Source organism: Centroberyx affinis, unplaced genomic scaffold, assembly GCF_046629955.1.
Source record: "Centroberyx affinis isolate AG114_WGS23_722 - 3 ecotype Tasmania unplaced genomic scaffold, CSIRO-AGI_Caff_v1 ptg000112l_1, whole genome shotgun sequence".
In the NCBI taxonomy this organism is placed as follows: Eukaryota; Metazoa; Chordata; class Actinopteri; order Beryciformes; family Berycidae; genus Centroberyx; species Centroberyx affinis.
Genome location: NW_027278814.1, coordinates 522,723 through 583,670, shown reverse-complemented (window position 1 = coordinate 583,670; position 60,948 = coordinate 522,723). Strand labels below are relative to the sequence as shown.

At 43.1% G+C, this 60,948-nt stretch overlaps 3 protein-coding genes across 4 annotated transcripts; 2 read left to right on the top strand and 1 right to left on the bottom strand.

The window, feature by feature from the left end:
- Window positions 1–264: 264 nt before the first annotated feature.
- On the bottom strand, window positions 265–8,547 carry sugp1 (SURP and G patch domain containing 1). Its single transcript, XM_071527018.1, has 14 exons — window positions 8,403–8,547; window positions 7,648–7,816; window positions 7,324–7,421; window positions 6,775–7,020; window positions 6,493–6,616; window positions 6,296–6,396; window positions 4,698–4,821; window positions 4,197–4,567; window positions 3,564–3,670; window positions 3,156–3,333; window positions 2,938–3,044; window positions 1,632–1,777; window positions 1,116–1,245; window positions 265–841 (listed from the first exon to the last, which is right to left on the bottom strand). Exons 1-14 carry the CDS (start codon window positions 8,419–8,421, stop codon window positions 815–817), a joined length of 1,947 nt encoding a protein of 648 aa, XP_071383119.1. The 5' UTR covers window positions 8,422–8,547; the 3' UTR covers window positions 265–814.
- A 91-nt stretch (window positions 8,548–8,638) lies between these two features.
- rnf126 (ring finger protein 126) lies at window positions 8,639–14,295 on the top strand. Of its 2 annotated transcripts, none has more exons than XM_071527288.1 (9): window positions 8,639–8,738; window positions 9,645–9,703; window positions 9,812–9,872; window positions 9,981–10,138; window positions 11,128–11,196; window positions 11,390–11,459; window positions 11,669–11,762; window positions 12,686–12,801; window positions 12,959–14,295. In XM_071527288.1, the coding sequence occupies exons 1-9, from the start codon at window positions 8,664–8,666 to the stop codon at window positions 13,109–13,111; spliced, it is 855 nt and encodes a 284-aa protein (XP_071383389.1). In that variant the 5' UTR covers window positions 8,639–8,663; the 3' UTR covers window positions 13,112–14,295. The 2 variants fall into 2 exon arrangements, with proteins under 2 accessions (XP_071383389.1, XP_071383381.1); XM_071527280.1 differs by having other exon boundaries at window positions 9,981–10,219.
- A 3,785-nt stretch (window positions 14,296–18,080) lies between these two features.
- LOC139650408 (potassium/sodium hyperpolarization-activated cyclic nucleotide-gated channel 2-like) lies at window positions 18,081–40,040 on the top strand. The gene is made up of 8 exons (XM_071527077.1): window positions 18,081–19,276; window positions 21,335–21,758; window positions 24,526–24,687; window positions 30,269–30,487; window positions 37,187–37,333; window positions 37,841–38,081; window positions 38,439–38,603; window positions 39,091–40,040. The coding sequence occupies exons 1-8, from the start codon at window positions 18,081–18,083 to the stop codon at window positions 40,038–40,040; spliced, it is 3,504 nt and encodes a 1,167-aa protein (XP_071383178.1).
- Window positions 40,041–60,948: the final 20,908 nt, after the last annotated feature.

Genomic DNA, 60,948 nt, shown 5'->3' with positions numbered 1-60,948 from the left:
AAACAGAAAGGATTACCAACATCTTGAACTCACTGCTGTCCAGAGCCATACAGAAATGGATACTGATGGTAATTATCAATATGAATTGACAGATATCTGCACTTGAGTCTATCAGAGTGAGCAGTGGGTTAATCTTAGCTTCTACTTATTAGCTTCTCCTAATAAACAAAAAGGGCAGTGAATAAACAAGCAGATAAATACAGTAGTCATACTTAACTACAATTAAGATACATCTCTGACAACTCCACTTTCAAGTAAGTGGCCATTTTTATTGTTTACATTGAAGCATGAAGAGGTGCAAAAATTCTGTCATAGCATGGTGATCAGCAAAGTAATAAAATCACTAAAGGCAAGAATCATAATCAAAGACAATAACAAATAAATCAATGCGTTATTTGGTTGGGAATGCAAGCATTTTCAAAGGGAAAAAGACGGAAACTCGAACTGAACGGTGAAATCATGAGGGAAGTCAAAATGTAATCAACAAGTAATGTAGGTCTTTGAAGTTGTTACAGTATTGGTTTGAAACGTAACAAAAATGAGCCATCAACTGTAGGATCCAGGATAAACAGCTTTGATAATGCAAAACTATTCTATTTAGCTGGGTTAAATCAATAATGAAAAAGAGAATCATTTGACATGGATCTAATGTTTTTCCTATTCTCCAACTTCATCAATAATGCCTCCTCCTCCAATTAAAAAAACAAAAACAAATTCTGTATCCAACAATGTCCGTTTTCACAACTGAGCAGAACTGTGCCAGCAGCAGCCAGCATCTGTGTTATAAGAAAATGAGCAATAACAACCCTCCACCTCAGTAATACGGTCTCCGTGGATTATTCTGTGGGGGGAAAAAAGAGAAAGGTGAGATTAAAAACTACAATACACCAAATTCAAATATTCGTTAATAGAAATTGCCCATGTTCTGTGCACCAGCAGTGCAGTAAATAAAAAAACTAAAATAAAACGAGCAACATTTCCAAAGGTAACTACTAGGTCAGGATTTTTACAAGCAACTAGAAATAATAAGGTAATAATATCATAATCTATAATATTGTAATCATATGGTGCAATATTTTGTTGCAGCAAACAGAAAAATCTTAAACTGAGGTTACCAGTGGATTGGGCCTGAAGCGGTAAGCAAGCATCATCCTCTTCCTAAAAGCATCGTACTCATCGTCGTTTCCTGTGAGTTCAGCTGGGCGGTCCACTCCAAACCCTGCCCCATTCACAGCTGTAATTCCCCTAGAGCGGGACACAAAGGAGGCCCAGAGTCACTTTCTGTGTTTGTGTGTTTGGTAATTTGACAGAGCACAAAAATATACAGCGTTATAGTCATCAACAGTGAGTATTACTGTAACCTGCACATCTGGGATTAACAAGCATTTTAGACATTCAAATTTTATCTGGATAAATATATATATATATCCAGCTGTAAATGTGCACAAGACGCACTGATGACACACAGTGATCCAATTGCCCAAATAATCACGTGGATACCAAAGTGCACATGCAGCATTTATACAGTATTATTTTTTAAAAAGTTTCAAACTTGAAGAATAGCTATAACATGTTTTTATTTGTATATATTTTATTGTCAGAGGTAAAAAAAAACGTAGATGAATCCTCACTTGTTGACAGGGGCCTTGATGCCTTGTCCGTCATTACCAAGTCCTTCACCTTCCTTCCAGCCCATTTTCATCAGCATTCGGAAGCCAAGATTCTCCACCGTCAACTTGAACTCCTTGTATTCTGAATAGTCTGGGTCACGGCCCTCCTGCAAGACATGACATGGAAATTGAAGATGCGTATCCAGGGTATCCAGGGCATCCAGGCTTAGAGACAGACGTGCACCATTTCCTCCTTCACCCACTCCCATTTTCATTTTCAGAATCGTCATCTTTTCCTTTTATTTCTGCCTACTGTGGCTTCTGCTCTATTTTTGTTCTCCATTTGTTGCTTTTTATTTTCTTTTGTTTTGTGGCATCTGGCAGAACTGTGAAAATCTGACTTAACTAAAAAAGAAAAAAACCCAGAATGAAACGGGCAGAATGGAAACAGTCACTTTAAGAACATAAATAAACTGTACATTGTTTTTAATGCACATTGCAGCTTTCTTTGATTAACTATGTACCCAAGTTGACATCACAGCCACAATTTCAAGATCAGGTACAAGAAAACGTCTGGAGAAACACTTTGGTATGATGTGATGCATTGTGCACCAATATATCTAAATTGGTGAGGAATGCTTTCTTGGGGACCAAAATCTTCTAGTGTGATTACAGTCAAATGGCATGCTGTGTGGCACTTCACAGTCTTCCATACTGGGTCTAATTTCCATAACTTTCCATGACAGCAGTGCATTTCCATGACCTCAACATTTTAATTATCTCCTGGCATACTTGTGCTGTTTTTCAGCTTTGAAAAGTCATAGTATGGAGTCCTCAACAGTGTCAAACTGGGCTAAATAAATAAATAAACAAGTGGTGTTTACAGATGTTATGAGCTTACCCAGGTCCTGCTAAACTCTGTATGGCCTTGCTGTGGAAAAACAACACTGGCTGGCCAGCAGCCACCACATAATGCAATAAAGGTGTATGTAGTGAGCTGTACAATACATTCCAGTAGATTCTTGTAAAGGGATCTTTGTGTAAAATACCCTGACATGTCATTCCTTCAGAGGATAGAATATACCTCTTAAAATTACAGGACATTTCAGAAATTTCATGACCCGTGGGACGCCTGGAATCAATTATTTATATTAGACTTGCTGCCTCCTTTTTTATTTAACTCAAGGTTTTCTTTTCTTTTTCTTCATTTAGGCAACCAAGCCACTGACATGGAAGTTCACAGAGAATAGGCAATGCTAGCCCCTGTAAGACGACAAAATATTTCCCTGTAAGAAAAGAAACTAATTGAATTCAGAGGAAAACTGACCTTGAGAGCCTTGAAGGTCTCCATGAATTTGTCCAGCTCCTCGGGGGGCAAGAAGTCACCGATAAAGTGTTTCCCTTTACCCATTTCCGTCAGAGACTCTGCCCACTCTGGTGAAGTAGAGACAAACAGCTGTTAACACCAAGGGTCGAGCACCTCAGCATGATAACAGCTGGTTATCAAGCATCGATAACTGCTGGGGTTATGGGAGCAAGTCTTACCCCGCGTCTTCTCCATCTCCATCTGGCGGAGGCGATGCTCCCAGGTGCCTGCCTCATGGTCCACCTCTTCATCACTATCGTACTCGTGTTGGTGGTCTCTCATGGCCTTCTCCCACATCACTTGCATCTCTGCCATTGCACGCTTGTGCTTCATGATCATGTCATACATCTCTTGCATCTGTAGAGGAAGTAAGGGAACACAACACACACAAGGTCAACACATATTTTTGATAAGAGGTAAAACCTAGAATTTATGATCTGATGTTCCAGAGTTATGAAAGCGCTCTGAATGCTCCAAAAGACACATTAAATTGAAACCAGACATAGGGAGTCAGTCGTATTATTTAAAATATAATGGTGTACTTCCCATCTAAGTATAATGGATACATTCTGTCAGATTTTTTGTACCTCTTGTTGTTCTTTGAGCTGTTTCTTCTGGTCCTCGGACAGCTCTGTCACTCCTACCAGACCAAGTGGCTTCCCCTTCTTATAGCCAAGACCCCTCAGCTCCTGGGCTGAAACAAACATCACAACCAAGTTCTATGGTCACATAAACATAAGGATGCAAGTAAATGAGAGTAACAAAAAGAACAGTATCATGGAAGTCTACTTTATGGGGATTTTAGTGGGTCTGGGAAGAGTTACATGTACTTTATACAGGGCTAGATTCCTGTTTTGCATTTTATGTGAGAGTACAAGAGATAGGATCTAGTGTTTATGGTTAGAGATTATGAAATCCAGTTGTGGTCTTCCAAGAAGAGAAGAATGTCAAGTGCGTGCACATAGTCATGTAATTTAAGGACACAATTTCCACACAATAGAAAAAACTGGAATTGTACTGAAGTACTGAACTGAAAGGACATTTTTCTGGTTGTCAGTGGAATAAGCTTACAGTTAGATAGGGTTACGTTAGGCTTAGGTTTAGGAGTTAGTGACAAGTTACATGTTTTATGTTAATCAAGGATGGAAGAATGTAATGTGTATGTGTGTATATGCATAGTGTAGTATTTAGATATGTACACAATGCACAAGTTCTTGTACCAGAGAGAGAGGGCGTGTTCGGGTCCACATAATCCACCTCCTGAGGGATGATGATGGGAGGAATGGGCAACTCCACTTTGTCATCTTCCGACCCCCATCGACTCTTCCTCTTCCGTTTGACGGGAGGGGTTTCTGCCTCCTGACTGTGGGGTAGAGATGTGGAGATCACCTGACTGGCTAGGTGGGGGTACTGGGGAAGTGAGGGTGGAGGCGGAGGAACCCCTGGCAGCGGAGGTGCAGATTGTCGCTGGACTTCTATCCCCGACTCTGCTGCTGGAGATGATGAGCCCTGGGAGGCTGCAGCCTGGCGATACTCCTCCATTTTCTCTTTGTAGAAGCGGAAGGCTGGACTTTGGTGGTCATACAAAAAACTGAGGGAGGGACATTGGGTATTCAGTGTAATGCGAATTAGAAAATGAAATCAGGCTTTCAGGACAATGTAACTCACACAAGTGGAAAGATCAGGAAATATAACATTGCCATATATGGAGAGTGACTGACCTGAATGCAGGGTTGTCTCGGTTGTTCTCGGCAGCGATGGCTTCCACCTCGGGGCCACCCTCCGCCACAAACTTGGCCAGCTTCTCAGCCACCTGCTGGGTTTCCTCGTCCACTGGGGGGGAGACTTTAAGCAGCCTATCAGTACTGGGGCTCAACTCACACTCTACTACTGTACCGTACTCAACTGGCCCTCACACACCAGTCTAGAGCCAGTAGGGGATAAGAAGAGGAAGGAGGGAGGAGGAGCAAGGGGGATAGGGGTGGTGAATGGGGAACTGCATGGATGTGAAGCTTTTACTATAGTAAATGGAGAACATATAATGCCCAGAGAGGCTCCAACATATTCATTTATACTATGCAACTTTGATCTACTTATATGATGTTGAGGTGTGGATATGCATGATTCTTAAAATCTTAATATGCTTCTCATGCAACTGGGTGCAACTTAGGGGTGGGCAATATGGAGAAACTATCCTATTACAATCTTTACACATAATATCACGATTCACAATATGCAATGCACAATATTTTTCATGTTGCTTTTCTAAGGGTAGTTTGCAAGTTACTGAAAAGCACAACCCAACTGGTAACAACAGCACTCCATTTGCAGCTTTTAACAAAAGTCTGTTTATTAAACACAAGTAATAGAATAACTACCCTTATGATCAATCACTGGGTTTTCTGGCCTATTTTAATAAAATCTAGTTTCCAAATGTAAACAAATATGAGTCACGAATGAAATAATTAGACTCAAATAGGGCACTGAAGTATGACAAAACACGGTATGGTATATCTTCACACACGGCATTCAAAGTACAGTTGTGGAATAGTTTCATGAAAACATATTTGTGGTTGGGCATCTTGTAACGAGTATCAACCACTTAGCTAATTTTTGCAATAACAATATATCTGACAGTATTTGAAGGCAACACAGATCAATAATTTATCTATTTGGCTGTGCTCAATAATGCATTCGAGCAAGATGTTGAACCGTGCAATTTCAAGCTTTCAGCTTTTCAGTTCTTTGGAGCGCTTCTATTGAAGATGTCGAACAGGTTAATTGTACTACCCCCAGTTGAGCTAATCCTATCTTTGCAAATTGTACAAATGACTAGGCTTTGAGCAGCGTCAGAGTTAGTAAATCAGTCCCGTTCCAAATAATGAAGGTGGAACATGCTTCACTCAGTTCTGTGTTCACTAAACCTAATATCATGTCCTTCTGGTTGCAATGTGAGCTTTCCAACAGAGGAAAAGGGGTAACATAATCAATCATAGTAAACAACCATGCCAGCCATGACACAACTGAATGTATTTGTGAGGGATGGGTTTGAAGGAAAGTTGCACACTGACTTAGGTAAAAAGTTGCAGCGAATGTAAATGGATATACCTAAGAGTTATGAATGGAAATTACACATGTATTGTTGTCTACTATAATATATCAAACTGCCCAAGAAAGTCCCCGTGAAGTCATGTTGTGACAAAATTTTAACTGATGACACTGTAAGATGTTCATACTGTCCACATTACAGTTTTGTAGTTCTGAGAGAAGACGTGAAAGAAAGAGAAAAAGACAGAGTGAGAGAGTGAGTTAATCTTACCATTATGTGATGTATTCTCAGGTTTTGGCAAAGCCTTTCTGAATTCTGCAACTCTCTTTCTGTAGTAGAGATAATCTCTGCTGTTCTTATCATACAAAAACCTGAAAGGGAATGATGACAGGTGACACCAGATGAGTTTGAAAATATTGAGAGTAAAATAAAGCTATATGAGTAGCTAAACTGTCCTTCAGACTTACGTGAAAACAGGATTGTCCTTATAGTCCTCCTTGGCCTTTCTCTCTAGCTCGGGTCCACCCTCTGCCACAAAAGAGGCCATCTTGTCCAGAATGAGTCTGGTGTCTGAGTCCTCTGGGGGAGAGACTTTAAGCAGGCTATGAGTACATTTACTGTAAGTGTACCTAAGTCAAAATGCCAGTCACAAGGCAAGTGTGCCACTGGAGTACATAGAGGAGACACTGAGGAGTCCAGGCCATTGGAGTTGTCCAGGGTCACTCTGTAAAACACAGGTCTTGAATTACCTTTCATCTCTAGGAAGCCGGAGTCATCGTCAGCCTCTTCTTCCTCATCTTCACCATCTGGAGAACAAAATACACTCGGCCTCTGGCTGAGGACTGGGTTCTTCTTGGACTGGGAGTAGTTCTTGAACTGACTAAGCATGCTACTGATTCCTAGGCCAGGCCGCTTGCCTACGAGAATACTCTTTTTATGCAGCGAGGTTCCTCCTGATGATGGAGTAGAGGGAGTTTTGGTTTCACCAGTGGAACCTAGAAGGGTACAATTGGGATAATATGATGAGGTGTCATACTCAAGTTCGGAAATTAACACAAGCCATCAGCTAAATGCTATATGGATGGGAAGGTTTCTTACTCAACCAGCCAATTTGGTAGGTAACCAATCATTGTTTAGCTGTCTAACTAAAAAACATATTTGATGGGTCAAATAAAAAAAAGTGTCCAGCCACTGTGGCACATGGACAAAAATGTTTAGTGCTTTTGTTGTACTTATTTATTAACATGAGAAAAGAATAACTGAATCTTAGTCAAAAGTATGCAGCTTAAGGCACTAACCAGTGGTGGATTTATCCTTCTGCATCTTCATGAACTGTTGTAAGAAGCTCCCATCATTTGCAAACTTGTTTGAGGTTCCTTGGGGACTGGGAGAAGTACTGGAATCAGAATGTAAAAAAAATGTTTACAATATTCATTTTTAGTGTGATGAATGCATACCCATGAGAAGTATGGTGACTTCCATGAAGAGTGCTAAACAATGTAATACCTGCACACTAAAAATACCAATTTGGCAATAACTGACATTATTGCAATTGGCATATAAAATTATTCCCATTCCCATCCCAGAGATGTTTACATGCAGAACCATGAGCATATTGTTACCTTTGAGGCAAGGGCTTGCTAGGGGTTTGCACACTCTTTTTTGCTTGCTCTGCCAACTTGGCCTCAATCTCCCTCTTCTTCTGAGCTATAAGCTCCTCTTGACGGAGAATGTTCAAACTCATTTTGTTTTTCTGCGGTTTGACAGACTTTGACTTCCAACCTCCTCGTCCTGCAAACGGATAGAGGTATAAATTATGCATGGTTAAAATAATAAGTTATGCAGATGCGGAGCTGGTTGTGAAGGCAGCAAGGCTTACAGTCACATTTTATGAATTTATGAATTCAACTCCTGCATACTATGAAGTCTGAAACTGATGTTATGAAATATTCAAATGCATTTTAAGGTATGTATGTATATAACTATATATACATGGTACATATATGTGTATATCCTCGCAATTTAGACATTTGATAGACTAAAGACTGATGCACAACAAAGCTCTTAGGAACAATAACAATAACTTTGACTCTGAGCTTTCACTTTGAACTGAGAAAACAAGTCATTCACTGTCATTAAAACGTCAATGTTAGTGTTGGCAGACCTGAACAAAGCCAGGCATTTAATTACGATTTAATAAATATTATGCTAATGATATTCTTTGCTACTTTGCTAGCTAAGCCAGATGACGTTATACGCCGCTTATCCCATCAAGCAGGCTTTGACACAGCCACGTTAGCTAGCTGCTAACCTAGCTAACGTTAATGTTAGCTATCATCGCGCCATGTTTACGTCCGAATTCATAGTGAAATATTACCTGTATCGCTAGCCTCCATGATCGTAGCAGGAGGAATAATTAATATGCGGAAACAACTCTGACGAGTTTTGGATGAGTCTTTACTAAAAAGCCTTTTCCCACTGTCGTATGTTAGCTACCTGGCTGGCTAACAATAAGTTGGTACTGGTCTATTTCCGTTTCCTCCTGCTCGTTTCCGTTGCCACTCTTCAGGTTTTGTTGTTGTCCCTTGTTGCTACCCGTCCGTACCGTAACGATCTGGCTAGTTTAACTGACTTAGAAATGGCTGAAGCTCCCCCACGGCCCTGCCGGTTTTTCTGTCACCGATGTTCAGCAGAGATCAGTCCGCGTTTACCGGTAAGGACCACAGTCACATTTTGCTTCTGTACGAACTACTCCAGGACAGACTAAAGATATCATGGCGTTTATAATTGTGTGTGCCGATGTGTGTGTGTGGTGGCGCAGAGCCAGTCACGTCGACACACTGCTGTGAGCTACGCTAGTTAGCCCATGTTGGACTATAGGCAACAACGGGTTTGACAATCTGATCATATAGTTGGCGGGTAAGCTCACGTTATTTGATCACTAATCTTGGGTATTAAAGATACATCATGGCTTCACTGGATACTGGATAACGAGCTGACCTTAGCTACTTGTCTCATCGTGGCTAGCCTCTTAGCAAGCTAGCTAACCGAAGTAAGCGTAGTCAATTCTTGCCATCTGTCAATGGGTGAGAGCGAGGTTTTTTTATGATTTAATGAAAAAACCTACATGGGAAATCATTTGTTATAGGGCTTATAGCTAGGTCGTTAGGTTCGCATTACAAAAGAAGCAAAACTTGGACAATATCACTTTTAACAGACTCTTTTAAGCAATCTCGTGTGTGCCGTTAACGTTGCAACAACAGGCTGCCTGCCTCAACAATCTGCCGTTAAGCTATTCATGGGAAGCTTCTTGAATTTTACAGTAACAACAGTATGGCAGGGCATTGTCAAGAGGAGAACTTGCTAACTGATGTGTTCACAAATGTCTTATTCACAGTTTGTGACAATGTGTTGACCCACGCATTGACTTCATTAGCCAACTGTCAGTGAGACATCTGTGAACGACCAGTAGCGGGACACCCTTAAATATAGCATATTCTGCTTTTCACAGAAATTTGCGGGTATAGGAGGGCTTATTATATCCATTATGAGATGCCATACATGATAGGCATGCCATATGCTTACATATAAAATATTTATATTCATATTTTCACTGTAGGACTATACCTGTCCACGCTGTGAATCTGGCTTCATTGAGGAACTGCCTGAGGAAAGAAGGTACAGTGTGAAGTGCCCTTGTGTGGCTCATGTGTTTGATGTAATGTTGAGTTGAAACAAGACTACTGGAGCTATGATTTTCACTGGCTGCACCTTGCCTCCACACAGCACTGAAAATGGGTCCACATCCACAGCCTCCACCAGTGATCAGAACCGGCCATCCTTTGAGGTCAGTGGGTCACAGTCATTTGTTAAATCAGTTGGTCAAGAGGGACCAAGAGAGCGACTGGTTTGCTCCTTACACCATGACTGACACTGTCTCTTCCTTTCCCTCCAGAACTTGGACCACCAGCACTTGTTCACGTTCCCCCCTGGGTACGGCCAGTTTGCCCTGGGGATTTTTGACGAGAACTTTGACCTTCGAGCGGGACTGCCGACAGAAGACAACCGGGAGGCGGAGAATAGGAGAGAACGGGAGATGGCGTCGCGACAGCGGTACAGTGCGCGGCAACCCCGGGGTCGACACGTCCCTCGGCGGCAGGGGACGCGCCACGAAGGAGTGCCCACGTTAGAGGGGTGAGACTTTTTCAGCTGTAGAGTGTGTGTGGGAGGATGTTCTGGGACGCCAGAAGTTACTGTTTAACCATTCAGCTTTTTTTGCATGAGTAAAGTATACCTCACATGTTTTAGACTTTTAAAATAGTCTTAGCAACATTTATGCCAGTGCTAGATTATGGGAACATTATCTATTTAGATGCAGCAGCTTATATTTAGATGCAGCAGCTTATATTTAGCTGCTGCTTATACTCTCATTGATTGTGCTACTATATTAAGAGTGAAACGTTTCTCATGCATCCCTGAGAATTGCTTCAGAAGGTAGGTTGGTTATTTCCTGGTATGTGGAAAGACCAATACCAACGTTTATTATAATAATAACAATAAACTTTATTTGTATAGCTCTTTTCAAAACAAAATGTACAAAGTGTTTCATAAACGGTTAGGAAAAGGAACATGAAGTGAAGGAACATTCATTTTTGTCTATCTTTAATGCCCTCTTACATAAAATATATTATTACCTCATTCATAAAGTATAGAACAACAAATTGTCAAACTCAAGTGTCTAGTTATGGAAATCTGTGCATCACCACAGAACTAGGAACATGTATGTAGCTTTTTTGCAGCTACTATATAGAACAAAGTAGTGTCAGAAATGATTAAATTAGACTCACTCATTCCATTTAGCCTACACAATTTAGATAAAATGACTAACTGAAGGGTGGACAAAATAGTTTCTTTTGTCATGTGTGCTTTGATTGCTCTTGGTTTCTGTCGTTTATTGAATTTTGTATTTTGCAGTATTGCGTTATCAGCAGCTTTGTTCAGTAAAAGGGAACCTTGTTCTCAGTGGGTTTTCCTTCTCTGGGTGGTTTCAGTTTGATCCACAGAAAACTTGCTGAAAGTGTCTGATGTTTTCCCCTTTACAGAATTATCCAGCAGCTAGTAAATGGAATCATAGCACCTACAGCCATGCCAAACATTGGGATGGGACCATGGTATGTATGTGACACTGAACTTGCTGTATGTACTTTATATACTGTATGTGGTAATTCAAAACTGTAATGCATATTGTTTTTCAAACCACTCTTGTTTCATGTTAGATAAATCAATTTGACCTACTCCCTGAGTCATAAAATGTTTACTCTTTTTGCTAATGTTTCTTTTTGCTGACCACCTTCTGTTTTTTAGGGGTATGCTGCATTCCAATCCAATGGACTATGCCTGGGGTGCCAATGGGCTTGATGCTATCATTACACAGGTACACAAAGAAGTGTTTTTTATCCTCCAGTGTGGATAAAAGTACAGGTGTCAATTGTGTCAAAGAGCCCTTGGATCACAGTTCTGGGAACAGTGTATAAAATCCCCATTTATTTTGCAGCAGTACAACAGCATATTGCTTCCACAAAGCACTTTAGTGCTTATATGTATATCATTGATAATTGTTTTTCTTGCTTCTTTCCATTGTAGCTATTGAACCAGTTTGAAAACACGGGTCCTCCCCCTGCAGACAGAGAGAGGATAAAGAGTTTACCCACCATCACCATCACAGAAGAACATGTGGGTGAGTCCGCTTCTCTCTGTCAAACTCACACTTACTCACTCTCTCTCACTCACGCCCAGTCTACACCAGAAAAGACTCAGCTGCGTTTTGTAAGTCGTCTGGCTTTCAGAACAGAAATGCTTCCCTTTTTTTACACCAGCTCCTTACAACATTGTGTTGTCATGTATTGTAATGTCTTCGCTTGTGTTTTGTGTTTTCTGTGGTTTGTGTTTCACATTCCTGTTTTGTATTATTCTCTGTCGCTGTTGTTTGCTGTATGTCTGCTGTATGTCATGTTTATATCTTACAAAATAAAAAAAAAAACAAATCTGACCTGATATGTCTTTTTACACTAAAAGTCAATTTTTTTGTCCACCTACACACCATTCCATAGGCCTTGAAATCATTTAAATAGCAGTATTTTGGTGTGTTTTCTCTATTAACCAGAGAACTGCTGAGAATCAGCCCATCTCTCCTCATCTATCCTATTTATATTTTTATACTGATTTTCACTTTTAATTACATTCCTGTTACAGTGGTAGCTTTTGCAATCTCATTTTTCCTATACAGAGCTAAGAATAAAAAATTCACTGAAATAGCAGCAAAGAATGACTTTTATGAATGGTAAGCTATGCCGTTGTATGTGAGAGGATTGTTGTTTTTGTTGCATGCTGGAGAAAGTTTGTCTCACTCGATGGTTCCAGTAGGAAAACTGTACAAAATAAGCATACTTACACACATCAGTGATATATTTTAGTTTCTGCTTGTGTATTTCAAGGCTAAGTGCTTGATTTCACGCTTTTGGATGCGCGGCTAAAACGGGACCAGTGTGAACACAGACTGAGGTCTCAGGCATGTTGCTGACGTGCCGATGTGACGGGTGTAGACCGTGAGTCACACACGCAGTATATAGATTTGTCTGAATTTGCTCTCTGTTTGTGCAGGTGCTGGTTTAGAGTGTCCTGTGTGCAAAGAAGACTACAGCGTCGGGGAGAACGTTAGACAACTGCCATGCAATCATTTGTTTCACAATGACTGTATAGTACCGTGGCTGGAACAGGTACGCTCCATCTTTTATAGCTGTACTTCATTTTTAGCAGAATTGGATGCCACTGCCCTTTGCAGAACAAACAATCATCTGTAAACCTTTTCAGTTGTGTGTTGATGGTGAACTGAATTTGAGCTCTTACGCGACTCTTTATCCCTCTCCCCCGTAGCACGACACGTGTCCTGTGTGCAGAAAGAGTCTTAGTGGACAGAACACAGCCACAGACCCACCGGGGTTATCAGGAATGAACTTCTCGCCTTCCTCCTCATCCTCTTCCTCCCCCAGTTCACCTAGCAATGAGAACGCTGCCAGCAACTCATAGACCTTCACATTCGCCGCCGCCTCTCGTCAGAAAACCTCACACCCGACCGTCGAACGAGACCCGACGCCCCCCTGCTCTACAGCTGAGACCAGGACAGTCGCCTGTCTCAACTCTAGGGGATGGTTTGAGTCGAGAGGTGAACTATTAAATCCATTGCGAACTATTGATTATTTTTATCTTTTTTCCCCTCTGGAACTTTAAGAAAATCATCATTCCTCCATTCCCCCTGTGCTGATTGGATGCTGGATACAGCTCCTGCTGCTGTTGTTGAGTGTTTGAGGAGTTGGGATGGGACAGTGTTAAAGGAGGATCCAAAAAGGCTGTGAATAATAATAATAATGATGATAATAATAATAATGATAGTATTGATAATAATGATAATAATGGGATCATTACCAGAGCTGGAGCAGAGTTTGAGCCAGAGTGGACTGCTATTTGACGGAGCCGTGTGTTTGCCAGAAGGCTGGGACACATTTTATATTTAAAAGACACACAAAGACAAAATGTTCTTTTCTTTTTTTAAATCGCCTGTGGTGGTGCAGACTCCATGCTGAATTGGAGTCCATAGATGTGTACATAGTTTATTCATTTTTCAGACAGTAAATGGTCAGCTACTGTACAGACAACAGATCCAATGAAAACCTTGTGGAAAGAAGTGTGTAGAAGAGTGTATGCATCTAATTTAATTTATTTGCACCTTTGTTTTTTGTTTTGTTTTTATTTTGCACAACATTCTCTTTGATGTTAAGAATGTGAATTTGGATAAACTACTGAACAAAAAAAAAAGAGAAGATTTTTCACATTTACGCATTGAATACGTCATTTAGGACTTGATTTTTGTTTTCATATTAGATTCTCAGTTTAATAGGATTTGATCCAATGTTCTTGGTGCATCTTGGAAAGGTAAAGATCCCTGCAGCTCGTCAATGGACACATTTTCACTAAGTTTCCTTGCTGAAAATTCCACAAGCCTACTCATTTATTCCCCAGACACAAATTGAGCAAAGTCTTAAGAACTTCCAATGGTGATCTCCATTTAAAAAAAAAAAAAAAGATAAATAAAGTAGAAAGCCATGGGATTGCTTTACGTCTAGGGAAGTGGCCAAATGTGTTTCAGAATACAATTGTTACAAATATAATTTAAGTTACTTATTTTATTTTGTAAAATCACAATAAAATGCTTAAACAAAAAATCTCTCAAATCCACATCACTTTGGAGCAAAGCTACTTAAAGGTCATTATATGTGTAATGCAAATGTTTGCCTGTTGGTGTATTGTTTTAGAAGCATAATCTTATGTACTGATTAGTGTTTCAATATTGATCAGACACCCAAAATGTTACCATAACTTTGCAAATGAATGAGGAAACCCAAGCAACAAAACTGAGTTCCTCACCTACTTTGCTCTCTCTCTTCATGGCCACAGATAGAATCAAAATAGTCTGTTTTTTTAAGCAAATTCTGACCGAATGTCAGTTGTCTTAATGTCAGTTGTGTATGTGTTTCTTTGTACTAGTCAATACATTTTGAACGGTCCCTGATCAAGGTTTTACAAATTGACCTTTTGTGGTCAATGATCTGTTTGAAAGTATTGGATGCAAAGTTTGGCTCTAGGAATTCTTCTTGAACTGTATTGATCATGTAAAGATCAAAAATGATCAATTAGATTCCTGCTCATAACTGAGCCTGTTGTTTACTGCAGTGGCTCTTAACTGGTTTTTGCACTGTCACAAATTTAACCTCATTCTCAAATCTTCAAACCTGTTATATTAAACATCAATATATCAACATTGTTGTTTGAAGAGGAAAATTAACTAAGTAAACATGTTGCCCTTGAAAGAAATGACAATGGCAGTTGATAAAATTGTCACTGCCCTAAAGCACCTCCCTAATAAGAGACTGCATGGCATTGTTATACATGCTGTGAAGCATTTTGGCCATTGAAGTGTACCACACTGAAATTATTTGTCTAATGTTCATAGCTGTCACAGCAATCCCAGAAAACGTAAGCAAGAATAAACAAGCGGGTGGGCACAGGGTCACTTTGGCAAAACCAGTGACCTCTGAGAGTGTCTCACTCAAATCTAGGGAAAGAATATACATTCAAAATTGTATTCATAATGGTCCAAAACTTGCCAGTGCAAATGGATGAAGTGTTGCCACCCATTGCTAATATAAATATTTGTTGGCATGTTTTTAAGGGCACATTTACATGACCTTGTCAGAACGGAGCCACTGGTTGAGAAATACTGGTTTACTTTGCTGTAAACCTGTGTGGGAAGGAGTCAGGTTGTGACCTTCTTGTTTTATTCTTTTTCATATTCCCCTATCAGCCAAACTCATTCTGACCCAGTTAAAGCCTCCCCATCACGTTCTGTGTGTCTTCATAGATAAAAGAGAAATAACTCTGGTGTTGTGGATCTTAGATTGTTCTGCTAATGAGGACAGTGGGAGAAAATTACTGAAGACCTGACTGCAGACATTGTTGTGCTAAGGAACGATACTGGTATTCTGGATAGGCTAGTAGCTCATTTCTTGGGGAGCTCATGGTAGAGATTGATCCAAACCATTGATTCCAGATCAGATTTCCATATTTGTGTTTAACCTTTGACCTATAGGTGCATGACATGGTATCTGACCCTGTGCCTGTAGACACTTCTTTTTGTTTCATTGCAATATCAGTCAGTCTTTTGTTTCTTTTGGATCCTTGCCTTTTTTGGAAAACTAATTGAGAGCATCACACTGGTGCATCATACCAGGAAATTAAGTTGAAGCTTGCTGCTGCTGTATAATTCTGAAAAAGTGAAACAGGAGGATGGCAGAGAGACGTGGAGAGCAAGAAGAAGGGGAGGGGAGGGGAGGGGAGGGGGAGACGTGACGCTCATCAGTTCCCAGCATTGATGTCAAAAGGTAGGAATCTGCATCAAGAAGACTCAGAACATTCATGATAACCTCAGGCATTTACTGAAAACGTAGCATTATGCAGGAAAAACAAATTCAGTGAGTGACAACCTTTATATTTTTGCATGTTATTCAGAAAATGTACTGCATGTGAAATGCCATTGTTAGACGTGTGTGTGTGTGTGTGTGTGTGTGTGTGTGTGTGTGTGTGTGTGTGTGTGTGTGTGTGTGTGTGTGTGTGTGTGTGTGTGTGTGTGTGTGTGTGTGTGTGTGTGTGTGTGTGTGTGTGTGTGTGTGTGTGTGTGTGTGTGTGTGTGTGTGTGTGTGTGTGTGTGTGTGTGTGTGTGTGTGTGTGTGTGTAGACATGAAGGCTCCAACAGGTTGAAGACAGACATTGTCTTAATGGATAAGAAAAGAAAACTATGATTCACATCCATTACACCATAAGCTATATGTGTGACCAAAATTAGACTGAACCAGAACTAGATCAAAGAAAATAGGCTAGCTACTTTATCTCCTCTGTAGAGCGCTCCTGATTCTCTCGGCCCATATCCCTAATGTGGGAATAGTGTTCAGCATCTTGGGCCAGTGTGTGGATTCAGCCTATAGCCCTGTATTTCCTTTCTGCATTACTCTGCAATACATTTCTTAGGACTACAGACTCAATCTATGCATGTGGCAGCAGCAGCCCTTGTTTTATGCATTTTAGGAGAACAGAGTGCTGAGTAATCAGTAATGCTGACCCTGCGTCCTCAGCTGAGCTTGACTGCATCCTAATGTCAGTGTGTGCAATAGATGAATACAGCACAGGGTTGACCACTGTTGTAGGTCATATTATATGGTAGCATCTATCTGCATAGATTATGTAATAGTTGGCTAGGCGCCCTGCCTCTGAATGCTTTAGCAGTTTGGTTTGGTCTCCTGCTGAAAGAAGCAGGCTAATAGTTTACCAGATGTATTACTGGTCTGCTGCTGCTTCTTTCTTGTTATTCTGATGCTGCTTGTGACAAACTTGGACAGTGAAAATTCTCTCATCATCTACTCACCCTCATGCCAAATGAAACACAGGTGAAATTTGTTAGTCCATATAACACACAGGGAGGTTGCCAGCACAACTTCGTAGCAGCCTTCTCCAAAACAACTGAAGTCAATGGGGACCTGTTCTTTAGAGTTCCAAAACAAAAACAGCCAAACAATCACACTGTGAATAGAAAGACCTATACACCATTATTTGTTGCACTAAATTATGGTGTAAATATACTGTAGGTCTTTTTGGAACTCTGAAGAACTGGTCCCCACTGACTTCAGTTGTTTTGGAGAAGGCTGCTATGGAGTTGTGCTGGCAGCCTCCCTGTGTGTTATATGGACAAACTTCACCTGTGTTTCAACTGGCATGAGGGTGAGTAGATGATGACAGATTTTTTTGGGTGAACTAGTCCTTTAAGAGATTATACACCCTATCTGCTGTTATGATATTAGTCACAACAATGATAATGACCAGTCAGACTCAGAATAAATTTCACTAATGGCACAGTTGCTGCACTAGATCTATAAGGCCTGTAGAGCGCGCTGCACATTAACTGTGGGTAACATCATTTCGGAGAGGTTGTCATTGAAAACACCCTCTAAAAGATAGGCTATGACATCATTTGCGCTTTCATTAACACGTGGCAATTAAGCTTTTGATATCATGTTATGTTATCATGTATCGTGATTGACAGCATGATAAGCGTCTGTTTCGTGTGTTGATGTGAATAGAGCATGCTGAGGCAATTCAAGTTTTAGGTCATGAGTGAGAGGCCTTGGCTGTAAAATAATTGAAAATGAATTAAGAGCATGCACTAGTTTAATGATTTTCCGCGCAGTCGAATAGCTTATTAGTTTAATATTTAAGCATCGGTGACACCATGACTCCAGACTATAAGCGCAGTAGTTTGCAAAGAAGTCACGTCCACCCCTCCCTCTGTTCCTCTCTCTTTTTTCTCTCTCTCTCCCTCTCTCTCTTTCTCTCCATCTCCCCTCTATCTCTGATTGGTTTTCTCCAAAGATAATTGGAGGCAAAATTTGATATGCTCAATGTCATGGACAGGAATGAGGTTTCACCGGCGTCTGCTGCCACCATGAAAAAGAAGGCGGCGGGCGGCAGTGGATGTAGCCACATCAGCGCACCCAAATCTGCCGCGTCCAACTGCACAAGAAGCAACAGCAGCAAGAACTGTCTGGACTCGGTTTCTGCCGGCGCACCGAGCGCTAAGCAGCCCGGTGGGGCCAGCAACGTCGTGATGGACGAGACAGAGGACGGGGAAGAGGAGTCCAAGTTTCAGCACCCGCGGTTGCGCCGAGCCGGGGGGAGCGGCAGCGGCGGCGGAGGTGGAGGAGGCGGCAGTATCAGGATGAAGAACTTTACGCCAGGAGGGGGAGCCGCGTCCGCGTCCACGGCTTCCAGGAGAAACTCTAACAAGGAGCCCTGCCTTGCGCACACAGAGGACGCTGCTGCCGCCCCACGGCCCACTGCTGCCTCCAGAGCTACCGAGACCCAGACACCCTGTCCGGGCGATGCTGCCCAGCGCGGCGAGACCAGCAGAGCATCTGGGGCGGAGGCGTCCGGATCAGCGGTCGCGGTAGAGGTTTTAAACGCGACAGCGGGTGATGGTTGCAACAGTGTCGCTCCCATTTCCAGCATGAAATGCAACAAAAACGGAGAATGCAGGAGGGACTCGGGTACCGGGAGCCTGCGCTCAATCATCTCCAAGCAGGAGAAGCAGACAGGAGGGTCGGGGAGGGCCGAGGACGGAGGGAGCGCCAAGCGAGGAGCCTGTAACTCGACCACCGCCAGCATGGACGGCTCGATCACACCAGGCGGGTCCCTGACCGGGGGGCAGGGAGGAGAGAGCGCAAACCCCGGCGTTACCCCTGTGTCCACCGGTGTCCCCGAGAAAAAGGACTCCAAGGTGTCCTTCTCTAACGCACCGAGCCGGAAAGCCTCCTCCTCACTTCATGGCCCAACTCAGACTCAGACCCAGCAACCCAGGAACTCTGTGACTTTCCAGAAGCCGGAGGATGGACCCCAAATTGTGGCCGCCGAGGATGCGGAACCTCGGGGCAGCCAAGCCAGCTTCATGCAGCGGCAGTTTAGTAGTATGCTGCAGCCTGGAGTTAACAAATTCTCCTTACGCATGTATGGTAGTCAAAAAGCAGTGGAGAGGGAGCAAGAGAGGGTTAAATCAGCTGGAAATTGGATTATCCACCCTTACAGCGATTTCAGGTAAGAGCTGGGACTACCATTGGTTGCACGTTGAAAGTCATGAGGGGCACGGGCCTCACTAGCACCTACAACTTACTTTATATAAGGTGACCACTGTGATTGAGAACACATGCATGCCCATTGTTAGGCTACAGGCTACTGGTTATTGACCCCATGCCTTATTCTTGAATCAATATGGATTTAAATGTATGCACTGAAACGTGTTGCCATAATCTCAAAAACAACCTGTTGTCAGGCGTTTTGACTGTAGAAAAGAGTGTCCTTTCAAGGTTGTAAACAAATCCGGTTCCAGTCTGTAGCATGTCTGGGATGCTCAACAAGCCTGGCCTGCTAATTCATCTCGACTTTTCGTTGCAGTGTGCTCACAGTTAACAAAAGGATAACGCTCTAACGCTGATTCGGGCTATTTAAAATGCGGTTATTTAAAGATCGGGTAATTGTTCGTCGTAGTAGGCTATGCTCTGCGACAAGCCCCGTGCTGACAGGATGTATGTGTGTGTGTGATGCACTCAGTAACGGAATGTCACCTTGAGCCAAGTGTGCGAAAAACCTCAAGCATGCTCACTGGAGACATATCCGCCTGTACGACTCCCCGGATCCTGCATTTTAATGACGGATGCGCTCTGTTTATCACGGCTCAAACCCCGATAACCAAACCGGACCATGTTGGTCTATTTTTGCCACACACATATTTTAGGGATAATCGATAATTCCCATTCAAGAAGATTCACATGGCCCAGGCTTATTGTGGTGAATTAGCATACGCCTTTTGTTCGAGATGCATTCATCTAGTGTTTACGAGCCCATTGAAATGAATTTGTGGGTCAGAAAATTAGTAGGTTACTCTCTGGCTAGACTGTGGATTCAGCACCACACCGTGTGGACAGCTCCTGTCTAATTCAGAGTAGAGTCTGCACGCGCGTTGGACCGCTGCCTTCACCCCCCCGCATCCCTATTCATGTTTGGCCCATTTGTATCACATAACGCCGAGTCAGGAGACTATAGAGGGATAAACTTGAGACATATTCAACAGTAGAAACGTAATTTGTGACGACAAGCCACTTTGGAGACTTTTTAACTCCGCAAACTCCTACAGAGAGATACAGCTGCCCGTCCCCCATGATTCAATATGCTAATTGCTGTATAGTGAAATAGCAAAGTTGCTCCAGACGTTATCAGCGGGGAGGTTAGTGCCGCCGTGGAGTGGAGGAGTCAGAGCTTGTTGCATAAGTCGCAGTGTAATGACTCAGCGCTGCACCTGTCCTGCAGAGATTCCTCTGACGGCCTCAGACCTCACTACTTTGATCTGCCTGTCCCGCTCCGCCCCTGCCGTCACTACTGACAATATGGACTGGCCTAGCCTCACAACACGGGGACGTACACTACAAGGTTTGGTTTTGGCCGGTTTGAGCTCCAAATTTAGTCTTTGGGTTAGAAAGTCGGATGAAACTCCGATGGATTTTGTTTTTGTAAGCATCAAAACCTTGAAATGCAGATTGGAGAGCAAATTTGGTTCAATCAGTCATAGAAATCACATAAGTCCAACCTTAGAAAAAGAAACAACCCATTAGCCATATTTATTTCATGTTTTTTTTCTTTGTTTTACACAAACAATCAGATTTCTAATGACAACAATATGATGTCTTCATTGTATTCACTATGATAATTAGAGAAATGGTTTATACTGTAACCAATGATTATACTGAAATGCGTGACTCTCATCTCATAATAATGCCTTCATCTGTATATAATTTAATCTTGAAGAAGTGAGTTCAGCAGAATTGCTCTTGCTCATTATACTCTGCTTGTTCAGGCAGGATCCTGCAGTTCGTTTACACTTTCCTGCCTTGAGTGAGGAAGTCTCTTGTGCCTATCGGTTTTCCACAGCAACTCCCTTTTCTTATCTGACTCTATTTTTGTCTCCTTCCCCTCCCCCTTTTCCCCCTCCTGTACTCCACACACACACACACACACACACACGCACACACACACACTTCTAAACACACACAAACACACTGCCACGTACGCACGCACCCACACACACATCCATGCCATCAGGTTCTACTGGGATTTCACAATGCTGCTGTTTATGGTGGGCAACCTGATCATCATCCCTGTGGGCATCACCTTCTTCAAGGACGAGACCACCACGCCCTGGATCATCTTCAACGTGGTCTCCGACACCTTCTTCCTCATGGACCTGGTCCTCAACTTTCGCACTGGAATCATCATCGAGGACAACTCGGACATCATTTTGGACCCTAAAACCATCAAGAAGAAGTACCTAAAGACTTGGTTCATTGTGGACTTTGTCTCCTCCATCCCCGTGGATTATATCTTCCTCATTGTGGAGAAAGGGATCGACTCGGAGGTGTACAAGACGGCCCGGGCCCTGAGGATCGTCCGCTTCACCAAGATCTTGAGCCTCCTGAGGCTGCTGAGGCTCTCCAGACTAATACGCTACATCCACCAGTGGGAAGAGGTAAGAGCACACGTTTTACTGACACATAACAGTCCCTTAGTAAATATTGTAGTGACTCTATCTAAAGAAATTATCCAACTGCACACTTTGCTGACAATCACATCTTTATTTTTCTTAGAACATTTGCAAAATAGGCTTATAAAAGGAGTGAACAATGCGTTTCGCTTGTTGCTTCCTCAGGTTCGCTTACTGATTGCACCAATACATCACAGGTGTTTAAAAACACTCGGGTCCAAATTACATGACTTGAATCCACATCACATGATCACACCATCAAGTACTATCTATATATATTTTTTGCACAATTACAAGATTATTTAACAATATAATACATAAGAAAGAAAAAAGGAAAAATTTTAGTATATAAGAAAGGAGTATTAGGCTGCACTAGATTACAGTTAGGTGACAGAGAATCCATTAATCAATGACATCAATGACATAGTTCCACATTATGACCTGACTACTTCCCTTAATCTATTATCCTGAAGGGAGGGGTCAGTGCCAGAAGGAGGCTATAAAGTGGCACATCTGTCCCTAAGATCATACCTTTGTATTGCAATTGTATTGACTCTAGTCACACACACGTAGGACTCGTAGGCACACAGGTATCTGGCTAGATTGTGATGCAAGGTCACCGATTTCCCTCCAATATGCCGATGTTGGCCGGTGACCAAACCAACAGTCTGCCTCTCTGTCTGTGAGCCGCTCTGCTCCGAGCGGCCCGCTCTCCTGGGCCTGGAACCTGGACGTTAATGTTCTCACCTGCTTCCTGGTGAGAACTGTATAATATTGGCGGGATGCGTAAGCTTTAGCAAACTTTGCATTCTAATTACCGTAATTGTCATCTCCCCCCGTCTCCTCGCCTGACCCGCTAGTCCCACAGGCGGCATCGGACGGTCTGATAAGCAGCCTATTACCAGGGCAAACACTGTTAATCAATTAAGGCGCCAGAGGAGGAGCAGGTGGGGTAGAGGATGGTGATAATGTGCAACACCAGGGGCCTGTTGTGTGCGATTATATATCAGGCTAATTGTTCATTTAAAAGCATTGGAGAAGTTAGGCGAGCAGGCGTTCCCTCAGGGGTTTGACTGGGAGTCTTTGAATGTGGCGGTGGGTGCTGTTGCTAGGTAAAATTTGCTCCTTCTGGACTGATCTCTGTCCATTTGCTCCCTGCCCGCCCCGTTTTGATTCACTCTCTGTGTTTTCTGTGTTGGACGCACTGCGTTGGGCCCCTGCTCCAGTCTCTCCTTGGACTCCTTTCTCACATCAAGGAGAGCGGCCTGGGAGACAGGAGGTCCAACAGTGTGATGAGATCACTCGACTTTTCGCTTATGCCAGTATTGGCAGGCTGGTGTTGGCATTTTGCAGTGGTGAGCTGCGCAGTGGGGCCCGGCTGCTCACTTGACCTTTGGATAATTGGATTTCTGGAGACATGATGTGATATACACGCACACACATATACACACACACACACACACACACACAGTGGTGCATGATGGGAAGTGATACTTGGCATGCATGGAGGATGAGGGCTGAGATGTGGTCTAGAGTTAAAGAGACACTGACATAGGCAGATGGACCTCCTGATGCCCAGTTCAAAAACCTCTGATGCCTTCCTTCCCTCCTCCATTCTTTTACATAATCAGTCTTCAGTTTATATTTGGATGAGCAAGGATCTCTATCTTATACTGTAAAGTTCCAGTAACTTGCATGGTGCTGTCCAAGGTGCTGAACACCTCCATCCATTGTACTGTAGTGATCATGAGGCTTCACCTTTAGACTTTCTCCTATCTATCCTCAATGAACAGATTTGACAAATTACAGTATTTTGTTACTTGCTGATTGATACAAACCGACAAAAATCCCATAAAGGTTAAAGTGGCATTTAGAAAGATCAGCACATGTGATTCATGTCCAGTCCCATTCCTCACCAAGATATATTACATATCACAGAGTATCACCTCTCCCTCAGTTGCACCGAGCAAGAAATGACCCATTTCTCATCTTGAAGACATTCTTTCATAGTAGACTCTATCAGACTTTCCTACAAGAGGCTCGGCTATTGTTATTGTGGAGAAAAATAATGATTTCTAATAGATTGAGATGTTGTACAGATCATTATGATATTTAAACAACCATCAAATTGTTAATTGGCAACAAAGAGTTTGTTGAAGTTAGTCCAGTGATAGATGGTTGGCTTAAGTGACTGTCCTGTGACTGAGGATGATTGATGTGTGAGACGACATAGACTATCAGTTGTTAAGGATCATGATGGTCCCCTGTCCATCACTCTGTGTGTGTGTGTGTGTGTGTTGGCGTGTCTGTCTTGTTAGTGTGCCTGCAGGCTTGCGTGAGTGTTTTGTGCGTTTGACTAGGCTGCGTGTGCGTGTCAGAGCTCTGATTGATGCCTTGTGTCTCTCTGTAACAAATGTCTCGCCTGTTCCTGCTGTGTTTGATTGGGGACTGATGGGAACCTGTCTCCCCTACTCATTAATCACGCTTGGTATAATCCAAGGGAAAGACGTCCAGGCTGTGTTGCTGACCGGATGACCAACTCTGAATCCTGTCTCTGGCACTGTGAAATGAATTCCTAAACAGTTCTTAAAGCATTTGCCAAAGTAGAGATAACAGAAACTAAAAAACAGTCTTTGCATATAAAAGCCATGTTCACTGAAATGTAACTGCAGCATGACGTGTTCTTTCTTTTCCATATTCCCTCTCGCTGTTTTAACTCTCCTCCCTGTGGTGTTTCCTCGTCTTGTTCCAGATCTTCCATATGACCTATGACCTGGCCAGTGCGGTGATGCGAATCTTTAACCTGATTGGTATGATGCTGTTGCTGTGTCACTGGGACGGCTGCCTACAGTTCCTGGTTCCCATGCTGCAGGACTTCCCCTCTGACTGCTGGGTGTCCCTCAACAAGATGGTGGTATGTGTCTATGCAGAAATTCACCCTTAAACTGAATTTGCATCTATTATCCCTATTTTCTACAGTCTGAGTTGATTGGGAAAGAGCTAACCATGGTCACAAAATATTGATTGAAGTGTCTGACCATCATCAGAAAACTGAACAATCAATATTTTGTGACCATGACAAACTCTTTCCCAAAACCGAAAAACTAGAAACGAGAAACCAATGCTCTACTAAATTATGTCATCAGTAGAGGAAAGCCTTGATTCAGTGTGTGTTTGTTTGAACTTTTACATCTAAATGAGCTTTATTTAATTGGGAAGATAAATCAGAAAATGGGCTCATATCCCCGTCAATTCACCTTTGTTGTCACAAAATGAATTCCAGTTATTGTCGGATAACATCAGGAGATTATTTCTAGCTTTGGGAGAGAATTGTTCATGCTTAAAATCAAGACTAAATTCTGTGGGTCAGACATAATAAATATGGGTCCTGGACATACTAAATGCAGGGTCATTAAGCTTAGCGGTAATAGATATACATATACTGTAGATTGATCAATAGGTCCATTTTCAAAACTGTACACTCCACTATTCCGAGAACCATCATCATTCAGTGTCTATCACAATTGTACCATCATGAATTTAGGATGAAAAGTTAGTGTTTTAAATTAGTAAATCAATCAAATTGCTCATATATATGTCTTCTGTAATAGCATTCAGCCAGTGTGCCAGACACAAAGACCTGAGGATATAAATGAAAAAGAAACAGGCAGAAAAGAGAGATTTAAGCACACCTCCAGATCCCTCTTCCTCGCCATGGTGGGGCGATGACAGGGAAGATAAAAGGGGAAAACAGAGGGATGGGGGGGAATGTGGCTGGGCAGCTGGGCTCTTTGTTGCCACATCTCTCTCAGGGAGATAAAAGCTGGTTGTTTATAGGTCTATCTGTCAGCCCAGCCTTTTACTGGGTGAGGGGAGACTAAGCTGGCCCAGCCACAAGGCACCGGTCCAAATGAGGTTTTAAATGGATTGGGTTCTGCTCCCCGACATCGGCAGGGCCTGCCATGACAACTTGTAAATTTCCTATTTGAAAATATTTCCTGGATGCCAGATGACAGCAGTTGCTTTTTATTTTAATTGCCGTACTTAAGTAATTCCTCAAACAAGTTAACATTGTGTTGAGAATAAATGTCTTTTCTCCCATGTTGTTAAAGGGGAAGGAATTCCTCTTTGTGACTACTATAGTACTGGTGCTATTTTATTTTTATAGTTATGTGCTTATAGATTATAGTACCTATTATTTTTGTGCAAAGATAGAGTAGATTCAACACTGGGTTTTACTTGTTACACTGAGAGGTGTATGTGTATTTCAGAGGAAGGCGAAGAGTTGAATGATGCGATGAGAGGCAGGAGATGATGGATCAAAGCCTAGGCTGGGAGTCAGAGCCTTGGGGTTAGTGGACACACCTGCTCTGATGTGAGTCTCTGAACAGCTCAGCCTCTCCGTTTGTCGCTTCCTGTATGTATAATGTCAAATTTCATAAACCATCCCGACCTTCCCTGCCAAGCACTATAATCACTCCAACCGCAACTTCAAGAAATTCTGACAGGTCGGCTTTTATACACTTCTCGACACACAGGAGAGTGGCTGCAACCTTGTTCTGTGTACAGTGCGGAGTCTGAAGTCCAGGAGAAGTCCTGGTGAAGTCAAGGGCTGACAGGCAGTGAGGTAGTCTGGCAGGCCACTGACTCCTCCATTCCTGTCCCCCTCTGTATAATCAAGGACAGTCAGTCTCCAGAGAGCCGTCACTCCCAAACTAAAGGGCTATTCTGGCGTGGTACAGGCTGCCTACAGCCACCTGAGACCACCCCCCCCCCTATTGAGTGGCTGACAACTCGTAACATTAGCTACTGTGTTGCAGCCAGACCATCCATCAAGCCTAGCACCCTACAGAGGCCGCTGTATGCGCTGGTGGTCCGCAGGCCCACAGGCGGGACCCATGGAGGGCGTTGAAAACACTCTGTAACTCTGGGTGACATCCGCAAGCCAGTAATTGGATTCAATAGAAGTTACAGTGCCTCAGGGGGTATATGTTGTTTTTACAGCACCCCACAACTTCTATCCATTCATTTAATTTCATGTGTTTTTAGCATTAGGTGGCCCTGTGCTGTTCCCCCATCTGCCACACAGTTAATGTCCGTGGTACGGTGCGGATTGGTGGCTGTGCGTGAGTGGAGCACAGAGGCGAATGGGTAATAATAGCGACAGCACTGCTAACTGACACACACAGGGTGTACGGTTTCAACTCTGTAATTACAACTGTTTGTGTACGCAAGCCCCTGCTGCATCCACATCACAGAGATGCCCTATCTCCTGTCTCCCCCACTGCCATCAGCAAGAGGGGGTTTTGCACTACACAGGCTTGTTCACTTGGAGAACATAATCCAGTAATCACTATGTATGGTCTTAAATCACTTTATTTACTCACTGAACCTAGTTTGGACAAACAGCATTAGAGGTCCACTGCTGGACAGAGCAAATTTGATTTGAACTACTCACTAGGCCCATAACAGTGTATAAAGATGAAAAGTGAAAGCTGCTGTCAGACCTCTGTAAATGGACTAGACATTAGGTGGTATTTGTTTCAGAAGAGAGGAGAGAAAAGGATGGGATCATCTCAGTTCCAGAGGAATTTAGGAATTTTGTTCAGAATGCTCCCGCCATGTTGTATCAACATGCTGAAAACAAGTGTTGCCTGTGCTTCCAACTGGGTAAGTTGAAGAATGTGGAAACATACAAGAGCGTAATCAAAGTGTTTTGTGAGTAATCACAGATTACGCATCTATCAGGGTCTAAATTCCTATGATTAACTGTACAAGCCCATCCAAACCATTCAAACCAGTCCAGACAGCCATCAGATGGCATTCATGTTGATGGATAGAATATGCCACTTCTCTTTCAGGGCTTAAAGTGAAAGGGCCTGGGCAAGAGGATGCCTTGCCCGCCACTCCCAGATTAAACACATATATTTCACTGCCCATCCTACAGAACATAAAGAGACCAGGAGCACTGAGGCAGAGAGAGGGGGAGATGGAGACAAAGAGAGAGATGGGAGAGGAAGAAAAAGAGAGGGAGAGGGAGCGAGAGAGAGAGAGCAGACTGCACTGTAAATTCAGATAAGCCTTTGTAAACTGAACCGGTAGGTGTGTGACAGGGCCGAGCCAGAAGATTTGTTACATGTGTGACTATTATCTGTTGATATTTGTCCAGCTTACCGGCCGTCAGACACACCTATCCACGGTCATTCAGTGTGTCATCACTCCATTTTCCATTATCTCCCTCTCCCTTCCTCTGTCCTCTCCTCCATCCCTGCAGCTATCAATCCTATGTCCTTGACCCCTTGGTGCAGAGAGGTGTAAACTGATGAGACTGGTAGCAGGGCAAAGGTTCAGCTTTTATTAAGGTCTTCGGGTGCACTTAACTTCTCTTTATTGTTCTTGAAATTAACACTAACCACAAGCCAAATGCTGATACATTTTGACTTTGGCTGGTAAATTCTGGTGGCCACTTTGGCAGGTACATAACTTGTATGTGATCATTCTGTTTGGATGCTTCAGAGTTAAATTGGCCAGTGAAATTCACATATAATGAGAGGCATTTCAGGACACCGGGTGGTAAATTTAAGCCCCCAAAAGTTCAAGCTCCTCTGTGTTATCAGCTAACTTCAAATCCACTATGTGCAGCTATTGGAGATGGTGATTACCAACAAAGAAATGGATAGTTCCCAAACCAAAATCTCTTGGGGGGGCTGCTGAGACTTATGAGGACATGCAGTCTCTCTCTCTGTCTTGCTCTCTCTCTGTCTGTCTGTCTCTTTCTCTCTCTCATACACACACACACACACACACACACACACACTCATTCTCACACTCTAGCTCCATCTCTCTCTCTCACAGTCTCTCTCTCCCTCTCTCTCTCTCTCTCTCTCTCTCTCTCTCTCCCTCTCCCCCCTCTCTCGCTCTCTCTCTCTCTCTCTCTCTCTCTCTCTCTCTCGCCTGTGCTATTTCAGAATCAAAGTGCTCATCGTTCATCTATTATTCAATCTGTTTCACTCCACTGTTTCTCTTTCTGTTTTCACATACACCATTTAGCCAGAGCCCACTTGGTGGAGCTATATTTATTTTTGGAGTCTTCATTTTCCCCTACTCCTGACAGAGAGAGAGTCCTTCTATCGCTACGACCCTTTAATGTTGTATCGCCGATGATAACAAACCATTATGGCATCGTATGTAGTAACAGTGTGATACTCTATTGCACCTGTAGCTCTATATGCTGAAGACTTATTGTGCAACTCAATAATTTATACTTATACATAACCATCCTAGTTAGCATAATATTAATGTTAGTATGCATACATTATGGAGAGGCTAATTCAGTTATTTGGAATAAGCCATGCAAAGAATAGCCTGTTTTATTAGTCTATCTTATAATAGCAAATAAACTGCTACTGCTAAATAAATTGCTAATGTATTTCTGTGGGTTGTAACTTGAGACAGGATAGTGTGGATTGTCTCTGCTATCTGTGTGCAGACTGTAACCTCTGTGTGGCCTGCCACAAATGATAATTGAGAGAGGAGGGATGGGGTGGGGGGGGCGAGGGTATGATGGAAAATGTTGGCTTTATATTCTCTCCAAAACAGACTCTAAGAGGTTTTCGGGCGCTCTTTTAACATCATAGTTTCCCTGGACTGTGGCTGTGCTGTTATTATAGACTAGACTCTGTGTTCTTATGGTAGATTAGTTTAAAGACCAATAGAAAGTATGCTTCATTCCCTACTTTTGGCTCTATCTTGAATTAACTTCCGTCAGTACTCTGTTCAGGCGGGGGTCACCGCAGTCACAAATCAGTACTGAGGAAAGAAAAGAAGGAACAAAGGAAGGATGGGAGACAAACGTATCGGATTAATTGAGCTTGTTCTGATCCCTCGCCCCCCTCATTTGTGGAGGAGAAAGTTCTGGCAAGTAGCCAGAGAGTGTAAGAACACTGTGTCGCTATTTTCAATTAAGAAAATATACGGAGCACCGATTCTAAAGTAAAGTGTGAGAGATGTTCTCAAAGTGATCTAAGAATATGACTAATGTCTCTTGACGTTTTCTAAGTTGCAAGCTGAGTAATGCCGCTTCATGAAACTTAACACAAGCAGCCTGGTGACTGGAGCCGGGCTGTCACTGCTTATAGCAGATTCCTATTCATATAGCAGTGCCTCTGAAAGGGCATATTTAATGGCCTCTCATTATCATTTCTCTCTGAGGAAATCATTTCCAAACCGTCTCTACCTTACTGATTAGGCCTCACAGGATTCCCCTGATGTCGTTTCCTGTTCCTCTCTCTTACTTTCTAATGCAACTCTGTCCCTGGAGTTCTCATTTATACAAGTGCTGTTCCCTGACCCTGCTGTCCCCAAAGCTTTTCTGCTGGCTCCCTACTCTCTCCCACTGACTTTCCCTCAAAACATGTCTTTTATGTAACATCTGATGACTTTAACTGTTTGTTTACCTCCACACCCCCTTCCTCCCTTTTTTTCTCTTTCCACAGAACGATACCTGGTCAGAGCTGTACTCCTTTGCGGTGTTCAAGGCGATGAGCCACATGCTGTGCATCGGTTATGGCCGGCAGGCTCCGGAGAGCCTCTCAGATATCTGGCTCACCATGCTGAGTATGATTGTAGGAGCTACTTGCTATGCTGTTTTCATTGGCCATGCCACTGCTCTCATCCAGTCCCTGGACTCCTCCAGACGGCAGTATCAGGAAAAGGTGAGGAGCCTCACTAAAACAAACGCCTCCATGCCACTTTCTCAACACTTTCCTCTCTTCGCTTCTTTCTCTAACTCTTCCAGCAGTCAAGGTGCTTGACTCTTTCTGACAACACAACAGAACAGTTGTCCAAGCCATTAATACACACATTTTTATCACTTTATCTTTCTCTCTCTCTGTTCCTCATCTGACGCATCTAGTTTCTCAAATTTGAATATCATTGACAACATTGAGATATTTGCTGCTGACCAAATGGTGACTATCATACATCATCATATATGCATTTAAGCACAATGGAGGACTTGAATACCGTGAATATGAATTTATAAAATGTCTCAAAATGTGCGACATATAGAACTGGATGTATTGTTGCATCAAGTCACACCAGAACAGCATCCTTTGCAATATGACCTTTATCTCAAAACATTACTGGGTGTTGTTCAAGTGCTAATATTTTAGCATGACAGCTTGATTGTCATTAGATGGTATTTTCCTGTGAATATCAGGTAAACATGTGCTGGAGCAGGTTTGGGGAGCGGAGCGTTGTTGAGCAGCGCTGCAGCAGTGGCTGTAGCTCTAACAGCACAGCCTCTCTGTTTCTAAGCAGAGTCTCGCTGGCTGGGGAGCAGGGGGAGTGTTGCTGGCTCTCAGCAGCCAATCAGAGGCTGCGGGTGTGTTCGGCCAGGTAGAGCCACGTCGCCGGGGGCTGGGTGTATGTGGGGGGGGGGCAGATGTGGAGAGAGAGAGAGAAAGAGACATAGAGTGTGTGTGTGTGTGTGTGTGTGTGTGTGATATGATGTCCCCTTGGGCAGCGGTAGAATTGATGAGGCAGCAGACCTGTGTGTCCTGCCAATGTCGTCCTGAAGGTGACGTAAGCAACCATGGCTGCCTCTCTCCCTCTTTCTCTCTCTGTCAATGGCTCTTTCCCTCTCCCCACTCTCTCTCTTTCCACTGGCCTCACTCACTCTGTCTCATCCCGTATGCCTCTCTAACTGCCCCTCTTGCATCATCTCATTCCCCCCTTTTCTCGTCTCTCTCCGTCTCTTAAATATCACCTCCTGATTTGTCTCTCTGCTTTATCTCTTATCTCACTCTTGCCTTTATCTCTCCCCTCCACTTCCCTCCCCTCCCATTCTCTCCCTCTCTCTCTCTCTCTCTCTCTCTCTCTGTCTATCCCTCTCTCTGGTGGTTGTGTCCTTGAGAGGTGCAGTGCTAACTGGCTGCTACAGGGAGTAAAGTGAGGGGGAGGGGAAACCTGTGGGAGACAGAGGGGGCTTGCTGTCTACACAAGTCTTGGTGCACTGCAAGATATTTGGACAATGATTCTGGATATTTTGCAGCGTTTACATTTGACTGCGCTGGCCTTTTGTCTGGCTTGCGTTTTGTCAAACCTGCCTTAGGTTTTTCATCTGAGGGGCTGAATGAATAGTTGCATGTTCAGGTGTAAAATGTGTCCGATAAATGGTTTATAGATGTCTATTGACTTGTATTTCCCCTCTGTTAGAGCTCCAGCAGGCTGATGGTTCATTGGTGCTGTTGCCCTGGACTCACTGGTGATAAAAGCCTTGGGAGAAACCCATTGTGTCTTATCCATGAGGATAAGCCCCCCCCCTCCCCTGCTCACCTGTTATTGATTGTAGAGGCTGGTTTTACTGAGCTGTTAGGCCACAGATGTATTACGATAAAAGTCCTGTTGAATTCACACCACATGGAAAGGTGGAAACAAACTGAATACTAAGACAAAATGAATGTCTTATAATACCCATTTAACTAGTAGGCCTATATTTAAGTTAGGGACAAATTGAAAAGTAAGTCAGACATCAATATGATCAGTCTCTACGTCAGAAGTCCATTCACAATGAGTAAAACTGAAGAGAGGTTTATCGAATATATGCCTCTGTGTATTTACTAGTCCCTTGTCTAATGCGTCTTCACCCTGTTCCAGAATTTATATATTTTTGCTGAGGATAGGCAAGTGCATTTCTCCAGAACCCTTTTCTGATCGCGTGTCAGATTTTTTTTTTTTTTTCCGCTGCTATGAATTTTTTCTGCCGCTCTGTGTGGATTAGTATTTGAGCTGAAGACGTGTTTATTAAAAAACATCCGGAGCAGAAAGTGCCAGCCACGCCACTGATGCTGATGCTGCTGAGTGAATTCGCCACGCCTCCAGATAGGACTGTGTGTGACATTTTTATCATTTGGAGAGCAGCAAAACAAGTCTGCCGGCATATTCTGTTGCAGCCCGAGTTGTGGGTCAAGCTGGCAGAAGTGCACCACTGTGTGGAGGTTTCCATGTCAGCTCAACTGTAATATCTGCATCAGAATCACTTCCATTTTCCATGCAGAATAAATGTACAGAAATGTGTCTTGGTGGCCTTGGTGCAGAGACCTATAAGTCTACAGTACATACTGACACATGGTACAAGGGCAGAAAGACCTACTGTATATACAGTGCAAAGGAGCAGTCCAAGACATACAATAGACAGTAGACTAGACATACACTACCAGTCAAAAGTTTGGACACATGCATTTTTCTGTATGTTTACTATTTTTCACATTTTATAATAATAGAGACATCAAAACTATGAAACTATGAAACCACAAATGAAATTATGCAGTGACCAAAAAAATCAAAACTATGTTATATTTTAGATTCTTTAAAGCAGCCGCCCTTTGCCTTGATGGAGAGGCAAAGGCTTTGGAAAGAAATTCTTACATAGGAATCAACTTCACTATTTATATTTGTCTAAAAAACATATTTCAAGCATAAGCCTTTAGATCAAAATGGCTTTAAGATGATGAAAATCATAGTACATTCAATCAGGTGTGTCCAAACGTTTGATAGTTTATAAGTCTAAAAATATACAACCACCACACCTCTTAATGGCTTCAGCAGGTGTGTTTCTGTCCAATCAGGCCTACACCCTTGCACTTGTAAGAGCCGAGATAGTAAATCCAGTCAGCGGGACTGAATGAGACAGATCAGACAGCAGTCCAATCAGACCGCAGTCCAAGCTGCCTGACATGACGTGCCACAGGATACAAGATTGTTTTCCACCTTCTCCTCCTCCTCCTCCTCCTCCTCCTCTCCCTCTTCTTGCTGCTGCCGTCATCCACAACAGCAATCTGTCTTCTCTCAGCCAGACGCCTTGTCACTGATCACTCCCATTATCCAGACTGAGGCTGACTTCGCAGCGATAGTCGCCCAAGAGATTCCTCCACCAGGGTTTAGACAAAACACACTCTCTTAAGTTGCGCCAAAAGATATTCACTGGCTCTGGCAGAAATGTGAGCGATACACAAACCCATATGAGTCAGTGTCCTTTGGCCTTCTCTCTTTTTGACTGAGTTTTAAGATCTCCGGTGTTTCTGCAGAAGCTCTGTTTCATTTTCTGAGACTTTGCACTGTATGAGGCCCCACACTGTGTTGTTCCTCCCTCTGTACACATCTCTGAATTTAAGACAGACAAGACAAGCTACGGCTCTGATTTTCTTCTCTTTGGTGAATGTGCTTCATAATGTAATGAGCCGATTTAGCCGGGAAAGAAGTGAATGAATTATACATCCACATGGTCATTTGGGATGAACCCGAATTAGAATTTCTCATGGAGAGGCGAGAGGTTGTAGGACGAAGGAGAGGAAGAACAGGAAGGAAAGGAAAGGAGTAGCGCAGGAGGAGAGGAAAGGAAAGGAAAAGGAAGGGAAAGGAAAGGAAAGGCAAGGAAAGGCAAGGAAAGGCAAGGAAAGGAAAGGAAAGGAAAGGAAAGGGGCGATGGTTATGTGGGAACAGTATAAAAGAGGAAAAATGCAATCAAAGTGAAAGACAAAACACTTTTGATAAATTTAGCTTTGAATGAAGAATCACACACAATGAGTCCACAAAACAGCAGTTTAGATGACAAAATGTCAGAGGAGCATTTTGCTGCCGCATACACAGTCATCAAAGTGACACTGAGAATGGATGTCATTTTCACTCTCATTTGGGTGTTTGTCAGTCCCCTCTGGGCGCCGTGACGCACTGGCCGAGCGCTCGCTCCCTCTCCCTCAATGACACTGGAGAGTTGTCAGGTAGGCCCGGCGCCGATCAATACAGCACGCTGCGACACGCCTCTCAAAGGCAGGTCGTTAAATGCCGCCACCTCAAGCCAATCAGATAGTCTTTTGCTGCCTCATTCTTTCCAACTTACAAGAGCCGCAATCCACCTGAATGAGTTTGACGTCTGACCTGAGTCACTCCTCAGCTCAGGCGCTACATCTCTGTGGGGGATGTAAGGTTTCCCCTCGGTTCGTGACTATACCCACACCTACAATTTCCTCAGAATCAGCACTTTCTTATTCAGTGAAAGGCACACCGGCTCTCAGCGCAGCGGCGGCGATGGCTCTGACACATCGGGTGAGGAGTTGTGACACGGGGTCGGCTCTTCAGGCCGTGCTCCATCTGCAGGTGTCAGAGAGCAGAGCTGCTCATGCAGGTGAGGCGTTGTGTTGCGTAACTCCATCAGAGCAGCGGAGCTCCTTTCACCCAGGAGACATTGCTTTACATGGCCATTGAATAATTCAGGTTTTTTTTTAAATGTTTTGTTTATTTATGGTCATGTTTATGTCATATGGCCTCTCAGTGGACAAGCTTGGTTGTGGGTTTGTCAACTAGTGGGTGAAATTGGTAGTGTAGATCAGTGATTCTCCACCTTTTTGGCTTGTGACCCCTTAAGACAAAGTGATGCCTACTCTAGACTTCATCACAGGCTGCATGTGCAGAGCCATGAACAGTTCAACCAACAGTTCAAAAAATCATTTTCCCAAGTTTTTGAATTTGATGAGGAAGCCTAGAGGTATAAAACTATTCAGCATTTCACAGGAAAAAAGCAAAAATTACGGACACATTTGAAAAATAAACGATGATAAATGATCAGAAACCCCCTGGGGGATACCGACCCCCAGGTTGAGAACCACTGGTGTAGATGAAGGTATATGCCAGGTATCACTCAGAAATACCCAGCACTTTTTCTGGGCATAGTGATGACACTCACAGTAATGTGGGGTCATAGTATACCCAACTCTCTTCTGCTGTACATGACCACTACACCAACAGTATAGGTATAGGCTTAACACTCAGTGGGAAAGTATTAAGCCCACAGTCAATACTGTACTTTAAATCATGTTCTTGCTAATGCTTATGTGAAATTGTGTGGTTGTGTGTATTGTTATGTTCAATTGGAAATGCACAAGTGATTGCCAAGTGTGTCTCTTTCTGGGAAAGACAGAGGGCCAGTCTGTCTGTCTCCGAGTGTAAGCAATTTAGAATTTAGTGATTTAGCTGATGCTTTTATCCAGAGTGACTTGCAGTGACTGAGCAGGTTCAATTCAGTATCCTGCTCAGTTACTCTTTGGCAGGACACATGGCTGTTGACTATTAGATGTAGAAGGAAATGAACCTGTTATGGGACGGTCTCACTACCTCCAGGCTACCACGCTGAAGCCATTGTAAGCCAATTGCCGGTGGATGCCAGTTAATATCAGTTTTCTGGTGTTCATTCTTTATCAGAGAGTGTATGGTGGAGAGTTGAAGGACCAACGGGACAGACACAGTATGAAATACGACTGCCTCAGATCCCCGAAAGTTGTGAGTACACGGTCTGCGCTTTAGCCCGCTGAGCTGTCACAGTGCCTCTCAAAGTTATGTTTTGGACAGCTTCATAGGTGCCGGGCTGAGCTGCAGTCTTATGAAGCTTTCATTTTGACGTGGGTTGAATTGCACAATCTGACAGCAAAGTACAAGGAGAAATCTCTCTATCACTCAACAGTTTACTGTCTGCTGCTTTTACTACCACATCTATCTCTCCCTGTCTGCGGCCCGGCCATGCAGGACAGAGCCGGGCTGGACAGCAGTCTGCTGAACGGGACTTAGCGGAGTACATTTTGATGTTTTTGGTTCCTCAGTGGTCACTTTGGATGGATTGTGATTAGCATATCTCAACAACAGAGACTAGTTGTTTGTGTGGTTGCTGTGTAGGAGCCTTCACATCCCATTGATCTGGCATTGATTAACTTCCAGGTCTCATTGATCAAAGGGATGAGTGTGTTCATCTCGGTTGACAGCTGAAGGGCGTGTGCTTACACTGTTTGGTGGTGTTGTTTGTAGAGTATAGACACATTGAGAATGATATCTGGTTGTTTGTCATTGATTAGCTGTATCCATCTGTTCATTGTTTTTCCAATTTTAGATATAAGTGTATTTCAAAAACCAAATCAACTGTAAACAAAATGGCATGAAGGTTACATGTAAAATGCCTACTGTATTTTGCTGATTGCTTGTTTGAATATCTCTGTTTAGATGATGCTAGTTGATGTCTATCAAAAACACATGTATCCATATTTAGATATATGTATATAGCAATGTATTATTCAAATTAAATTATTAGATATATAAAGAAAGAGATGTGTATACATATCAATACACATGATCTGATCCCTTGTGCTATTAAACTGGTGTAAGCACCTACTTAGTGTTTTAAAGGAAAAGGTGGGTGGGTGAGAGCGGTTATGCCACTAGGATAATCTTTTATTCATTGCTTTATAATGTGGTGGTGAAGATGCTGACTGTTGGTTAATGACAGTTTCACTCTGTGTTTCAATCATTACATGCCCCGCATTAATGGATCATTATCCTTCTCCAACCCACTCCCCACTCCTTCCCAGTACAAACAAGTGGAGCAGTATATGTCCTTCCATAAGCTGCCTGCCGACTTCCGACAGAAAATCCATGACTATTATGAGCACAGATACCAGGGCAAGATGTTTGATGAGGAGAGCATCCTGGAAGAACTCAACGAGCCTCTCAGAGAGGTAGGGCACACTCACACACACACACACACACACACACACACACACACACACACACACACACACACACACACACACACAGTACTTCAACAATTAATTAATTAAGAATTCCACATATGTTTTTAAATATGGAATCATGTAATTTAGGATACTGGTAGGTATCCTAAAGGTAGGATGGTAGGAAAGTAGGATACTGTTCTGATACTTCTGTACATTAACACTGAAATCTTAATTTCAGCGATGTGCAAAATATAGAATGCATAAATACATATTTTTTAACCTTTGTCTTTAGTATATTTTGATACATTTTTAGGGTATATTTGCAATTTATAACAAGATGAACTTTGATGTTTTTGTCTCTCAACACACTTTTTGCATGCAAGTGCAGGCGGACACATTGATAATCACCTATATAGATGCTTTTTTGCTTATTTGCATATTAATCGCAAATTTCTCTGTTCTTGTATGCCCCACATACACAAAAAACTTTATATATGTTTCCATTGTTAGGAAATTGTCAACTTCAACTGCCGTAAGCTGGTGGCGTCCATGCCACTGTTTGCCAACGCTGAGCCAAATTTTGTGACGGCCATGCTGACCAAGCTGCGCTTTGAGGTATTCCAGCCTCACGATTACATAATCAGGGAGGGAACCATTGGGAAGAAAATGTACTTCATCCAGCATGGAGTCTGCAACGTCATCACCAAGGGCACCCTGGGAATGAAACTGTCTGATGGCTCATATTTTGGAGGTAGGCTACAGTTTGCGGATTCTACATGGTTTTCTGCTGTTTGTTTAAAAGCACTGAGGTGCCGTTTTTACCAAGGAACACATGTGTTCTTTAACTGGAAAATTAAGGAGCACAGGAAACAAATTTAGCATTACTGTCTGTGAAAATGACTAAAAATCCTAATCCCTACCTTGAATCTCAAATTGCACATGCTCCTTTTCCAACTTTCTATGCACTTAATTTATTTTTGGGGACCATTTGCTACTAAAACGGTGGCAATGCAGAACCCTGTGTTTGTGTTTTATTATGGAAAGTCATGTTTTGGTATTTTAATTTTTGATGAGTTTTTTTAAAGCTGGAACTCTTTCCCTATTTCAGAAATCTGTTTGTTGACGCGGGGTCGGCGCACAGCCAGCGTGCGAGCAGAGACTTACTGTCGACTCTACTCCCTGTCTGTTGACAACTTCAATGAGGTGCTAGAGGAATATCCCATGATGAGGCGAGCCTTTGAGACGGTTGCCATTGACCGTCTAGACCGCATAGGTACTGCTCTTTTCCAAAAACACAGGATATTATTCACTGCATAGTTAATTTAGGAGGCATACAATAGTTTGCTAATGCATCTCTTCCTCCAATGATGGTAATTTTATCATATGAAAGCGCTCTGAAAGTAACGCATGTACTGAAAACAACTCCGTAAAAGTTTCCAGAACATTGAAATAGGCAGTAAAATGAGCTGCGCTGTTCCCTCAGAACGACACAGGACACTGTAACAATAGATGAGGGGACAGAGTGAAACATCCGTTTTCCTCAGGCCTTTTTCCTGGCTAGAGGATGTACCTGGTTTGAAGGACATCACATACTATATCTATATCTATCTGTTCTCCTTCCTCTCAATCCTACCATTTCCATATATTTGTGTTTTGCTCTCTTTTTTTGTCCTCCCTGTCCTGTCTTATTTCCTGTCCTGTTCTTATTTCCGTATCTCTCTTCTCTTTCTTTAATAATCAATTTTCTCCACTTAATACAGGTAAAAAGAACTCGATCCTGATGCACAAGGTTCAGCATGACCTCAACTCTGGTGTCTTCAACAACCGGGAGAATGAGATGATCCAGGAGATTGTCAAGTATGACCGTGAAATGGTGAAGCTGGTGGACCTGCAGCGGCCTCGTGCCATGTCCATGACCCCCTCCATCGGCGGTATCTTTGCCCCTCCAGGCCAGCCGCAGAGTGGCTCAGCCATCGCCACCCTTCAGCAGGCTGTGGCCATGAGCTTCTGCCCCCAGATGGCGAGCCCCTTGGTGGGTCCGGGGACTCTGCAGTCTCCTCGTATGGTGCGAAGGTTCCAGGTGATGCAGAACCTGTCCAGTCCGGTCTCCATGTCTCCTCTTCAGTCTCAGCCCCCTCTGGGACTCGGAGGGGCCTTTGGCTCTGCGATCTCCAGTCCGCCTGTCCAAAGCCCGCTCGCAGCTTCGGGACGGACCTTCCAGTACATGGGGGCCGCAGGACCCTCTGGGTCCCAGCTGTCTCTAGTACAGCACCATGCACCCAGCCCCACACAGACCCAGCAGAGGCCTGCCTCACACAAGAGCACCCACTCCCTCCATACAGGCAGCTTGAGCCAGAATGCCCGCGCCCTGTCTGCCTCGCAGCCTTCACTCCCCCAGGAGGGAACACCACAAGCTGCCTCCGCAGCGCCCAGCCCTCCACCGTCCACCCGCACCTCCAACACCTCCATCGGCCCCCCTCAACCCCCCCATCCCAGCCTGCCAGGGCCCTCGGGGGTGGGGAGATCAGCGGGAGCTCCACAGAGGGTGGCCTTTGCCTCCACACCTCCTCCTGGCGGGCCTGCTGGAACGGGGGCAGCGGCGGCGGCTGCTGGATCAGGACCTCCAGACTCTGGAGTTCCCAAGAAAGATTCAATTGTCAGCCTTCCAGAGCTAGACTCTGCCAGATCCCGGCTGTCTTCCAACTTGTGACCCTGGTAGAGTTCAGGAGAGAGGCCTTTTTTGTAGGAGAATCTAAATGTTTGTTTTAGGTCAGTCCGGCTGATCTGTCAGCCTGCTTACTGACCAATCAGCTACCGCCCACGCCACCAGTCATTCTCTCTGGATGCACTGTGTGCTGGTGTGAACAGAAGGAAAAGAGCAGCTCAAGTCTTGTGACACTACGGCTAGGAGGAGTCTATACAATTAAACTAGTATAACTAAGGTTGAACTGGTCTAGTCTACTGTGCCAGCACCTTTAGTCTTAGTATCACCCCTTACACTCTGCTTCCAAACACCTATATTGCTGTCTTTACTGTAAAGATATGGAGAAAAGTATAATTAATGTAACTGTTGCATACTGTGTAGAATCCATGCAATGCAATCTAGCAGGAGCTGGACTTAAAAATGAAAATCAGGGACTTGAGGTCAAATGACAATGACATTTTAAGCGTTCAACAAGTGTTTTGGGTGTAATTTTTCCGTATAAGCTGTCGTAGCAAAAGAACACATTGCTCTTCATATTGTTTCAAATAGTAGTGAAATTAGTGTTTTAGACCGCTGGTCGATCTTACATCGATGTGTAAATAGTTAATGAAAAAAGTACGGAAGGATATTATCTTCATTGTATCTATCCAAACCAAAGTTGAGCTTGAACACAAAGTCTGGTTGTGTCTGTATCAACTAAAAAAGAAACATAGAAGAAAATGCCATTTATTTAACTGCCTTGATTCAACGTTAGAAGCCATATATTTGGTTTGTGTGTATGTATATATGTGGGTGTAAGTTTGTGTGCGTGAGTTTGTTGGTATGTTTTGGTTACGTTATATTTTCAAAGAGAATGGACTCGCACACTCTCTACACTGCTTTGTCAAGCATGATTGGTTTGATGTGCTGGCAATGGCACCGGCCCGCTTCATGAAACATCTGGGAAGTGGTCTGTTGTTATGTCAGCATACTGATTGTAACCCTGAAAGCAAAGGTGGTTAAATAGTCTGAGCTTTATCAAAAGGAACCATTTGTGAACAACCCATACTGTATACTTGCTTGTTTTTGTCCAGGTTTATTGATTAACACATGCAATATAATTCTGCAATACTCTACCCCGCCTATATATAAATATATATGAATATAAATATCTATACATATGCTGTACAGGAAAGTGAATTTCTTTCTTTTTCTGTTCTTTTTTTTTTTTTTTTTAAATGTGAAACCTTGAAGAATCCAGCAGCTATTGTGGCTTCACTTATTGTAATCCAGTGACCATGTTGTTACCTTAACCAAAAATGTCAGAGGGAGTGAGAGGGTGTATCATTTTCGTAATCAGATGAGACAAACTGCTTAAAACTGGTTTAGAGTCACATGAGGAATCCACACTTTGAGTACAGCGAGTCAACGCCTCAAAATGTCACTTTAAAGCCCATTTGAAAATATAAAATTGTAAGCTAGCCTGAGGAGGGAGGGTTGGGGTGGGATTGGGAAATATGGGGCAAGAATACTTCACCTGTGAAAAATCCTTGCTCTATATAAATTACTGGAGTGTCGATATGCCCCATATTACCCAAAACTCTTATGAATGTCTCAACGTTTAGAATCTATTTCCACAACAATCCTACTAGTCAAATTTTGGGGTTGGGTTGAGGCATTGATTATATATCCTAAATATTCTAATCCTGGTGTACTTAAAAGCCTTCTCTTGCTGAATGTATGCCATATGAGAAGGAAGACAGCTAATCAGACATAAACTGCCATGTAAATAAAGGGACAGAGATTAAATGGGGGGTTATAATGCAAAGGGGGAGGGGGGCATTTCTGTATGTGTTGCTGAGTGTCTGTGTGATCTTTCTTAGGTTTGATGATGCTTCTCTGGGTGGAAAGTGTACTGTATTTAACCTGTATGCTACCCCGCCCCCCTGTTCTGACATGAGGATACACTTTTTTGTTAATTTATTGAAATGGGAGAGAGAGAGAGAGTGAGTCGTAACTGCTATGAACTCCTCGGTCCAAAGCAAGCACTGAGGACATCCAGTTAAGCACCTTGTGTCGCACTACGACCTTGTAATCAAAATGAAAATCAATGCGCTATTCTCTTAAAACGGTTGTAGTACTTGTCCTGTATCCATTATCTGGTTAAACTGTAAGGACGAAGGTGAATCCAATTGGGATAGAAAATAGGCAGCTGACTCAATGTGTAAAACAAACACCTCGTCCAACTTTTCCAGCTCTGAACTTTATTGATCCAGAGCCAAACTGTAAAATCAATGTGATGGACATTTCACTCAGGTTTGCTACCTTTCCAGAGAGATGTATTGATTGCCGCAGCGTGGCTTTCCATCGATTTATGTAGACTCGTCTATCCTCCCATAATCAACTTGTTGATTTAACCATGCTGATTCCCCTTGAATTTTGATTGGCTTAGAAAGACCAAGGAGGATCTAGTCACAACCCTTAGATTGCTAATAGCATAGCTCCCTTGATGCTGCCATTTTGTTTTGATCACTTTTCCTGAAGGCTGTTTAAATCTTGAAACAAAGTATAGGTGATTGTGTTTATCCAAGGGCTTCATTGTAAAGCTTGTAACCCTGGCTCATTGTTACTGTAGAGCAACCATATTTTCACTTTCTGTTTTATCATTAACATGCACTAAACCTTGTTCTTTGTCATACATGGGTCACAAGTCTGCGATCCAATTCATCAGCAACACAGGAATTTTCTATTGCTTTTTTCCTATGGGAAAGGTACATGCCAAAATGCCAATACGATTATGAATGAATTGAGTCCATTTGAGTGAATAGCTGTTGTGTGCTTCAATACTGTTCCAGTGCAATCAATTGGTCCTTGGTCTTCCCTATTCCTTTGTGCTAATACCAGAGTTTGCCCTATTAAGCTGCTATCAGGACTGTGCTGATATTATTTGAATGAGTCCACAGTCAGTGAGAGCAAGATGGAAGGAGAGTTAAAGAGCTAATGTTTCAGGCAATATCAGGCACTGTCTCCGTTTCATTGCAAGAGTTTCATCCATCCAGTAAGATACTGTAGTGTGTAATTCACTCCCACTCAAAGGATGGCATCCCAGACACTTTGATCAGTACCACTCTGTTTGAACCCTCAGCCATGAGGCTGATATAGCTCTGGCCAACCACACACTTTGTCAGTTATCTGTTTTGTGTCTGTGTCACAAGTGTGTTCAGTCAGTTGGCTTCAAGCCATTGTCAACATGTTGTGCATGATGCAGTGTTGTATCTGCCTGATGACGGGGGGTTCAAAGTGCGATTGTTTAATGGTTCTTCTTCTGGACCTTGCTATGAAGTGGGATTGAAATCCCTCATCCATGTTTGACACTGACTGACAATTATTGAGAGTATCTAAGTTTCAAACCTCTCATTCTTGCTGTACCAGATATTAAGGGTACTGAATGCCTTGGTGTTGATATCTTAGCAAATCAGGGTATTATTTTTGTTCTGAAAAGTGTCTCTTATTTATCAGTATATTTTGTTTGGTTATTGTTTTTACAATGTGCCCCATGCACACGGACTGTATATACCTTGTGCCTAGTATATCTAGTTTCCACATAGTCTATTTTTGTGGTATGTATGTGCCTGTAAAAATGCAAATATGTGTTTTTATTTTCAACTTGCAATATATGTACAAACGTTAGCTAAAGACTAGTATTGCTGAATTAAAATGACAATGTCAGTATATATAATTTTCCCTGATTTGGGAAACACAAAATTGCACATTTTTGTTGGTTTGAGCCTTCCAACACCATGCGCGCTGTACTCTGTACTCATCTTCTGTACATACGGTATACACAGAGCTGTGGGGCACATTGTTGTGTTTTTACCACAACCTGCTGTACGAGGAACATTTTCTACAGTGAGAGGGTGAGCTCCGGCAGGCTTCTGGTGGATATCGGCAGTCTAGACATTAGCTTAGATGACCTGCTTGCTGCACAGAGCCAAACAGAAATAAATAAATAAAGCTGTGGAGATGCCTGCACAACATTAATACCGAAACAAAACGATGCTGTGCACGTGTTGGAAAATCTTTCTCAAACTATATCTTGCACACTTCTTTCAACTCTCTAATGCTGGTTGCACACTGATATCTGATATTTGACATTTAAAAAATGATCTTTCCAAGGCTGTGAATTTGGCCCAAGAGCCGTAGCAGTCTTGAGCTCGACTCCTGGTTGCTGAGTTACCGTGAAAGGATACAGCAGAGTGCATGCTTGTATTTTTCTTATCTAAGCAGAGTTCTGTATACGATTCTTAGTGGGACCTTCAAATCTAGACCTTGCTGTGTACCAACTACTGTACAATGATTTTACTTAGTCTAATGGTTATACCTTTGTGTCGTAGCTACTGTAGCCTGCTTAGCTTACCTAAGCCTTCTCTTTGCTTCAGGACTCTGTGTATTGTGTGTTTGAGTTTATGTGCGTGTGCGTGTGTGTGTTCCTGTGCCTTTCCTTCTACAATGTTGGTCCCACTTGAGAATACGATGCTTTTAGGGGTGTGAAACCCACGTGAAGCAGAGAGAGAGATGCCAACACAAGCTGGAAAGTCTCACATGGTCAGGATTTAATTTGTTCTTAATAAACCACTGTAGTGCTCTTAGACACGACTCTAGCACATCCCTAGAATTAGTAGCATTCCACGGCCTGCACAAGCAATACGGTGTAGGTGTCCAGACACACTCTACCAGCACCATGTAGACAACAGCACAGATATTTGGCACAGCGTGTGTCCTCTCTCTCTGGAGGCCAATCTGCAACCAGGCTTTGCTTGGCTTCTGCTCCTTTCAAAAGGTTCAAGTATCTCAGAACTCCAGCTCGGTCTAAGTTGATGTCTACGCTCCAGGCCCAAATCAACTCCCGGCCCCCTACACCTCCGCACTTCCTATAAATCTCAAAGGATCAGAGCGATACCTGTGATGCTGTTGAAGAGAATAAGTGATATTTTCGCTGTCCAGTCCTCTCAGGCTGAGATACACAGCTAGTGGTGGGGGGTGAGGGGCTGATTTGGACCTGGGTCCGAGGCTGTCCTGTCCACCACCTCTGCTGGGCGGGAACACAGTGCCACACCCTGGTCTCTCTCAATAAGCTGGTCTGTCAGTCAGTGGCAATGTTGTTTAAGCGTTCGTAACAAGACGATTCATTGTTGTGCAATAAAAAGATGAGCGCATTGGCATACTTACCTGAGTGTTGACTTTTTATTAATTGGTGTGTCTTTATTGGTTCATTGGATGTTTTAATAATGGTGCATACACGTGCACACATACACAAACCTAGTACATCAGCCAGCACCCCCCCCCCCCCCCCCCCCCCGCCACACACACACACCTCACCTCAGTCCTGATGAGATCTCTCTCTCTCTCTCTCTCTCTCTCCCTCACTCTCGCTCTCTCACTCTCGCTCTCGCTCTCTCACTCTCTCTCTCTCTCTCTCACTCTCTCTCTCTCTGCAGACACGGGCTCTGCTGCATCCCTGATGAGATGTCTGAGCTGAGTCTGAGAGCTTGCAGAGTGTGTGTGTCTGTGTGTGTACGTGCATGCGTGCGTGTATGCGTGTGTGTGTGTACAGCAGCAAGTGCATTTATTTCTGTACCTCAGAGCGTGTGTGCGTGCACATGCAAGCCCTAGTTTTGTATTTGTCTGATAGGGAGAGGGAGTAAATGAACCAGTGACAGGAACGCGTGTGTGTGTGTGTGTGTGTGTGTGTGTGTGTGTGTGTGTGTATGTTCGTGTGTGTCTGTGTGTGTGTATGTATGGGTGGGTGGGTGTGTGCGTCAGAGATGAGGGCAGTCCAAGGACACACTCCTCTGGCAGCCTAGGAGCAGCACCCACCCATCTCTCTCTCTCTCTCTCTCTCTCTATTTCCTTCCCTCCCACACCCCTCCACCCCCCCACCACCCCCCCTCCCCCTCCACCCCCCAGTGATTATGCATGGAGACCGAGACAGAAAGATTAAAATTACATGCCAGGTGAGGTTTGTACATAGAGCTTATACCATTCTGTCTCCTCAATACGACATGCTGCTGTCCGCAGTGCATGTACATAGTTTTACCTTGACGTGACATAGTGTCCTCTCTTCCCTCCGCTCTATTGACACTCTCTCTCTCTCTCTCTCTCTCTCTCTCTCTCTCTCTGTCTCTCTCTCTCCATGTCATTGTAATTCAATGAGGAAGCTGTGCACTGATAGTGGCTGAAGGCAGATACTACACCCAGTAGTGGAGCTATACACCGGTATAGCGTTACCTTGTATATGCCAGCGTATTGTGTCCTCTACCTTGTTTCCTCTGCAGTGCCGGACCTCTGCTGTGTCCCTGGCTGTCCTACTTTCATTAATCATATCAGCCTCTCCGCTCTACCCCCCCGGCTGTTTACCTCCAGAGGGGAATTTGCTTATTTAGCCACTAACCGGCATCCTCCTCCCTTGCCATCCATCTCCTTCCAGTCCCCTTGCTGTGCGCTGGGTGGACTGGTCTTCATCAACCCTCTTTATAGCCATTTCAAGAAGCTAAAGCACCTGGCTCCCCCGGGTCTCCCCAGAATGCAAAATCTGAATTTTCACCATTGTTATTCATGACAATGTGTGCAGTTAGTTATTCTTGGAAGGTGTGTAGTTGTTCTTGGGAATGTGCGCATGAATGTGTGTGTGTGTGTGTATGTGTATGGAGAGAATACACACACACACACACACCCTCACTGACATAAATGCTTCCACCTGATATCCCGCCCTGACATCCTCCTCTCTGCTGCTGCTGCTTCAGCCATGTCTCGCTCCACCAGGGACCATTCAGGGAATACAGCTCAAATCTGAATGCCAGGATTAGCATTTGGTCCAAACTCTGAGTCCATGAATGAGTCAGTGAGCAAGACAGAGAAAGAGAGAGAGAGAGAGAGAGAGAGAGAGAGAGAGAGAGAGATACAGTAAAGCATCTTACAGCCGCAGGCAGCCTCAGTAACATCACATTTGCTGGACAGTGGGCTAGGGAGGAAGCGCGAAGTGCGTCAAACTGAGATGATCAAGAGAAAAACATACAGAGGGAGACAGGAGGGAAGGGTCACATGGTCTCCCACGAGTTATGTCACGTTATAAAACAAACCTAATTTCCTTTAATTTGTTGGTCCTCTTATCTTTGGTCCCTTTGGAGGTCTGCTTTACTGTCTTCCTGTCCAAGTGGATCCTAAGTGGTCCCTGGAGATCATTTTTTATTTTGAAATTCCCTCTGGTTGATCAATGCGCTCATCATCCAAGGACACTCGCAGCCTACAAATCACATGATCCTGTCCAAACTGTAATTTAATCCACCGGTTAACGGCATACGAATACAGTATAACACAGTAAATGGTGCAGAGATTTTACGCTCACCATGAAAATTGTCCAATAAACCAATAATTTATGAATAGGATATATGCTAATATACGGCCTGTTCTACAGCTTCCAGTTATGATGGATTACAAAACATAGATTATCCTGTACACATATAGGTCCCACTATATTTTTTTAGTACAACTATAAATAGACCACCATAAATTTCTTGAAGGGAGGCCAGAACTCATGTAAAAAGGTTAGAAATTGTACTGCAATGTCATGTAATCTGATATGATTTACACTATCTGTCTCTTTTATGCTCCCAAAATATACAATACGACATATATCATTTTCCACGTAATTCAAGAATTTAACTATACTACATATATAATCTTTCCACACGGAGCTCCAAAATACGTAATGAACACTAGTCTCCTGGGAGGAGGTGCAAAAGGAGGAAGGTACAGTAACAAGGGCACAGCCTGGATGCAGTATGCGGCTCATACAGCATTTTATATAAATTATGAACATTTTTAAATGTGCTTTGCTGTGAAAATCCCTAAATAATATTGGCAAAGTGAAATAATTCAGCAATGTTATTTCTACACGTTACGTACTGCAGAAGCCAAGACATATGAAACTTTCCCTTGCCCAAGCCCACAGGAATAAAAAAAGCTTCTTTCATTAAATTCTCCTTCTCTTAAAGGAAAAAGGGATGAGAGAGAAAGCAGAGCAGAGGAGAGGAGCTGGCTGAAAGGGAAGCTGCTGGGTTCTCTGTGCTTTGTGAGCAGCTGGCCTGAGCAGCACTCTATGCATCTGCTCTGCTAAACACTTCCCATTACAGACGACCCAGAAATGTCCATGAACCCCTGGCCAAAAGAGAGGGAGAGGGAGAGGGAGAGGGAGAGGGAGGGAGGCAGAGGAGGGGAGGGGAGGAGGGTAAAGTAAAGAGAGGGATCCAGAGGGCGAAGCAGGGATTGCTAGAAAGGTAGAGAGCAGGAAATATGATGCATGGAGAAATAGAAAAAAAATCAGTGCAGATCTCATTACCTTTTTTTTTCCCAGGCACTTTGTTTCGTGAGTAAAATATTTAATCTCCCCTGGTCTTCGGGCCCTTTCAGCTGTGATTGTTTTGCGACAGGAAACGAAGGCCCCCGCTTAATAATTTCACTCCATCTTCCCTGCTTCCACCGATAATATTTGCTCTGGGCCGCCAACTGAAGTGATGAGAGCCAGGACAATGCTTTGGCTTCTGAATCATCTCATCTGTTCTGCTCTGTCAAGGTCTGTACTCAGTGACACTGTGGCTATTCATCAGAGCAGACACGCTCACACACTCACACACACACTCACACTCTCACACACAAACAGCGAAAGACAAAAATAATCACTATGCAAGTGCACCCTTCATTGCAAAGCTTTTATTAACTTATCAACCTTTCAAAGTGCAACACTGCACACCATCCACTCTAAAGTTGCCCCTTATCTTTTTGCATGTGTGGGTGTTGGATCGTGTCGTTAGAAACATCTTACCAATGAAAGTAGATTAAGAGGATATCTTATAATATCTGCTGGCCGTGTTAGGTCAGATTAGAAGTCAAAATACGGGTACATTCTTTTGTAAAGACACTCTTAACCTTCAAAGAACGGTGACTCCACTCTTGTCTCGACACAGCTTGCATTCACCATGTAGGGAAGTAAATAGCAGCACTAAAATGTCTGTTACCTGCGGGGAAAAAAACAAAGCAAAACAAATATACTTGGTGCTAATTGCAAGGTCATTTCCCTCTATTTCAGAGCTGCTAGAGATTCTTTGTGTGTGTATAAAACCACTGGCTCATAGTTACAGTGGTTGATTCAGAAGGAGTGGGGGCATAGGGAAAAAAGAGCAAAACAATAAACAAGATAAACTATTTGTTGTTGTGACCCTTTAACAGAGCTATTTAATTCTGGCTGTGCAGGGCCTTTGGCTCGTGTAAAGCATTAGCCCAGGGGCCGGTCTATTCTGCTCTGTCATTGTGTTTGGCTATGTGACCATAATCACTAATACACTGCTGCGAGTCCTTGCATTTCCTAGTGGAATCTAACACTCCGTAATGAAACGTATTCTCCAGTAGTAATTTTAAGTGGCCTTAGAGAAGATTGATGACTGTGTGCTGAGGCATCACAAGCAGGCCTTTGTTTCTGGGCGTGAGGGGGAAAGCAGCAGTGGTCTAATTGTCAGGAGGATAGAGAATCCCTGCAGCATCCATCACCTTCACATAGAGCACCCCTGGGTCCTAACAGCACCCTAGTCTCTTTCTCTCACCTGGGGACAAACAGAACTCTGTCCCCCCTGAAGGGTGAAACCTGTTTGACTTGCTAGTCTAAGATAAAAAAAAAAGCGGAACAATAGAAATGCTGGGGGGCTCTGTGCTCAACATAAAGTGTCTGATAAGCCCAGGAGCCATATTGTCTCGCTGTCTGCCCAACCTTGTCTCACCATGACATGACGTTTTGTTTTTTTTAACCTTTATTTATTTCAAGGAAGTGTTGTTCTTTTTGTGCTCTTGCTCATTTTTACTGTAACCTCATAAAGCAACACACAGTCTGCCCAGCTTTATTCCAATGTATTAACCTGTGTATTGACCTATGGAAAAGTACACAATATTAATGTGTGGGTGATTTTCATCAAGTATCTACACAGTGTAACAACACCATTTTAACGAAGCTATTTGAATGGTATGTTACACCACAGTAAGTAGCCTACATTATGTATTAGGGAAATTTTCATTAGGTACCTCCACCGTAATACTGTGTTCTTACAATATGTTCCAATGGGTTAATACAGAAGTTAAATACACTGGAATAAGGCCATTGTAAAGTGTTACCCCACAATCTGTTACAGTAGGTGGGAATTAAGTGCCTTGCTAAAGGACACGTTGACTGTTAGTTGAGTAGAGAGAAAGTGTTTCTTGTTGACTTCCAGATTTTCTCACTTGATCCAGCCATTCTCTCTGTCCATTTGGTTTGTAAATATGATAACAATGATGTTAGTGTTTATCTTAATGACTGTGACATGTATCAGCAGAAAGGTGCGTGGAATCACCTACATCTGAAAAACATCACAGCTAATAATCAATCACAATCATAGCCAATAAACCACAAAGTCAGGCAGCAAACTATTAAGTCTGGAAGCATGAGGGAGTTGTGAATGGAGAGAGACAGTGATTAGGGACAATCAGTTCACATCTGCTTCAAATATAGAAAACTAGGCCAAGCTGCCTTCATACCAAGCAAATATTTCTAATAATATCTGCCATAATGTGCATGAGATAGAGGTGTGAACCCCCAAAATGGCAGCAAGTCTGCTTTCATCAACAGGTTTCCCTGTTTTTACATCTGTAATCCATGTTATCTGTGCACAGTGGAATGTGTCTGTGATTTTCTACAGTATATCTGGCTTTTATATGGTAAGTGGAAACTAATATAAATATAAGTGGTGAGTAATGTGAATGAGTGGGCATGAGGTCTGGGCACAGTGAGCTTGAAAGAAAAGTCAACTAGTCAGTGTCATGGTGACCCTTTGTTCAGTATGACAGACAGAGTGACGCGGCTAATGTGAGGATCCCGCTGACTTCGGACAAAGATGGCGAGAGACATCGCTTCCAAACTGAGGATGTAGTCTACTGGTATTGTCATTAAAAGTCGTGAGTCTTGATGTGAGCTGTGAGGGGTTCTTGTATCAAGTCAGTCCAACTTTGTGGTCCTCATAGGGACATTTCTTTTGCAGAGTGTTTCATTGGCATAGCGCAAACAAAAACGACTACATCATCATCACACAGATCACTGGGGGAGCACTCTAAAAAAAAAACCTGCAGTGTATTTAAAATAGACTTAAGAGATATGCTTATAAAGTACTGCAATCACAGCTCAAATCCTGTGAATACTGGGTGTCTGGGGTCAGACAGGAGTTTGTCTGCTTTTCTGAGAGATCTGGATCTATAGCTGAGTCTGCTGGCAGCACTCAGACCAAAATGTGCTGAGAACAGATATATAATAACAAGCAGATGGGGAGAAAATTATCAATATTCACTGTTGAGTTTACATTTTACGCTTGTGACACAGGTGCTGCTCTACTTCTACGCTACAAACAGCACTACAGATGTTCTCCGATGTCCCCGTAATTCCTGTTGACTCTCTTCCTCATGGCTAATCTAATACAGCTGATATGAAAGCAGCGATCCTGCTCATTTCCTTTCCCCCTTCCTCCCTCTGTCTTCCATCAGGCCAGCGCTGCTCTGACCAGCCCATGACACAGAGACGCAGCGCACGACCCGACGTACGTACATCCATGTGCTCTTCTCCCCACCCCACCATGTTATCTAGGATGGCAGAATACCCAGGGCCTCTCCCTTCTCCTCCTCTCCTCAGATATCCCAGTATGGTCTATTTCTGTCCTCTGTGTCTCTCCGCTTTCAGCAAAGTGCTTCTGACGTCTCTCTCTGCACTAAACAGATGAGGGCTGTCAGTGATGGATATTCAGCTGAAGATCCCACCGCAAACCAACAGAATTTAAATAATGCCTTGTTCCTCTCTCTTTCACTTAATTATGCGTCCACCTCTATTAAAGGAGTGATAATGGAGCCCATAAGACAATGGGGTGTATGATGAATTTTCAAATTTACCGTCCCCTTTCTGGAATTGCGAGTCATTACAAAGATGAGATGTTATTTTTATGTGTAAAAGCAATTAGGTAATGAGACGTAAATGGTGATTATTGACAGAGAGAGAGAGGGGAACAGGGGATGAAAAGAGGAGGGGGGGTTGGGCGGAAGTGGCAAGATGGAAGGCGAGAAGGGCAAGGGGATAAAGAGTGAAGGGAGCAGGAATGAGAAGAGGAGAGAAGAGGGGATTATTTACAAAATTCATCTCTGAAATTGCTGAGTCACTGGAAGGGTAAAGCAGCAAACCAGCTCCCTTTCTCCTTCTCTCTCCCTCACCCCACACCAAGACACACAGTTCCCCCACCACATACACACACACACACACACACACAGAACCCAAGGGAGGCATGGGTGAAGGAAGAAGGACGGGGCACATTGTTACTCCCCAGCTAGCCTGTGGCATTGTTATTCGCAGTGCTTTCGTCACACTGACTCATTAAAACAAACCAGATCGCAGCGAACAGGAAAAAACACATCCGTTTGTTTAAAAACCAAAGCAATAGACTGGAGGCCTTGCAGTGTGATGTGTGTACGCGCGTGTGTGTGTGTATATGACATCATATCCTACTATGTTTTTGATGAGCAGCATCATCACAAATCTGCTTCACATTGTCAAGGGCTCCGATGTTTACCAGGAAGAAGTCTGTTGAAGCTTTAATGACATTTTTAATAGTCACTGCCTCTGGTCACAGATGGCAATTTGCGAGTCTGACCACACTGCCATTGTGTGTCTTCTGCATTTTATTTTTGCAGCCTGTGCAGGATACTATGAAACTTGCCTCGATCAAAATAGCTTCCCATATGTGATATCGTGGCTATAAAACCTCTGACTCCGTATAGAAATTAGAGTCATATGCTCCACTTACTGGAAAGCCCCGGCCCTCTTGAGCAGAAACTAGGATGCACAAATCAGTGATTGGCAAAGCTTGATAATCCTATCCATTACACTGCTCAGTGGGCAGAAAGCATTTATTTGATTGGTCAGGATGGATTATATTTATAGTAGTACCAGCCAACAGTGACCATGTAACAACAGCAGTGTAATGCGTGGAAAAGATACATGGCAGGCTGAAGTTCAGATGACTGGCAACAAACTATTCTGTGACTTATAGTCTCATAAAACTCAATGATGACGGGAACAAAGCTCGGTTCTCATTTGGTTCGATTAAAACACCCCATAAAGTCAAGTAAGAGTTATGATATGCTGTTTGTGGATTTTGCAATAAATGAAATCAATCACTTTTGTTCACTTTGAGTACCCTATTAATAACAGTGATAATCAGACCTAAAATACCTGAAATTCTTTGCATTGCATTACATTAGAAATATTTACATGGTGATTTTCTGAATCATTCTGATCACGCTCAATCAATCATTCAGAATTTTGAAGAGACATCTGTTCTTTTACCAATACTTTTTAAGAACTGAGAGTGTTTTCTTGTGTTGTTATTATTATCTACACATCAGTGGGCAACCCCCCCCCCCCCCCCTACACACACACACACACACACACACACACGAAGAAGAAAGACCAAGGGTATCAGTTGTTCTCCTATGGAATCAGCAGCATCATGGGGATCAATTACGCACAAAGCAACAGAGCAGCACCCCCTGCTGTCTGCTGAACGGTGACAGTAGGAACACACACATTGGGAAACACTATGACAACACTATACAATATACTGTGTGTGTGTGTCTGTGTGTGTGTGTGTGTGAGGAGAGGAGAGAAGAAGAGAAGAGAAGAAGAGAAGAGGAGAGGAGAGGAGAGGAGAGGAGAGGAGAGGACAGGAGAGACTACTTTAAAATACTGAGCCGGAGCCAGATCGTGATACAGTATGACTCAGGGCTATGAAGTCAGAGTGGGTTTACGCAGAGATTAAAGGATTGAAGAAAGAGGGAGAGAAAGCGTGGGCAGAGAGCGAGAGAGTCCACTAAGAGAGTCGGGCCGAACAGGGAGCATGGGGGGCATTTAGGGAATAAAACAATAATTATCAAAATAAACTGTAATCAGTGTCAGAGGCAATCGCACCTCTAGATGGTGACGCTGCTTTTGAATATTATATATTCAGCCGAACAGGGAGTTTCTTAATGGGGTTTCAGAATTCTCCCCACTTTGTCAATGGGGGAATAGCGTGGTACTGGTTAGAGAGCCTGTCCCGTAACCAGAGGGTCTCACATTCCTCCTCCACAACAGCTATCCCGTCCATCAACAGCAGTGTGTCCTGTCGAGGTGTCCTTGAGCAAGACACTGACTCCCTCCTTGCTGCTCATTGTAAGTCACTCAGGATTAGAGTGACAGCTAAATGCCTGAAATGTAGACAGACCCTCAAAGCAATTTGTTGGATGAAAGCTATATTGTTATGTTATGGTTTAAAAAGGATTTATTTTAAAACACTGGACTAAAAAGTACAAAACAAGACGTTTCGGTGTTCATCCAAACACCATCATCAGTTGTAATGAGTGCAGCAGGAAGTAACTACACACAAAAGTCACATGATAAGCACATGGCATGAGGTGTTGAAGTCACATGACTTGTTGAGATGTAATCACTCAGTGTGTGTTTGCCAGCGAAGACGGTTTTCCCAGCAGCTTACAGTGATGCCCCTTCCCCCACTTGTGAGGTGGAGCAAGTTGGTTTGTCCATACAGCGCAGAGGAACCGTTTTAAACACAGCATTATAGGCTGGGGACAGGTGATGTCTCAGACCCCCTCCTCTGTTTAGTGAGGGTCGTTCCACTTTGACATAGATGGCCTCCTTGACACCTCTCTCAAACCACCCATCTTCTCTGTCCAAGATGTGTACATCATGGTCGTGAAAACTGTGGGTGTAGACTGCTGAGTCTTGTCCAGAGGAGTTTGCTCGCCTGTGTTGGGACATGCGTCTACTGAGCGGCTGTTTGGTTTCCCCAATAAAGAGATCTTTGCACTCCTCACTGCATTTGACCGCATATACCAGGTTGCTTTTGATGCTTTTGATGTTTGGGAATCTGGTCTGGTTAGGATGGACCAAACGCTGTGTCAGTGTGTTCTTAGGTTTGAAATAGACAGGGATGTTGTGCTTGGAGAAAATCCTTCGAAACTTCTCAGAAAGCCCAGCCACATATGGAATAACAACATGATTTCTTCCGACATTGCGATCCATTTCCATTTTTCCTGGTTGTCTAGAATCCTTTTTGTGTTTTGTGTGTGTTTTAATAAAGGCCCACTCCGGATAGCCACAATGTTTCAATGCTTGTTTTATATGATTCTGTTCCTTGTCTCTAGCCTCAGGGTTTGTGGGTACAGTCTCCGCCCGGTGTTGCAGAGTGCGGATCACTCCCAGTTTATGCTCAAGTGGATGGTGAGAGTCAAACATGTCTGGTCGGTGTGGGTTGGCTTCCGGTAGACCTCAACCTGAAGCTTCCTCCCTTACCTCATATTTATCCCACAGTCTAAGAATGGGGGTTGGTTTTCCCTCATCATTTGTGAACTTGATGTGACATCACACTTGATGTCACTTGATGTGACATCACACCATTGTCTCATCTGCCTCCAGGGAGTCCATGGATTTTGTCAACAAAGTCCTTGGAATTCTGTATGTGATGTCTAGTGTTGCCAACAATCGGGGCTAAAATGGTGGCCAGGTATTTTGCAATATTGTATGTAACAGAGTTAATGCTACTGACAATTGGCCTGAGTGGGTATTGTCTTTGTGTATTTTTGGTAGTCCATATATACAGGGTGTGGTTTCTCCAGGGTAAAGGCGGTAGTATAGACTGCGATCTATAACTGACAGCTAATCACTTGTTTCTTGTATTTGTTGGTGGGATCTCTCTTTAGGGTTTCATATGTGTTGTTATCACTGAGCAGTGCGATTACCTTAGAATGGTAGTCCTTGGTATTCAACACCACTCTGCATCTCCCCTTATCAGCTGGCAGGATGGTGATATTTTTGTCCTTACTGAGTGAGGTTAAGGCCTTTTTCTCCTGTTTGCTGAGACTGGGTGGTGGGGGCTTGGCGTTTGATAGAGAGGTGGAAACATGAGCACGAAGCTGTTCAGCTTCATATTCAGGAATATTGTTGTTGCGAATGGCAGATTCTGTTGCAGTAATCAGGTCTACCACTGGGATGTGATCAGGTGCTACAGCAAAGTTTAGGCCTTTGGCTAGAACATCCATCTCTGGCTTAATGAGTTCTCTATCAGACAGGTTCTTCACCCATTTGTTGGTGGTTCTTGAGGATATCTCACTATGATCTTGTTCTTCCTCATCTGATGAGCTCTGACCAAAGGAACCCCAAGCATGTGAAGACAAGGAAGCAAACTTCTTCATTTGTCTTTCCTTGCCATGTGCCATGTGCTTATCATGTGACTTTTGTGTGTATTTACTTGCCAGAGTTACTTCCTGCTGCACTCATTACAACTGATGATGGTGTTTGGATGAACACCGAAACGTCTTGTTTTGTACTTTTTAGTCCAGTGTTTTAAAATAAATCCTTTTTAAACCTTCTATCACCTGGATGTTTTGAAAATGAACTTACACAGACATTTTATATTAACACCTAAGAATTCCTGGTGAAAATACAGTATGTCCAGCTGACAATTTTTGGAATAATGCCTCTCTGCTTCTCAAAGTTCTTTTTTTTTGTCTTTCCAAACTCTGTTTTGACGGATTAGGGTAAAAACATCTAATGTCACACACACAGGAGTATACAAGGACACACACACACACACACACACACACACACACACACACACACACGTGCGCGCCCATGCACATGCACCCCTTTCTGGTTCTGGCGGTAATGTTAATTAGAGTTGTGCATAGACAAAGGCAGATGTACTCCACCTCATTCTTAGGGTCAATTAGCTGTGACAGCAAGAGCTACACAATCCTAAGACCCAATTAATGGGAGGATTTACTTATTATCACACCGACTGGGTATAATTACAGTGAAACATTTAGTGTTACGGTTAAGTGCTGGATGCCAGACGCTAGGTCTACCTTCAAGACCTCAGAAAAGGGCATTTTCAATCATGTAGTTGGTGTTACTTAAGTGGCACTGTATTTATTCGTCCTGGCATCAATCATTGTTATTCAAGCCAGCTTACTGGTACTTTCTAATAGTAGTGGATGGCTGTTTTACTTGAGTTAAAATGTATCTGGAATACAAAGATATTTTATTAAATGATCAGATGTAAAATGGTATAATGCCATAAAACAGAAAGATGGCATCCATTGAAGGCTGGAGCCGCAGGGCTACACCAGCCTGACCACCTAGTCGTGCTGCACAGTCTTTCAGATATCGACTCCCTGCAGGCAATACAAAACTGCTGACAGGGAGGATTTTAGCACGAGTTGACAATCAGACCATATGGTCAGATTAATCACCAGCATGTGTAATCAAAAGGTTGTACAGGATGGAAACACCGAGCACCACACTCTTCAAGGTCAAGTACAAAGCCAAATAAATGCCGCAGGCTTACAAGTTTACACGTGTATTAGCTGTGGACTGGATGGAAAAAAAGACCTCAGGGATACTCAAACTGACAACCTGAACATACAACACTTCCTGATCATGGCTGAACACACAGGTGAGATCAGGATCCTACACATTAAATCCAGAGATGATACATGCTCTTAGTAGAAATGGTAAATCAGGACTTTTTGGGTTTGAATATATTACAGTGAATATGTTGCCAGACTACTAAAAGCCAAAGGCACATGTGTGGCTCACTGTGCATCTCATTCCTCACTGTGAAAACATCAGGAACACATTGAAGAATATCTGTCTGCACTTCTACATGCAGACAGGTGCAGCCAAGGTTAATGACTGCTACTTAATGTTTGAAGATTGCATCAAACATAATTAGTGGTATAATTTGTGAAAACACTCAAACACTGATGGGGAAATAGCTTTTATCTCAAAATAAAACAACACACTGGCACATACACTTGCCATTGCATGTGTTCATGGTCATGTGTTCATGATCTTGAAACTCTTCACAAACCACATAAGACGTGATTACTCTCAAAACGAAGATACCATCATGTTCGGCCCTAATTTGGGTCACAGGGTTTTTCTGAACATGGACAAATTTGCTATTTCATCCTTAGCGAGGAAGGGTGAGGTGTGATCCAGACAGAAAGAGAATCCTGCTAATTAAAGTCACTGAAAACAGCCATCAGCAGCACACCTTTCTTTTAGCTCCAACACCCTCCTCCACACACACACACACACACACACACACACTCATTTGCACGTTCACAGATCTAGAAATAGTGTGAGGAAGTCAAGTTCGATCAGCTCCAGCCATGTATGACGCAGCCATGATATGCCATCCTTCCAAATCTATCATAGTTCAGGTTGCATGGGGCTGTTGCTAATAATATAACTAATCAATGGACACACACGCGCACACACACACACACACACACACACACACACACACTAACCTTGGCTTGACTTTTATGAGTCTGCTATGCAATCTCCCTGCAATACATTACAAGAAACATCAACGACATTTCTCACTGGGGAGCGGATCATACATGTGCGTGCGTGCGTGCATGCGTGTGTGTGTGTGTGTGTGTGTGTGCGTGCGTGCGCATGTGTGCCCTCCATCCAGTGGTGCAAATGGAAGTGACAGATACCTGGAAAAGGGAGATGGAAGGAGAGGAGGCAAACTCTATTTTTGGAGACAGGATGGTGTCCCAGGAGAGCTGGCTGCTGTGGGCTCCCCTCCTCAGATGGCACTGCTGGAGAAACCTGCAGCAGAAGAAGACAGTCAGCCAGTCAGTGAGACAGACAGGCAGACATATTGATTCATGCTTCTTTCTGCCTTGCAATTAAGAAATGACTATGTGTTCAGTATGAAGCAGCATAAACTTTTCTATATTGTGGCAAAGCTGTGACCTCCAGTATTAGGAATGTGCTGAGTCGCAGGCTCATTGCATACTTCATTCTGCCCCGAAAACTCAGTGACCTCCAATGACCGTCTATTCGGTGCTTTATACTCAGCTCCTGCTGTAGCAGCTTGGGACCGAGCGCAACAAAAAAAAAGAAGCAGGCCTTCTCCTCCTATAGCGCTGCCATACAGGCCTTTTCTGTTCTGTTGCTGTGACAACAACAAGGACAAGAAGAGGCAACCTTGGATACAGGACAGCTTTGTGTCGATACAAGACTGCCATTCTCACACAGGCTGTCGGTTTGACAGTGCAACAACTCTGACTCACACTCACAGCCGTCCCGTCTGCAGCGAACAGAACCGAAATATCTGTGGTCATACTATTTTAATCCAGGATAGTTTCATCATTAGAGTTGAGGGCAGAGCTCCAGCTGATTCCACACAGGCAGCCATGGCTGTTTTTTGGGCAATATAATCTAATTGTCTATAGATAGCACTTAAAGATAATAATTATTGAAATGCCACAATGAAATATGGACAATAAGTAGCTGATAGAAGGACGTAGTTGATGTTAAACTCACCAAAACTCTGTTCACACATCTTTTAAGGTGGATATAAAGTTGTATAAAACTGTTGTTATTGAAGTTTTTTACAACTGCACTTACTATGATATATAGGGGTTTTTAAGGACTGAAGGGTTACATTCATTGATTTTTGTTTATAGTGGTGGTTGTTTGCCTTATGATAATCACCGCCTGGACGTCACGGTTTACCCACCTTTCCACTCACCACACATCACAGGTGAGTCATACAGGTTGTTTGGCACAAGACACGACCAAACCAGGGAGAGAGAGCTCTCACCCTGATGAAGGCTGTCAGACTGGCACCCAAGGGTACTGCATCATTCACTCTCCACACTGCTCAGTCCATCTCCTGAAGTCTCTCAAACGAACTAACCGGCCGTATTTCACAGAGATTTTGTGTTTAGTATGACATCTTGTGGTGAAAATCAGCATTTCAGATTCAGTGAAAAGCCTAGGTTTGCCCTCCACAAGACAGGAAAGGGTTAAAATATTATTGATGCTTTTTGTTACATTTTTGGTAGATTGTATGACATTATTATGCACTAATGAAATGCTCCAAATACCCTCTGATCAATTATCTTGTTTATCTTTTGTGTGAATATAGGTGTCAGCCTTGCAAAATCTCACACAGCTCTTGGGTTACAGAATATATTTGAGCCTGTGGCTACAAAAGCATGTGGCTGCAAATCAAAACTGTGAAAACTAAACCTTCTGAACACTCAGTAAAGAGCAGATGTCTGTCTGTCTAAAAGTTCATCACTGGAAAATGACTTGGGATTAGGGAATGACTGCTCTGTGCCTCAAGTTTATTAGAGTATACAATGCAATGTCAAAGAAATGTATTTATAAATTTATTTTTTCTCAGTTATTATACTGAAACCAGCAACCTTCCACTCATTACCTCTAACCATTCAGCTTTTCTGACCATTAAGCTCCTGCCACCTCCATCAAAAGTAAAAGCTTGAGTTAACACTTTACAATAAGGGTACATGAATTAAGGGCTAGTTAATGCTTAATAAGTAAATGCTTAATTAATGTACCCTTATTGTTAAGTGTTACCAAGCTTTATATTAACAGAGAAACCAAATACATCCATTGGAGGTTGTGGTTTGCATTACAAATGAAGAACCAAATGCTTGTGTCTATATATAGAAGTTCAAAAGGTAGGCTAGCAACACCCACTTCTGGGTTGGAACCCAGTGGGAGGGCAATATGTTCTTTGAACTTAAAATCTGTAAAAAAAAAAACAAAAAAAAAAAAAGTGTCATTGTCTTTGTATTATTTATGAGTTGTTGGGGGGTTTTTTTGTGTTTTTTTTTTACATTAAAAGTAAAATTAAAGTCCTTATTTCCTCCAGCTCATTCATTTTGTTTAGCTATTTGGTTATTTGATAATAGTTTTGGGGGGAAATGT

Bases quoted from the DNA above. Each gene is read 5' to 3' on its own strand.
- sugp1 (XM_071527018.1), bottom strand. The intron at 6,617-6,774 runs GTAATTCAAGAC...GCCTGCTTAAAG, and splicing joins CGGCTTCCTAGAGATGAAAG to TCTCTCCCCCAGAGGACTCA. The intron at 1,778-2,937 runs GTCAGTTTTCCT...CATGTCTTGCAG, and splicing joins AGACCTTCAAGGCTCTCAAG to GAGGGCCGTGACCCAGACTA.
- rnf126 (XM_071527280.1), top strand. From the start codon at position 8,664: ATGGCTGAAGCTCCCCCACGGCCCTGCCGGTTTTTCTGTCACCGATGT. The intron at 11,197-11,389 runs GTATGTATGTGA...TCTGTTTTTTAG, and splicing joins AACATTGGGATGGGACCATG to GGGTATGCTGCATTCCAATC. The intron at 11,763-12,685 runs GTGAGTCCGCTT...CTGTTTGTGCAG, and splicing joins CATCACAGAAGAACATGTGG to GTGCTGGTTTAGAGTGTCCT.
- LOC139650408 (XM_071527077.1), top strand. From the start codon at position 18,081: ATGCTCAATGTCATGGACAGGAATGAGGTTTCACCGGCGTCTGCTGCC. The intron at 21,759-24,525 runs GTAAGAGCACAC...GTCTTGTTCCAG, and splicing joins ACATCCACCAGTGGGAAGAG to ATCTTCCATATGACCTATGA. The intron at 37,334-37,840 runs GTAGGGCACACT...TTCCATTGTTAG, and splicing joins TCAACGAGCCTCTCAGAGAG to GAAATTGTCAACTTCAACTG.